Here is a 72,089-nt window from a genome sequence, read left to right on the forward strand (position 1 = left end):
TAATGAACAAAGCTCTTAATTCTAGGGTAGACCTATAATCAGCAATAAATTATATCCACATCATCACTGTAAGGAAATAATTATTACTTAAAATGGTAATTGAAATATAAATAAATAAAAGCAAGATAGTTCACTATCTTATGATTTTTCATCAGATTGAAAAAGTCTATTAATAAAACTGGCAAGTCTGATTAAGAATCAATGCTTTTGACTTTGTAGAACCTACATTCTAAAGTGGATTCTGCAAAATAGTAGTAAATGAAGTCGGTTCTAAAGTAGTAGTAAGAAAAGTAGGTTCTAAAGTAGCAGTAAATAAAACATGTATCTGGTAAGCAAGTACTTCACTTACGTGCACTCCTCCTCACCCTAACTCCTCATAGTCCTTGCCCTTGGACAAGCACAGGGAGAGCAGAAGAGCAAAGCGATTATATTTGTCTCATCAGTTTCATGTGAAGTTTACTTGTCATTATTTTACAGCAGGTACTTGTGTTGAAAGTACCTTTAATTCTTTCTACCTGTATTTCAGAAGATGGGGTTGGCATAAGCTCTGCAGTTCTCTACTGAATAGCCAATCCCTCAAAATACTCAACATTCAAAAAACTAAGATCATGTTATCTGGTCCCATAAATTCATGGCAAACAGATAGGGAAACAATGGAAATAGTGACAGACTTTATTTTCTTGGACTCCAGAATCACTGCAGATGTTGACAACAGCCATGATATTAAAAGATACTTGCTCCTTGGAAGAAAAGCTATCACAAACCTAGACAATGTATTAAAAAGCAGAGACATTACTTTGCCAACCAATGTCTGTCTAGTCAAAGCTATGGTTTTTCCAGTAGTCATGCATGGATGTGAGCATTGGACCATAAAGAAAGCTGAGCACCAAAGAATTGATGCTTTTGAACTGCGGAGTTGGAGAAGACTCTTGAGAGTCCTTGAATAGCAAGAAGATCAAACCAGTCGATTCTTAACGAAATCAGTTCTGAATATTCATTGGAAGGAACAATGCTGAAGCTGAAGTTCCAATATTTAGCCACCTAATGCAAAGAGCTGACTCATTAGAAAAGACCCTGATGCTGGGAAAGTTTTAAGGGAGGAGGAGAAGGGGACAACAGAGGAGGAGATGGTTGGATGGCATCATTGATTCAATGGACATGAGTTTGAGCCAGCTCCAGGAGATGATGAAGGAAAGGGAAACCGGATGTGCTGCAGTCCACGGGGTCACAAAGAGTTGGACAACAACTGAGCAACTGATCAACAATAAAAAATGCACCCAGATCATTCCTCTTTTGCCATTCAAGTAAAGGATACTGGGGCCAAGTGTTAGGGCAGCACAATAACTGCATGATGTACAACTGTGCTCTCCAGGAAGCTGTTGTTGCGAGGTTGCAACAAACGAAATAGGGCACTGGAGTTGATGCTAAGTGCCAGTTTTACAGTCATCTTACAGAGTAATTTTAGGTTGTGGAAGCTCAATAATAGATAATAATAATAGAGAACAAACCTGACTCCATATTGAATCTATTCCTTTAGCTCTAACCCTTGGACTCTGTTGCCTATGCTTTATCATGCTGGCTCTGCACATTTTGTAAAAGAATGTTGGCTAAAGCCTGAAATATACATGATAGCCCTTTTGCAAGTCTTTGCATCTATGGGTGAGCTTGAGAGGTGTAACACTTTCCCATTCTTCTACAGTTGCAGAACAGAGAATAACATCTGTCCTGATGGAGGTTTACAGGAACATCATGACCAGACTTGCATAGACAGCTGTAAAAACAAAGGATTCTGTTTTTATCCCTGCAGGGGTCTGGCTGGCATCAAGAAATCTGCAACAATGAGCTCCAATCCCTTGCCTCTACACCTCACCTCTTGATTCACTGGCCATCTTGCATTGAGCAGTATGAGCTCAGATTCAATAATCATAGTTCTTCAATGGTCTTGTATTTTGTATGTCTTCTTTTTCCTCTTTGACTTATTCTATTAGTTTTATTTCATTATATTTTACTGAAGTGTTTGTCTGCTACTGAATGCAAATGAAACAAAACAAAACTGGTCTGGTCCCTTACTCCAGGTAATTTGAGACACACTGCTTCAGAATATCTGATGGTTTCTCTGGCAATATTTGTAGATTCTTTAAAAAAAAAACAAACAAAAAACACAGGGGGAGCAAATGCCTAGCATCTTCTAAGTGAAACAGCAGCTTCAACTGCAAATACATGTGACCTACTGTTTACTTGGGGCACTCAGAACTACCTTTCCACTCTCAGTGACACTTCTCAGCCTTCACCCTTCAAAGGAGCCTTCATTCACATAACAAATCCATTGCTGCAGGCATTGCTCTGGGTACCAGAATTCAGCAGTGAATAAGGCGGATGTGACCTTGACCTTGGAGACTTTACTTCAGTGGAGATATTAGCCCCCTGACACTACCGCTCTTAGAGTCTCCTTCTCCACCTAGTTTCCAAAATCTGCTCTCAGAAAAGAAACTGATATTGATCTTAGTTTTAAAAATAAGTGAAGTGTTACTCTACTCAAGGATGGCTCTGGTGAATCATTACTTCTAACTATGTGATGAGAGGTTGAGGTATTAGGTTAGTGAGGTTCAGGATGAGGTGGGGAGAGTGTCTTGATAAAAGGAAATAACAGCACACACAAGTTCGATTTATCTGAACTAAGCCCAGAGTCATTCCTTCCTCCCCTAAATTATATCTCTCAGCATTCACCTCAGACTCAAGGACCATGGCCTTAACCTGGAATGACATTTTCTCATCAATTAATAGTCAAGTCAGTATTTGCCCTTTATGAGATCTATCATGCCATGGCCCTTAGAAGACTTTAATTCAAAATTTAAGCTACTGTATCAAACACAGCAATCACAAAACTTTTCATTCACTCCCTTTAATTGACGAGGAAAAATCATGTTTGTTCCCAACCATTGTCAGTTTCTTCTTAACTCACTAGGAAGACCTTTTGCTAATAACATGTCAGGAAATATACCTCCCAGAAGAGCTTTGTTCTTTTGTGGCTACTGAAGGGCCTCTTAACAAAGAAAATAAAGTGGATGTCTAAGTGCAAAACATTCATTAAAGCGTTTTCCAACCATGTTTTATATGAATAAAAACTGATTTGGCTACAGAGAAAGAGTGGAATGTCAAGAACTTCATTTCAGGCAACAATTTTGTTACTGGAACAAGCCTCAGTTGTCTACACCTTGGTTTTGCTAAGAAGATGTAATGCAAGATAAGTTAAAAAATTTTCCAATGCTGTTATCTCCCCTGTGCTACTTCAATTGTAAGCACAGATAACAACAGGTCTGATTCTTTTTTTTTTTTTTCTTTCATTTCCTTGGGTACCAAATCTCCCTCTCACCACACACAATGCCTTTCATTCTGTGCCTGGCTACTGTAGCCCTGCCTGCTTCAACTGTTCAGGAGATCTGAACAAATAATCAAGGGGTTTGTCTCTTGGGAGAAGGGAATAAACTCTTATCTTTAAACTCAGGCTCTTGCATGTCTTAGAAGGAGCAACTGAAGGGTTTTCTCATAGTCCAGGGGACCTCAAGAACGAAAATCTCATGTATAAGATAGCTAGCTAGTGGGAAACTGCTGTATAACACAGGGAGCCCCGCCTGGTGCTCTGTATGGTCTAGATGGACTGAAATGGAGGGAGCAGAGGCTCAACAAGGAGGGGATATACAGATATATCTCCAACGTTGTGTATGGCAGAAATCAACACAACAGCAATTATTCTCCAATTAAAACAAAAATAATAATAATAGATTTTGAAAGGAAAATAAAAGAGTGAAAGTATCTGAATATAGCGTCATCTTACACTGTACCAATTCCATAAGTAGGTGATTACTTCATGAGGAAGGGCTTTATAGGAATAACTACAGCCATACTTCCCTAACGGCTTGGCATTAAAGAATATGCTTGCCAATGCAGGAGCTGCGTGTTTGATCTCTGGGCAGGGAAGATTCCCTGGAGTAAGAAACGGCAACTCACTCCAGTATTATTGACTGGGAAATCTCATGGACAGAGGAGCTAACGGGCTATCATCCATGGGGTCACAAAAGAGTAGGACATTAACAACAAAAATATCCAGGCATGCACCCAGCACACAGCTGTCCTTCTCTAGAAAGTGCAGAGCTTGATTTCATATAATGCTCTGGCAGCCCCACAAGGTGTCAATTCTGCCTTCACATTACTCCTGTTTCATAAGACATTTCACTAGAGTAGGATTTTGTGTTCTCCTTGCATTGTGCTGTGCTGTGCTACGTTGCTTCAATAATATCTGACTCTTGTGAGCCCATGCACCACAGCCTGCCAGGCTCCTCTGTCCATGGGATTCTCCAGGCAAGAATACTGGAGTGGGCTGCCATTTTCTACTCCAAGAGATCTTCCCAACCCAGGGACTAAACCTGAGTCTTTTATGTCTCCTGTATTAGCAGTCAGGTTCTTTACTACTAGTGCCACCTGGGAAGCTCCTTGCATTAATTGTTGCCAAATATCACTTTAAAATATGCTTCAGCGTTTGAAACATAGAATATCCAAGACAAAGGAGACAGCATGTGACCACATGATAGAGTAAAATGTGTCCAATTCGAAGATGAAAAGACTCAAAATGGGTGTTATCACTTTGCTTGGGTCTCAGGTTTCTCAACTATAAGGCAGGTTTGGAAACTGTCCCCAGACATTTTATAAAGATACAAGGAACAAAATAAGGAACTGTGCTTTGAAAAACATGGAGTCCTCTACGTCAGTGGTTCTCAAAACACAGCTGGTAAAGAATCTGCCTGCAATGTGGGAGACCTGTGTTTGATCCCTGAGTTGGGAAGATCCCCTGGAGAAGGGAAAGGCTACCCACTCCAGTATTCTGGCCTGGGGAATTCCATGAACTGTATAGCCCCTGGGGGTCACAAAGAGTAGGACACAACTGAGCAACTTTCACTTTTTCAAACTTTAGCATGCATCAGGATTTGTTCCAGCTGGCGCTGGTAGTAAAATAATACAGCTTCTGATGAAGGAGAAGCAAGAAAACTGAGTTTGATCACTGGGCTGGGAAGATCCCTTGGAGAAGGAAATGGCAGTATTCTTGCCTGGAGAACTCCATGGACAGAGAAACATGGTGGGCTACAGTCCGTGGGGTCACAAAGACTTGGACATGACTGAGCACACACAGAGACAATTTGTTCAAACACCAACTCCCCAGTGTCTGACTCAGTGAGTACAGGGTAAGTCTGGAGAACGTGAGGCTGATGCTGCAGGTCTATGTAGCACACTTTGACAATAACTGATAAAAACTGGTTTATTTGAAACTCCATTCATGGCTTCAGTCTCATCCTTTTTCCTTGCCCATCTCTGCTTTAAACAAAGAAGTTGGGCATGTTTTCTTTTTTATATCTTTGCCAATATTGGGTAAATATTTCATTTGAAAGGAAGTTTAAAACTATCAGTTTTTAAAAGTTTATATCAAAATTGTAAAGCATTGGACTTGTACATCTAACTTAACAAAAGTGACATGGAGTTTATAAATTACTTGAGTACTTTGATCGATGGAGAATCTAAAGTAAATGTTAAGGATTCAAAATCTGAAAGTTTCAAGAGCCCATTTGATTAATCGTTTTACTTTCCCAGATACTTAGAAATTCAAAATTTTTCTATACAGAACTATTGAGGTACTCATAGATTTAAATCTGAAGGAATTTATAAGAGTAAGCTTTTAGTATGACCACAACATTAATATTGTGATATAAATCTAGGCGCCAACTTTTAATATAATTTATCCTTTCTAGGTTTTTGGAGGGGATATTAGTGAGTAAATTGAGATTTTATTAGGGAATTGAAGTGTGTGTGTGTGTATGTGTGTGTGTGTGTGTGTGTGTGTGCGCTCGCGTGCGCATGCACATGCTCAGTCATGTTGAACTAACTCTTTGTGGGATTCAACTCTTTGTTCAAATCTTATGTAGGATTCTCTTAGCAGATACTACTTACTAATTTAATTTGTTGAAATTAATATGAGAAATTAACAGTAAAGCAAGATTGCACTCATAGATTTTAATACTATTTCCTATGGAAAAAACTGATCTCCTTGCATAAATAACTATTGCCATATATATAAGAAATAGACAAGTTGAGCCTAAGATATCTTTTTTTGCCAGAAAGGAAGGAAATTTTCAGATAGCTAGTGGAACCATGACACATTAACAGAAACCAACTCAAAGCACCTCACATTAGCCATGCTTGTGATCATAAGAAAGAATATTCACTGCAAGTAATTAACATGCATTATACATAAAACTTTGTGTTTATAATGATTTTTTAAAAAAAGCCTTATTGGTCCATAATGCTGGCTACTGGGGCACCAATTCATTACTTTGAAATAGAAAGTAAAGGAAAATGGCCAAGCATTCATCCTATAATTTCCAAATAACTTGTATTTCAAAGTTATCACTAAATGAGGGAAAATTATTCTTTATAGAAAATGTTTAGTAATTGTAATCAGCTTGTTCATATCATTTCTATTTCTTCCTGATTCAATATTGGAAGGTAGAACTTTTCTAAGAATCTGTCCCTTCTTCCAGGTTTTCTATTTTATCGGCAATAGTTGCTATATAGTCTCTTATGATCCTTTGTATATCTGTGTTGTCTGTGGTGACTTCTCCTTTCTCTTTTCTAATTTTGTTGATTTAATTTTCTCCATTTTTTTCTTGATGAGTCTGGCTAAAGGTTTACTAGTTTTGTTTATCTCCTAAAAGAATCAGCTTTTGTTTTATTAATCTTTACTATTGTTTCCTTCATTTTTTCCCATTTATTTCTTCTTTGATCTTTGTGATTTCTTTGCTTCTACTAATTTAGGTTTTTTTTTGTTGTTGTTCTTCTTCTTTCTCCAGTTGTTTTAGATGTAAGGTTAGTTTGTTTATTTCATGTTTTTCTTGCTTCTTGAGATAGGATTGTATGCTGTAAATCTCCGTCTTAGAACTACTTTTGCTGCATCTCATAGGTTTGGGGTCATGGTATTTTCATTGTCATTTCTTTCTACATAGTTGGCAATCGTTGGAATTTTCTGACTTCCCTTTTTATTTCTGCAGTAACCTTTTCATTATTAGAAATGTATTCTTTAATCTCCATGTGTTTGTACTATAAGCAAAGTGAAAAGTGGGAGAAAATAATAACAAATGAAACAACTGACAATGGATTATTTCCAAAATATACAAACAGCTCATGCAACATATTACTAGGAAATCAAACATCCCAGTCTAAAGATGGGCAGAACATCTAAACAAACATTTCTCCACAGAAGACATACAGATAGCTACTAAACACATGAAAAGATGCTCAGCATCACTCATTATTAGAGAAATGTAAATCAAAACTACAATGAGATATCATCTCACACCTGTCAGAATGGCCTTCATCAAAAAATCTACAAACGATAATTGCTGGAGATGGTGTAGAGAATAGAGTACCTCTTGCACTGTTGATGGGACTGTAAATTAATACATCCACTAATGGAAGACGGCATGGAGTTAAAAAACTAGGAATGAAACTATCATATGACCCAACAATCCCACTACTGGGCATATACCCTGAGAAAACCATAATTGAAAAAAAACACATGTACCCCAGTGTTCACTGCAACACTATTTACAATATCTAGATCATGGAAACAACCCAGATGTCCATTGACAGAAGAATGGATAAAGAAACTGTGGTACATGTATACAATGGAATATTACTCAGCCATAAAAAGGAATGCATTTGAGTCAGTTCTAATGAGTACATGAACCTAGAACATATTATACAGAGTGAAGTAAGTCAGAAAGAGAAACACCAATATATAATAGCAGAGTCAGACAGGACTGAGCGACTGGACTGAACTGTTTAACATACTTATATAGAGAGAGTCTAGAAAGGCGGTACTGATGAAACTTCTGCAGGACAGTAGTGGAGATGCAGACAAAGAAAACAGGCTTGTGAACATGGGGCACAGGGAACGAGAGAGTGGGATGAATGGAGAGAGTAGCATAGAATCATATACACTACCATATTTAAAATAGATAGCCAGTGGAAATTTACTGTTTAACTCAGGGAACTCAAACTGGGGCTCTGTGACAACCTAGAGAGGTGGGATGGGGTGGGAGGTGGGACGGAGTTTCAAGAGGGAGGGGACATGTGTGTATTTATGAACGTATTGATGCATATTGATGCATGGCAGAAGCCAACACAATATTGTAAAGTAATTATCCTTCAATTAAAAATAAATAAATTTTTAAAAATGTTCAGCTCCTTAAAAATGCAGAAAGAATTACAAAAATTGAAAACCACCAAAGTTAATAATAAATCCAAGGAACAATCATTAAATGGATTCTAAAGCCATTAAGTGAAATGTTAATGAAGAACTTTATAATGGAGAAATCAGGCTGACCCCACCTGTACCCGCTAATTAACTTTAGCATTCATTAAAAATGGAAAAACAAGATACTCTGTACTTAAGAGGTACTTCAAAAAGAAGTTGAAAGCATCTATCTAGAAATATTCTTGCCAAATAACATATCTGAATCTAATCACACCCACATATCTAACTACCAGCTTACAGGGAATAGAGAAAAATTTAATAAAATCAAATGAAACAATTAGCCAAAAGTGGAAACTGAACCATTCTATTGGACAAGAGAATAGCTTTCTCCAACACACCATTAGCATGAATGTTTACACCACACAGAATTTGAAAAGAAGTATAATTATATATGTCAGAAACAGTTGGGAGTATTTTATTATAGACTAGATGTTGGGTAATATTAAGGGAATATTATTTTGTTGTGTATGATAAGGGCATAGGGATCATACATAGATGTATGTATATGATGTAGGTAATTGTGTGTATGTATACATTTTATCAGTTATATATATCTGTTGAAGATTTTTCCTGGCAATGACATGATATCTGAGATTTGCTTTCAAAACATTTAAGCAGAATAAAATGTTCATAGAAAGAAGAAATAGTTGAAATAGATTGGCAAAATATTCATAATTATGGAAGCTGGGTATGGGAATATAAAGATTTAATGTGCTATTATTTCCACCTACGTGTAGGTGTGAAATTTTTTTCCCCAACAGTATGATATAATAAGAAGTAAGGGAATTCGCTGGTGGTTCAGTGGCCAAGATTCTGGACTCCCAGAGCAGGGCCTGGGGCTCCCATCCTGGTCAGGGAACTAGATCCCACATGATGCAACTAAGAGTTCCCATGCCACAACTAAAGATCCGACATGCCAAAACAAATTCCAGAGATATCACATCATGACTAAGACCAGGTTCAGCCAAATAAATAAATAAGTATTTTAAAATAATAAGTAGAGACATAACCCCATGCTGACATAAGGAACCAAAGGACTCTACCTGTGCTAAGACTAGTGCTAAGTCACTTAAGTCGTGCCGGACTCTTTGTGACCCCTTAGATTGGAGCCTCCCAAGCTTCTCTGTCCATGAGGGTTCTCAAATACTTTGGTCTCAAAAGCTCAAAGAAACTATTGAGGATGCCAAAGAGCTTCTGTTTATGTGGGTTATATCTATTGATATTGAATACAATAGTGATTAAAAATTTTTTTTAATTATTTATAAACATTTCATAATAGCAATTGCCCAATTCAGACTGAAATTGAAGAAAGTGGAGAAAACCAATAGACCAGGTAAGACCTAAATCAAACCCCTTATGACTATACAGTGGAAGTGAGAAATAGATTTAAGGGACTAGATCTGATAGACAGAGTGCCTGATGAACTATGGATGGAGGTTCGTGACATTGTACAAGGGACAGTGATCAAGACCATCCCCAAGAAAAAGAAATGCGAAAAAGCAAAATGGCTGTCTGAGGAGGCCTTACAAATAGCCGTGAAAAGATGGAAAGTGAAAAGCAAAGGAGAAAAGTAAAGATATACCCATTTGAATGCAGAGATCCAAAGAATAGCAAGGAGAGATAAGAAAGACTTTCTCAGTGATCAATACAAAGAAATAGAGGAAAACGACAGAATGGGAAAGACTAGAGATATCTTCAAGAAAATTAGAGATACGAAGGGAACATTTCATGGAAAGATGGGCTCGATAAACAACAGAAATGGTAGGAACCTAACAGAAGCAGAAGATATTAGAAGAGGTGGCAAGAATACACAGAACTGTGCAAAGAAGATCTTCACGACCCAGATAACCATGATGGTGTGATCGCTCACCTAGAGCCAGACATCCTGGAATGTGAAGTCAAGTGGGCCTTAGAAAGCATCACTATGAACAAAGCAAATGGAGGTGATGGAATCCCAGTTGAGATATTTCAAATCCTGGAAGATGATGCTGTGAAAGTGATGCACTCATTATGCCAGCAAATATGGGAAACTCAGCAGTGGCCACAAGACTGGAAAAGGTCAGTTTTCATTCCAATCCCAAAGAAAAGCAATGCCAAAGAACGCTCAAACTACCACACAATTGCACTCATCTCACACACTAGTAAAGTAATGCTCAAAATTCTCCAAGCCAGGCTTCAGTGATACATGAACCACGAACTTCCAGATGTTCAAGCTGGTTTTAGAAAAGGCAGAGGAACCAGAGATCAAATTGCTGACATCCGCTGGATCATGGAAAAAGCAAGAGAATTCCAGAAAAACATCTATTTCTGCTTTATTGACTATGCCAAAGCCTTTGACTATGTGGATCACAATAAACTGTGGAAAATTCTGAAAGAGATGGGAATACCAGAACACCTGACCTGCCTCTTGAGAAACCTGTATGCAGGTCAGGAAGCAACAGTTAGAACTAAACATGGAACAACAGACTGGTTCCAAATAGGAAAAGGAGTATGTCAAGGCTGTATATTGTCACCCTGCTTTTTTAACTTATATGCAGAGTACATCATGAGAAACACTGGGCTGGAGGAAGCACAAGCTGGAATCAAGATTGTCGGGAGAAATATCAATAACCTCAGATATGCAGATGACACCACCCTTGTGGCAGAAAGTGAAGAAGACCTATAGAGTCTCTTGATGAAAATGAAAGTGGAGAGTGAATAAGTTGGCTTAAAGCTCAACATTCAGAAAACGAAGATCATGGCATCCGGTCCCATCACTTCATGGCAGATACATGGGGAAACAGTGGAAACAGTGTCAGACTTTATTTTTTTGAGCTCCAAAATCACAGCAGATGGTGATTTGCAGCCATGAAATTAAAAAATGCTTATTCCTTGGAAGAAAAGTTATAACCAACCTAGACAGCATATTAAAAAGCAGAGACATTACTTTGCCAACAAAGGTCCATCTAGTCAAGGCTATGGTTTTTCCAGTGGTCATGTATGGATGTGAGAGTTGGACTATAAAGAAAGCTGAGTGCCGAAGAATTGATTCTTTTGGTAACTGTGGTGTTGGAGAAGACTCTTGAGAGTCCCTTGGACTGCAAGGAGATCCAACCACTCCATCCAAAGGAGATCAGTCCTGGGTGTTCATTGGAAGAACTGATGTTGAAGCTCAAACTCCAATACTTTGGCCACCTGATGTGAAGAGCTGATCCACTGGAAAATACCCTGATGCTGGGAAAGATTGAGGACAGGAGGATAAGGGGATGACTGAGGATGAGATGGTTGGATGGCATCATCAACTCAATCGACATGGGTTTGGGTGGACTCTGGGAATTGATGATGGACAGGGAGGCCTGGTGTGCTGCGGTTCATATGGTCAAATAGTCAGACATGACTGCGTAACTGAACTGGATGATAATACCATTATATGTTAACATAAATAATAAGCTTTCTTTTAAAAAAAAATTATCTTCCTCCCCTGCACATAATTTCATTTTTCTAGATTCCCATCAGTTTAGTCGCTCAGTCGTGTCTGACTCTTTGCAAATGCTCAAAATTCTCCAAGCCAGGCTTCAGCAATACGTGAACTGTGAACTTCTAGATGTTCAAGCTGGTTTTAGAAAAGGTAGAGGAACCAGAGATCAAATTGCCAACATCTGCTGGATCATCAAAAAAGCCAGAGAGTTCCAGAAAAACATCTACTTCTGCTTTATTGACTATGCCAAAGCCTTTGACTGTGTGGGTCACAATAGATTCCCATATATATGCATTAATATAAGGTATTTGTTTTTCTCTTTCTAACTTACTTTACTCTGGATGACAGACTCTAAGTTCATCCACATGGCTACAAAAGACCCAGTTTCAGTCGTTTTTATGGCTAATACTCCATTATATATATATATTATATATATGCAATATATATGCTACCTCTTCTTTGTCCATTCAACTACTCAGACATAGAGAACTGAATTGTGGACATGATGGGCAAAGAGAAGGTGGGACAAACTGAGAAGGTAGGATTGATATATGTATACCGCCATGTGTGAAATAGATAACCAGTGGAAGCTGCTGTATAAGCCCAGGGAGCTGAGCTTGGTGCTCTGTGATGACCTAGAAGGGCGAGATAGGGGCATGAGAAGGAGGTTGAAGAGGGGGGATATATATATACATATAGCTGATTCACTTTGTTTTACAGCCAAAATTAATACACATTAGAAGAGCAATATTGTTTTACATATTTTCAGATTTCTTTAATTTTTGGCTTAATGTAAGAAAAATGGATTCTTATCTGTTTCGTCATTCAATCTATTGCTTATCTTGTGTTGAGTCAAATCCGTGAAAAAAAATGCCAGCTTAAAAAATATGCAGTAGGAAAAACGTGTGTTTAGTAATCTTTTCAGATAATTTCCCTGGTGGCTCAGAGGTTAAAGCATTTGCCTGCAATGTGGGAGACCTGGGTTCGATCCCTGAATTGGGAAGATCCCCTGGAGAAGGAAACGGCAACCCACTGCAGTATTCTTGCCTGGAGAATGCCATGGACGGAGAAGCCTGGTGGGCTACAGTCGGATACGACTGAGCGACTTAACTTTTCACTTTCACTTTCAGATAATTTCAACTATCCTTTTGTGATGTTACACCAAAAATTAATAAGTATCATTCCGTAAATATTAGTTGCAATATAGAATCTGAAACCCTGGCAACAAAATTTTCTTACTCTTTTACATATTCTATTACAATAAAATACATTGGTCCATTTTGCACATTAAATGAATATTTATCCATGCATGATTTTGTAATGTCAGGCATTGGTCATTTAAAAAATTAATTCACTGTTATACAGAATGTCCAAATGTTAATATGTTTCATAACATGATTTTCAAAAATCATATTTGTTAATATTACCCCAGATATCAGAAAATTCCTTAAGTATCAGGAAACTGTGAAGTTCATAATGGTGTAAAGAAATTTTCAAAATTTTTATTTTTAATACTCAAATTTTATCATTAACAACAAATAGTTTTAATTTTTGTTCTTGAAATAATGGGTCATTTTTAAATAAACCTGTCATTAAAAAAAAAGTTTGCCTAGTGCTCGTCTGTATTGTTTGCCTATTATTTCTTCTTTCACTTAAAAAATTTATTCTTTCAGTTCACAACCAAACAGTTGCACAAATGCACTTAATTTGAGGCAACCATGCTACTTTGGAAATCAACAGAAATACTTTTCTCAAATTACCCATTTTGTTACACAGTCTAGTGAAGCATGATATATGCAAGATTAGAGGTTTTATGAAATTAATAAATCGGCTTTTCCATTAGGAACACTCTTAAGTGAAATTATTCACGTACCATAAAATTTTAAGTATGAGTGCATGATAATGAAGTACACAAGGACCACTATAACAGTCTCATGCCACTACTTTGATTCTGGTAAAGACATCTGCTGTTTTGTCCACCATTGCTTCTCTACCATCAGTGAAAATGTCAAGACAGTATAAAAAGCAAATAAAACCTTACTATTATTAATAAAGTAGTTTTGATCACGTCCCCATGAAAAGTACTAATCTTGTCAAATTTCCATTAAATAAACTTCTGTCATATAAAATATACAAATAAAAGTATCATTAGTAGAAACTGCTAAAATAAATTAAAGGTTCATTTTCTAATCAGTCTTTCCTGCCTATCAATAGTTAAAAAGAAATGTTTAGGCTTATAAAGATTTTTCTTAAACAAAACTTTGCTCAAGAACTTTAAGCTTGAGAAGAATTTTTTGGAAATTTTATTTCTTTTTTTAAATATAAATTTATTTATTTTAATTAGAGGCTAATTACTTTACAATATTGTATTGGTTTTGCCATACATTGACATGAATCTGCCATGGGTGTACCTGTCTTCCCCATCCTGAACCCCTCTCCCACCTCCTTCCCCATCCCATCCTTCTGGGTCATCCCAGTGCACCAGCACCGAGCATCCTGTATCATGCATGCAACCTGGACTGGCAATTCGTTTCACATATGATAATATACATGTTGCAACACCATTCTCCCAAATCATCTCACCCTTGCCCTCTACCAAGGAGTCCAAAAGACTGTTCTATACACACATCTGTGTCTCTTTTGTTGTCTCGCATACATGTTATCGTTACCATCTTTCTAAATTCCATATATATGTGTTATTATAGTGTATTGGTGTTTTTCTTTTTGGCTTACTTCACTCTGTATAATAGGCTTCTCGATCTACCAAACCAATCTGAAAAATTTATTATTATGATGGAGAAAGGATTCTTTGACAAGAACAAGACACTTCTTCATAGATTTGAGTTGTATATTTCCAACCCAGCCATTATATACCTAGAAAAGCTCTGATATACTCACAGCTTGTGGTTCAATGGCCTGAGTTTTAACTCAGGAGCATGTACAGTTAGATCAAAAAGTAAATTGGATCCCAGTGGCAATTTGTGGAGAAAGAGAGTTTGCAGATATAGAAGCGAGCTCCTTCTTTCTTTGAGTTCCTTTTCTTTATAGAGAAGACCTTTAAGCTTTCCGTAAATTGTCCATTGGTTATTTTGAATTCTTCTCTTTGACAACTTTCTTGCCAACTCTCTGGACTGAAATATAGACTGTAGTTTTGTACTCTCATTTCTTCTGTTTTGTAAATATATTCTTATTCAACCTCTTCAAAAACTGACATGAAAAGAAAAATTATTGAAGAAACATGACATTTAATATATAGAAAGAGCAATAACAAGAATTCCTCTTTATAAAGAATTTCTAGAAGTTAGAGATAGGAGGTCTCTGACAACCAGTCTTTTTATTTTCCTCTAAAGGTGTCACAAAATGAGCAGAGACAAAGGAAGTAAGAGTGGAAGGACAGATGTGCAAAACATAAAATAAATATGCTGAGGTTGAGTGTTTGCAAGCAATTATACGTTTTATATTTGACAGATAAATTGAAAGAGCTATTATTTTCAGAAATAGGCATATTGAACCCAAATACTCTTCCAGTCTAAATCCAAATGCTCTTTATTTTGTTTCACTCACTAACTCACTCTGAATAGATTTTCTACACAAAGCTTTATGGTTTCCTTGGTGATAATATAATTACCCAGTAAACATAATGCATTTGTATTAAAGACTAAATATATTTCCTTGCATATTAATTAAGAATTCATTTATTATTTCTTGTATAAACAGAAAGATTTGGGCTCTCAGACCCCACATTGTCTGCATTCCTAATGACAGCAGAAACCAAATTGGCATATTCACATAGACAAATTCCTTTAGTGATGTGTTTTATTTACTAAGCAGGAATATTTGCAAATATAACTTTCAAAGGTATATGCACCTTTGCAGAAACATTTTTATTCTAACATTTGTAAAGACATAAATATATTATGGTTAATACAAGTGCATTGTTTACTCAATATATTTTGTCCTCCTTATTAACTTAAAAGAGTTAAGCACAAACGCCAAGAAGGGCTTTCAGTTGAATGGAATCATTTGGTAAGGGCTAATTACTTATCCTGGTTAGATGCTTAGCAAAGCTTACATGGAGAGGGTACTTTCCTTAGCATTTTTTAGATGGTTACTGATGTTTAATGATCACTCACTTTTTCTTTTCTTTTCTAGGATATTCATCATCAAAATGAAACTATTCAAATATACCAAGTTTGAAAAGCATAAGATGCCTAAGAAAATCCTTTAGTCATTTTCTCAGAATTTCCAAATCCGCCAAGGTCCCTCTAGTCAAGGCTATGGTTTTTCCAGTAGTCATGTATGCATGTGAGAGTTGGACTGTGAAGAAGGCTGAGTGCCGAATAATTGATGCTTTTGAACTATGGTATTGGAGAAGACTCTTGAGAGTCCCTTGGACTGCAAGGAGATTCAACCAGTCCATTCTGAAGGAGATCAGCCCTATTTCTTTGGCAGGAATGGTGCTAAAGCTGAAACTCCAGTATTTTGGTCACCTCATGCGAAGAGCTGACTCATTGGAAAAGACTCTGATGCTGGGAGGGATTAGGGGCAGGAAGAGAAGGGGACGACAGAGGATGAGATGGCTGGATGGCATCACAGACTCTATGGACGTGAGTCTGAGTGAACTCCGGGAGTTGGTGATGGACAGGGAGGCCTGGCGTGCTGCGATTCATGGGGTCGAAAAGAGTTGGACACGACTGAGCGACTGAACTGAACTGAAGTGAAGCAGAAATATCCTGCTTTCTGTTCTATTAGTTCACCTATCTCAGGAGTCAACTCCTTCTGAAGTCCCACAGCGAGAACATCAATAACCAATCACAAAACTCCCTTCACTCAGTACTCTGAGTGTTGCTTGTTCTCTTCTTATTGATTAATGTAGTTAAGCCCTACAAGTCTTATTTTCTTTCAAGTTGTTGCTATGGATGAGGCTTATGAGCTACATGTTTCTCTAATAAGAATTTTTAGTACACAAAGCTCTTAGCTAGGTGAGAACCACTTGCGAAGCCAACTTAATGCAGAGATGTTTATAGAAGACAAATTTCTAGGAGTAAGACAAGGCATAAGTATTTCTAAAATATCCCCAGAAAATTCTGAAATATTCCTGGTGATTTCTTCAGTAGAACATTCAATGCTTTCTTGAGTCTTATATTTAGCTAAGAACAACTCTTCATGAATATTGTTGAGTTCAGTTCAGTTCAGTCACTCAGTCCTGTCTGACTCTTTGCAACCCCATGAACCGCAGCACGCCAGGCCTCCCTGTCCATCACCAACTCCTGGAGTTCACCCAAACCCACATCCATTGTGTCAGTGATGCCATCAAACCATCTCATCCTCTGTCATCCCCTTCTCCTCCTGCCCTCAATCTCTCCCAGCATCAGGGTCTTTTCAAATGAGTCCACTCTTCACATCAGGTGACCAAAGTATTGGAGTTTCAGCTTCAACATCAGTCCCTCCAATGAATACCCAGGACTGATCTCCTTTAGGATGGACTAGTTAGATCTTCTTGTTGAGAAAACCTAGAATTATTAACCTGAACAGTGCACTTAGCTTTTTAGGCAATCTATATCAGATTATGTTTTCTAGACAGCATTTAACATTTACTTTGGATGCATTTCCTTGTTGTGTGTGTGTTAGTCGCTCTTTTTGTCTGACCCCATGGGCTGTATTTCACCAGGCTCTTGTGTCCGTGAAATAGTCTATGCAAGAATACTGGAGTGGGTTGCCATGCCCGTCTCCAGGGGATTTTCCCAGCCCAGGGATCGAGCCCAGTTTTCCCACATTGAAGGCAGGTTCTTTATCGTACTATACATGAGGCAATATAAGAACAGGAAATGGGTTTATCTTGCTAAATACTGTAGCTACATTCTTTAACGCAATGTCAAACACATAGAAGGTACATGATAAAATGTTTCTTATGATAGAGCATTAGCTTTTACATAACGGACCATTACCCTTTCACCAACAGTGAGCTTCTATCCAACAAAAAATTTAAAAACTGTTTCTAAAGCATATCCCAAACTTTGTGATTTGCATAACAGCTTGTGAACTGCACAAGTGCCATCCATTTGTAACTACTTAATGGTGAAATTGAACTTAAAGTAGACATTAACAGTTGTTCTACCTGTACAGCAAAGCTACAGTTTATGTAAATTAAAGAGAAGGCAAGATACAGTCACTTATTAAATCTTTCAGAAAAATGATCCCACCAATATTTTTGTGAAGTTTGATCTAATCTATTCCTGCCATTATGGATGCTTTTATGTAGCATATGGATGAAAACTTTGCAAATGGTTTTAAGAACTATCAAGAGACAGCCTTGGGATTTTCATCATCTCTCATTATTCCTGAGTACTGAAATGGCTAATATGTTTTTTCTCATCTTTAGTGTTAAGTTTTTATTTTTTATTACATCCTTCTGGATCCTGAAAATAAAATCAAGTATCTATCTTTATAATGCTTATAATTATAAAGCCAATAACTGACACCTGTTTTGCAAGGTGAATGGGATGAATATTCACTCTACTTTTAAATAAATTTTAATAGGGATTTTAATCTTATAATAAAGATTTTCTTTGCATGTTGGAAAGTCACAGGTTTTTTAATTTAAAAATGTGATAAGGTACCCAAGTTCTCCAGAAATCCCTTTATATGTATACTGTATCAATATAATGGATAAGCTCAGAAATATATCTATGATGAACATAGACATTATTAATTCTCTTTAACTGTAGTGCGGCAAGGACCCTAGTTTTCAATTTTGCATATAATCTTGAAATCTGTCACTCTGTCCCAGCAAAAATTAAAAGCTGAACAAACTTATAAACTCGCAATTCTTCCACTGTCCCCAGACTAAAGAGCCAGACCAATGAATACATAAACTATACGATGCAAAACCCAGGTGTGTGCTAAGTACAGAGAATGAATGAGGTACATATTTTAAAAGTGGGAAAGAGTTGTACATGTTCAAGTATATTTGAAACAATAAGTACTATAATACAGCAGTCTCCAACCTTTTGGGCCCCAGGGACCAGGTTCATGGAAGATAATTTTTTCCACAGACTAGGGGCAGGGGAATGGTTTCAGGATGACTCAAGAACATTACATTTATTCTGCATTTTACCTCTATTATTATTACATCAACTCTATCTCAGATTATCAGACATTAGATCCCAGAGATTAGGGACCCCTGCTGTAATAGAACAGTGTATAAAACTTTGTGAGAGTCAAGAGTAGGCAGGAAAAACTATACCTAACTTGCAGCTTTGCGAATTTTGATGCTTTAGATGAAGTTTGAAAAGCAAGTAGCTCTCTATAACAGAGAAAATTTTGTCTCTTTGTTACACTTCTAGTAAACAACTAACTGGCACAGAAGTATTATTTGTTGAATCAAAGTGGATAAGAGAATCAACCATCCAAACAGTTCAGTTCAGTCGCTCAGTCGTGTCTGACTCTTTGCGACCCCATGAATCGCAGCACGCCAGGCCTCCCTGTCCATCACTAACTCCCGGAGTTCACTCAGACTCACGTCCATTGAGTCAGTGATGCCATCCAACCATCTCATCCTCTGTCGTCCCCTTCTCTTCCCGCCCCCAATCCCTCCCAGCATCACAGTCTTTTCCAATGAGTCAACTCTTCACATGAGGTGGCCAAAGTACTGGAGCTTCAGCTTTAGCATCATTCCTTCCAAAGAAATCCCAGGGCTGATCTCCTTCAGAACGGACTGGTTGGATCTCCTTGCAGTCCAAGGGACTCTTAAGAGTATTCTCCAACACCACAGTTCAAAAGCATCAATTATTCGGCACTCAGTCTTCTTCACAGTCCAACTCTGACATCCATACATGACCACAGGAAAAACCATAGCCTTGACTAGATGGACCTTAGTCGGCAAAGTAATGTCTCTGCTTTTGAATATGCTGTTTAGGTTGGTCATAACTTTTCTTCCAAGGAGTAAACATCTTTTAATTTCATGGCTGCAGTCACCATCTGCAGTGATTTTGGAGCTCAAAAAAATAAAGTCTGACACTGTTTCCACTGTTTCCCCATCTATTTTCCGTGAAGTGATGGGACCAGATGCCATGATCTTCGTTTTCTGAATGTTGAGCTCTAGGCCAACTTTTTCACTCTCCTCTTTCACTTTCACCAAGAGGCTTTTTAGTTCCTCTTCACTTTCTGCCATAAGAGTGGTGTCATCTGCATATCTGAGATGATTGATATTTCTCCTGGCAATCTTGATTCCACCTTGTGTTTCTTCCAGTCCAGCATTTTTCATGATGTACTCTGCATATAAGTTAAATAAGCAGGGTGACAATATACAGCCTTGACGTACTCCTTTTCCTATTTGGAACCAGTCTGTTGTTCCATGGCCAGTTGTAACTGTTGCTTCCTGACCTGCATACAGATTTCTCAAGAGGCAGGTCAGATGGTCTGGTATTCCCATCTCTTTCAGAGTTTTCCACAGTTTATTGTGATCCACACAGTCAAAGGCTTTGGCATAGTCAATAAAGCAGAAATTGATGTTTTTCTGGAACTCTGTTGCATTTTCCATGATCCAGTGGATGTCGGCAATTTGATCTCTGGTTCCTCTGCCTTTTCTAAAACCAGCTTGAACATCAGGGAGTTCACGGTTCACGTGTTGCTGAAGTCTGGCTTGGAGAATTTTGAGCATTACTTTACCAATGTCTAAATATCAGATTATGGCTGAAAGACAGACTAATCAAATTGATTAACTACTATTAATATTTTTAATTACTTACTGGCCACATATATGAGTATTATTATGCTTTTTAGAGCAGCTCATCCAATGAACTCCTTACAGAAAAAGAACAGCCCCAAAATTTGATTTTCATATTCTGCTAAAATTAATCTGTATCAGAAAAAGTCTTACACATGCAGTTGTATTATATATACTATAATCTATTATCATTTATTATAGGCATATATTCTAATTATATAATACAGATATATTGCAATATAGATATATTTTATAATATATATCAGGAAAAAGCCTTATACATATAATTGCATTAGAAAAACTCCTTTAGGTGCAAGGTTTCCTTAAGGTGGATCTTAGGTTAGTGTCCCAGGCAACCTTGTTTTTATCCTAGTAAAACCATAACTCTCTAAAGAAGAAAAAAATTTTGACATTCATTATCATTTAGAAAAATGGATAACAGTCCTGGGACAAAAAGGGAGAGATGGGATCTAATCTACCAATGCTCTAATAATAAACATGGCTTTAAACAAACCTAGCTTCTTTAGTTCACCTTTCTCTGTCTACAACATGAGGAGAAGGACTACACATTGCCTATGGCCTCTTTCTACATCTACTATGCCAAAACACTGATAAGCATATCTTTCCATAAGTTTCTGAGGTACACTTTCAACTTCTTTTTATATATAATATATATGCACTGTGTGTGTGTGTGCATGTGTAGAGTGTCACACTTCTTTTCTCTTTCTGTTATAGTATTACAATACTATAACAAATTTAGTTTGGAATTTCTTTGACAGGTGCATATTTCACTTTGATATGTGAACTGCCCATTATAAAGCAAGGTGTAAAACTGATTCACAGATTTTGTGTGGCCTGAGCCAATAATCATGTCAACTGAGCTTACTGTTAAAACCACCTCCATTTTCTAGTTTGTGTGTGTGTGTGTGTGTGTGGTTAACAAACTAGTAAGACAGTCAAGGGCTTCCATGGTGGCTCAGATGGTAAAGAATCTGCCTGCAGTACAGGAGACCCGGGTTCGACCTGTGAGTCAGAAAGATTCCCTCGAGAAGGGAATGGACACCTACTCCAGTATTCAAGTCTGGAATTCCACAGACAGAGGAGCTTGGCGAACTACATTTCATGAGATCTCAAAGAGTTGGATACGACTGAGTGACTAACGCACCCAAGACAGTCAAGGATCAATAAAATAAAAACCAACAGCCTGAAAGAAAATGCAGTCTCAGGAAACTTGTCAGTGGAAGTCTTAACTTTACAGTTGTTGTTTTTTTGTTTGTTTGTCTGTTTAAGAACTATTAGAAGTCAGAAATATACACTATGGAGATATGTCTGTTTCACGAAAATTCTTTAGCTTTATTTTCATAGAAAGAAGTAGTCCAAGTATTCAAATACAATTATTTTAACCTAGGGCAGATGATATTTTCTCAGGGCACAACTTGTACTATTTTCTTCCTCTTGTGAAGTCTGTATGCAGGTCAAGTACCAACAGTTAGCGCTGGACATGGAACAACAGACTGGTTCAAAATTGGGAAAGGAATACGTCAAGACTGTATATGGTCACCCTGCTTATTTAACTTATGTCCAGAGTGAAAGTGAAAGTGAAGTTGCTTGCAGGGGTCCAGCCCCGGTGGATCCAGGGTAATTCGAAGGGGAGATGGAATCGGCGTCCTAAGGAAAAGCTATTTAATTAGAAGTATAAAGAGAGATTAGAAAGGAATAGTGTAGTAGGAAAATTAGTGGAGAAAAAGAGGCTGAATAACTTGGTTTACGTGGAATACCAATAAAACTCTAAGACAAGGAATTTTCACCACCTACGTAGGCCACTGGTTTACGTGGAATACCAATAAAACTCTAAGACAAGGAATTTTCACCACCTACGTAGGCCACAGGCGTCTTTCCGTTCTCCCGAAGGAGAGGAGGCACTGAGGCCTCCCCAGTCCGATCTTAGATGCCCAGGCAAAATTAGCAGGCTTGGTGAGTACCCACGCTCCAGATGGGAATTCAGCCAGAAGGAGAAAGAAAGAATGACACGGGGGAATCAGTCTTTCCAGAAACTGATCCGTTTTCTTTATTTTCAGGTTTGCTTATATACTTTTTGTTATACATAGGGATGAATACAGAGTCACGCGGGGTCAGCAGACCTGACCCTTGTCAAAATCAGGCGCTTGATATAAGATTATACAAAGGTCTTAGGGGTTTAACATCATCTTCTGGCCATGAGGCCTGCTGACATTTTATGGCCCTTTCTGATAATGGTAAGTCAACCAGAAAGCTTATTTTTTCCAGGGGTGATTTTTTCTTAAACCAGGCGCCACCCTCCAAATAAAGTTGCATTCCTATAGGGTGAGGGTGTAGCGGGTTACAATCAAGAAAAGGAATTTACTTAGCCTAAGGATTGACATGATTAATCTTAAAGGTTAATACTTATTTCTCCTATATGCTAGTTATGTTCATTATAAGGGCAGGGAATATGGAGATTTAGCAACAAATATTGGCTCAACAAATGAAAAACCCTTCACCAATATAATTTCTAATCAACCCACTAATACTATACTAATAATTTTGTAACTTTTCAAAAGAGTCTGCATTTAGAAAGTTTTAAAGCATCTCGTGCCTCTCATGGTTGGGAGGCTGTAAACAATCACAAATGGCTGGACAAACCTGCTCAGGCAGGCTAGAAAACCTTCAGAGGAGTCTGAAGGTTGAAACACTCTTGTCACACCCAGGAATTTTTATTAACTGGAGCTGCAAGTTAACTCCTTCTCCAAGAGAGGTGGTGGGGGAACAGCCCCCCCATAAAGTCAGAGGTATAGGTGAGAGCATAAAACAGTAAAGTAGGCACTCTGGTTTTGGGGGTAGATGCTCGGGAACAGGGGGTTTCCTGAGGCTCAATCCCGTCTTTGCGTAATGCCAAGCCTCCTTCCTCATGACCTTTGCCATGGGTGGAGTTCCTCACACTGGCTTCCAACAGTTGCTCAGTCATCTCTGACTGTGACCCCGTGAATTGTAGCCTACAAGGCTCCTCCGTCTTTGGGACTTTTCAGGCAAGAGTACTGGAGTGGGTTGCTGTTTCCTTCTCCAGAAGATCTTCCCAACCCAGGGATCGAACCCAGGTCTCCCATATTGTAGGCAGACACTTTTATCGTCTGAGCCACCAGGGAAGTATGCAGAGTACATCATGTGAAATGCCAGGCTGGATGAAACACAAGCTGGAATCAAGATTGCCAGGATAAATGTGAATAACCTCAGACACACAGATAACCCCACCTTTATGGCAGAAAGTGAAGAACTAAAGAGCCTCTTGATGAAAGTGAAAGAGGAGAGTGAAAATGTTGACTTAAAACTCACCATTCAGAAAACTAAGATCATGGCTACTAGTCCCATCACTTCATGGCAAATAGATGGGGAAACAGTGAGAGACATTATTTTGGGGCACTCCAAAATCACTGCAGATGGTGACTGCAGCCATGAAATTAAAAGATGCTTGCTCCTTGGATGAAAAGCTATGATCAACCTAGACAGCATATTAAAAAGCAGAGACGTTACTTTACCAACAAAGGTCCATCTAGTCAAAACTATGGTTTTTCCAGTAGTCATGTCTGGATGTGAGAGTTGGAATAGGAAGAAAGCTGACCACTGAAGAATGGATGCTTTTGAGCTGCGGTGTTGGAAAAGACTCTTCAGAGTCCCCTGGACTGCAAGGAGGTCCAACCAGTCCATCCTAAAGGAAATGAGTCCTGAATATTCATTGGAAGGACTGGTGCTAAAGCTGAAACTCCAATACTTTGGCCACCTGATGTGAAGAACCGACTCATTGGAAAAGCCCCTGATGCTGGGAAAGATTGAAGACAGGAGGAAACGGGGACGACAGAGAATGAGATGGTTGGATTGCATCACTAACTCAATGAACATGAATTTAAGCAAGCTCCAGGAGTTGGTGATGGACAGAGAAGCCTAGCATGCTGCAGTCCTTGGGGTTACAAAGAGTCAAAAACGACTGAGCAACTAAACTGAACTGAATAGAACAGAAGAGGGTCTTCCTTGAAAAATATAAACAATGTGAAAATATACAAAGTAAAATGAGAACATCTTAAGCAATGCTTTCAGGCCCTCTGCTCTGTAATAACAGTCAGAGGCTGAGTGTGCTTCCTCTCAGGCTCTCTGTATGTGTAGATCTGTCTTCATGCATGCATACATTTTCACTTTTAAATTCAATCACCGTAGGCATGCTATGCATTCTATGTAACATGACTTACATGTGTATCTAGTTGGTATGTTTAGGCTAATCTCATTGTCTTTAATTGATATAAAATATTCCACCTTAGGATATGCTACATATATTTTAACATTTGGACATTGATGGAGGCTCAATAACTCTTTGCGACCCATTGGACTATACAGTCCATGGAATTCTCCAGGTCAGAATACTGGAGTGGGTGGTCTTTCCTTTCTCCAGTGGATCTTCCCAATTCAGGGATTGAACCAAGGTCTTCTGCATTGCAGGCAGATTCTTTACCAGCTGAGCTATCAGGGAAACCCCTTGATTGTGTTCATTATCCCTCTAACACATACAGCAGTGGAATGGATATCATTTAGCCTATTTTTCTGCAGATGTGTGGATATTTGTTATGGGCTTAACTCTATGTGATGTATATTTTCCATATACACTGGAAATTACACTTGAAAATAATTTTATTAATTCTCATTCTTGCTAATAGCTTTTGTGTGTGTGTGCACTCCTGTTTTTGTTTCCTCAACAAACCTGACATTTTCAAGCTTTCAAAATTTCTCCAAAGCTTGGTTGTGGTGGTTTAGTTGCTAAGTCATGTCCTGCTCTTGCACACCACACCTCTGTCCATGAGATTTTCCAGGCAAGAATATGGAGTGAGTTGCTATTTCCTGCTGCAAGGGATCTTCCCAATCCAGAGATTGAAACTAGGTCTCCTGCATTGCATGTGTTCTCCCGTGTTGCAGGCAGGTTCTTTACCAATGAGCCACCAGGGAAGCCCTGTTACCAACATTATAGACTGGGAAAATCTACAAAGTAACCTCACTTGTGTTCTCCTTGTCTTGCACTCTGTTTGGTTCCTGACAAAGGTCCATCTAGTCAAAGCTATAGTTTTTCCAGTAGTCATGTATGGATGTGAGAGTTGGACCATAAAGAAAGCTGAGAGCCAAAGAATTGATGCTTTTAAACTGCTGTGTTGAAGAAGACTCTTGAGAGTCCCTTGGACTGCAAGGAGATCAAACGAGTCAATCCTAAAGGAAATCAGTCCTGAATATTCATTGGAAGGACTGATACTGAAGCTGAAACTCCAATACTTTGGCCACCTGATGCGAAGAACTGACTCCCTGAAAAAGACCCTGATGCTGGGAAAGATTGAAGGCAGGAGGAGAAGCAGACGGCAGAGAATGAGTTGGTTGGATGGCATCACCAACTCGATGGACATGAATTTGAACACACTCCAGGAGTTGGTGATGGACAGGGAAGCCTGGCCCACTGCAGTCCATGAACAGTCAGACATGATTGAGTGACTGAAATGAGCTGAACTGTATTCTCTAATACTATTAAGAGTCAGCATAACTTTACACGTTTTCCTTCATCTTTTTGTGAACACGTGATGGTAGCTTTTCTACATTTTTCCTTTGGTCTGCTTGTCTTTTCATTGTCTGTGTGTACTCTACACAGAAATCCTTATCAGTTAACTGTATTGTACATATTTTCCTCTAGTCTGTTATTTGTCTTTTAACTTTGCATGTGGTGCTCTATTGCACTCAAGTATCTTATCTTCATGTCATGTGACCTGGTAGTCTATTCCTTTGTGGATTCTAAGTTATGCCTTACTCAGAAAGGTAGTTCTCATTTTAAGATGATCTTTAAAGTCTGTTTTATTTTCTTTAATTTTGTTTTCTTTTGTTTTACATGTGTTTTATATTTGGTACCTTAATTTATCTAGAATTCTGGTTTGGAAGAGAACAATGCAATGGTTTAACCTGCTTCCCCCTGCCCCATTGTTAACCTATTATCACAATATCATTCATTTAATCATTTCTTCTCCCTAACCCATCTTACAAATGTAATTAGCAATGCTACCTATTTTAAAAATTAAATGTTAGATATAAATATATCTTTCTGAACTTTATTTATTTTCATGTACCAATACAATGTTTTAAGTTACTATAGCTTTCAAATATGTTTACATACATGGTAATACAGCACCCTATAAACTCTTCCTGATATTTTTTCTTTTTTGCTTTGCAAAATGTTGAAACTATATTTTTTTCAAATTGATTGGAATATTATTCAAAGTTTATAAAAAACCTGTCTATAGAAATGCAATTATTCATGTTTGGCATTTAATATTAAGACTTGTCATAGATGAATGATTAATTGATTTGAACATATTAATCAGAAAAGTTTTATAGTTTATACCATGAAGGACCATTTTTTGGCATCATTCTGATGTGTTTTACTGATTTTCTTGCAAAAGTAAATAAAATTATTTTCTTCTATTTCTGTAAAAATTCTGGCATAAGCAGAAAAGCTCCACTATTTTACATGTTGATCTTTATTTGGTTAACAGGTTCTTAGTAGATTCTTTTGTTGTTTTAATTTTTAATTTGCTTGCTTACATTGTATAAGGAGATGATAATAATCACTTCAAATAGTTACAGGCTTTATTTTTTTTTTCTGTTTGTATTGCTTGTCTCCAGTGAAATATTGATAAACAGCAATGAAAATGGGTACCCTTATGTCATTCTACAGACTTTGGGAATATTTCTATTCTGATCATTGCATATGAAGCTTAGTGTAGTTTTGATTCTGTCTTTTCTATTTTTTCCCCATAATTGGTTTTTATTTATTTCTATTTATTTTTTTAATTTAAATTAATTCATTTTAATTGGAGGCTAATTGCTTTACAATATTGTATTGGTTTTGCCATACATCAACATGAATGTTCCCCATCCTGAACAGGTGTACACATGTTCCCCATCCTGAACCGCCCTCCCACCTCCCTCCCTGTACCATCCTTCTGGTTCATCCCAGTGCACCAGCCCCAAACATCCTGTATCCTGCATCAAACCAACATTGAAACATTATACATGTTTCAATGCCATTCTCCCAAATCATCCCACCCTCTCCTTCTTCCACAGAGTCCAAAAGACTCTTCTATACATCTGTGTCTCTTTTGTCCTCTCGGATACAGGGTTATCATTACCATCTTTCTAAATTCCATATATATGAGTTAGTATGAAATTAAAAGACGCTTACTCCTTGGAAGGAAAGTTATGACCAACCTAGATAGCACATTGAAAAGCAGAGACATTACTTTGCCAACAAAGGTCCGTCTAGTCAAGGCTATGGTTTTCCCAATGGTCATGTATGGATGTGAGAGTTGGACTGTGAAGAAAGCTGAGCCCTGAAGAATTGATGCTTTTGAACTGTGGTGTTGGATAAGACTCTTGAGAGTCCCTTGGACTGCAAGGAGATCCAACCAGTCCATTCTGAAGGAGAACAGCCCTGGGATTTCTTTGGAGGGAATGATGCTGAAGCTGAAACTCCAGTACTTTGGCCACCTCATGTGAAGAGTTGACTCATTTGAAAACACTCTGATGCTGGGAGGGGTTAGCGGCAGGAGGAGAAGGGGACAACAGAGGATGAGATGGCTGGATGGCATCACTGACTCAATGGACACAGGTCTGAGTGAACTCCGAGAGTTGGTGATGGACAGGGAGGCCTGGCATGCTGTGATTCATGGGGTCGCAGAGTCGGACATGACTGAGCGACTCCTGAACTGATACTGTATTGTTGTTTTTCTTTCTGGCTTACTTCACTCTGCATAATCGGCTCCAGTTTCATCCATCTCATTAGAACTGATTCAAATGTATTCTTTTTAATGGCCGAGTAATACTCCATTGTGTGTATGTACCACAGCTTTCTTATCCATTCATCTGCTGATGGACATCTAGGTTGCTTCCATGTCCTGGCTATTATAAACAGTGCTGCGATGAACATTGGGATACACGTGTCTCTTTCAATTCTGGTTTCCTTGGTGTGTATGCCTAGCAGTGGGATTGCTGGGTCGTACAGCAGTTCTATTTCCAGTTTTTTAAGGAATCTCCACACTGTACTCCATAGTGGCTGTACTAGTTTGCATTCCGACCAACATTGTAAGAGGGTTCCCTTTTCTCCACACTCACTCCAACATTTATTCCTTGTAGACTTTTGAAATGGTACCTCACTGTGGTCTTGATTTACATTTCTCTGATAATGAGTGATGTTGAACATCTTTTCATGTGTTTGTTCGCCATCTGTATGTTTTCTTTGGAGAAATGTCTATTTAGTTCTTTGGCCCATTTTTTGATTGGGTCATTTATTTTTTTGGAATTGAGCTGCAAGAGTTGCTTGTATACTTTTGAGATTAGTTGTTTGTCAGATGCTTCATTTGCTATTATTTTCTCCCATTCAGAAGGCTGTCTTTTCACCTTGCTTAGAGTTTCCTTTGTTGTGCAGAAGCTTTTAATTTTAATTAGGTCTCATTTTTTTATTTTTGCTTTTATTTCCAGTATTCCAGGAGGTGAGTCATAGAGGATTCTGCTGTGATGTATGTCAGAGAGTGTTTTGCCTATGTTCTCCTCTAGGAGTTTTATAGTTTCTGGTCTTACATTTAGATCTTTAATCCATTTTGAGTTTATTTTTGTGTATGGTGTTAGAAAGTGTTCTAGTTTCATTCTTTTACAAGTGGTTGACCACTTTTCCCAGCACCACTTGTTAAAGAGATTGTCTTTAATCCATTGTATATTCTTGCCTCCTTTGTCAAAGATAAGGTGTCCATAGGTGCGTGGATTTATCTCTGGGCTTTCTATTTTGTTCCATTGATCTATATTTCTGTCTTTGTGCCAGTACCTTACTGTCTTGATGACTCTGGCTTTGTAGTAGAGCTTAGGTCAGGCACGTAGATTCCTCCAGTTCCATTCTTCTTTCTCAAGATTGCTTTGGCTATTCGAGGTGTTTTTTTGTGATTCCATACAAATTGTGAAATTATTTGTTCTAGCTCTGTGAAAAATAGTATTGGTAGCTTGATAGAGATTGCATTGAATCTATAGATTGTTTTGGGTAGTATACTCGTTTTCACTATATTGATTCTTCCAATCCATGAACATGGTATATTTCTCCATCTGTTAGTGTCCTCTTTGATTTCTTTCATCAGTGTTTTATAATTTTTTATATAGGTCTTTAGTTTCTTTAGGAAGATATATTCCTAAGTATTTTATTCTTTTCGTTGCAATGGTGAATGGAATTGTTTTCTTAATTTCTCTTTCTATTTTCTCATTACTAGTGTATAGGAATGCAAGGGATTTCTGTGTGTTGATTTTATATCCTGCAACTTTACTATATTCATTGATTAGCTCTCATAATTTTCTGGTGGAATCTTTAGGGTTTTTTATGTAAAGGATCATGTCATCTGCAAACAGTGAGAGTTTTACTTCTTCTTTTCCAATTTGGATTCCTTTTATTTCTTTTTCTGCTCTGATTGCTGTGGTCAAAACTTCCAAAACTATGTTGAATAGTAGTGGTGAAAGTGGGCACCCTTGTCTTGTTCCTGACTTTAGGGGAAATGCTTTCAATTTTTCACCATTGAGGATAATGTTTTCTGTGGGTTTGTCATATATAGCTTTTATTATGTTGAGGTATGTTCCTTCTCTTCCTGCTTTCTGGAGAGTTTTTATCATAAATGGATGCTGAATTTTGTCAAAGGCCTTCTCTGCATCTATTGAGATAATCATATGGCTTTAATTTTTCAATTTGTTAATGTGGTATATTGCATTGACGGATTTGTGGATATCGAAATTCCTTGCATCCCTGGGATAAAGCCCACTTGGTCATGATGCATGATCTTTTTAATGTGTTGTTGGATTCTGATTGCTAGAATTTTGTTAAGGATCTTTGCCTCTATGTTCATCAGTGATATTGCCCTGTAGTTTTCTTTTTTTGTGGCATCTTTGTCAGGTTTTGGTATTAGGGTGATGGTGGCCTCATGGAATGAGTTAGGAAGTTTACCTTCCTCTGCAATTTTCTGGAAGAGTTTGAGTAGGTTAGGTGGTAGCTCTTCTCTAAATTTTTGGTAGAATTCAGCTGTGAAGCCATCTGTACCTGGGCTTTTGTTTCCTGGAAGATTTCTGATTACAGTTTCAATTTTTGTGCTTGTGATGGGTCTGTTAAGATTTCCTATTTCTTCCTGATTCAGTTTTGTAAAGTTGTATTTTTCTAAGAATTTGTCCATTTCTTCCACGTTGTCCATTTTATTGGCATATAATTGCTGATAGTAGTCCCTTATGATCATTTGTATTTCTGTGTTGTCTGTTGTGATCTCTCAATTTTCGTTTCTAATTTTATTGATTTGATTTTTCTCCCTTTGTTTCTTGATGAGTCTGGCTAATGGTTTGTCAATTGTATTTATCCTTTCAAAGAACTAGCTTTTGGCTTTGTTGATTTTTGCTATGGTCTCTTTGTTTCTTTTGCATTTATTTCTGCCCATTTTTTTAAGATTTCTTTCCTTCTGCTAACCTTGGGGTTCTTCATTTCTTCCTTCCCTAGTTGCTTTAGATGTAGAGTAAGGTTATTTATTTGACTTTTTTCTTGTTTCTTGAGGTATGCTTGTATTGCTATGAACTTTCCCCTTAGCACAGCTTTTACAGTGTCCCACAGGTGTTGGGTTGTTTTGTTTTCATTTTCATTCATTTCTATGCATATTTTTATTTCTTCTCTGATTTTATGGTTATTCAGCAGTGTGTTGTTCAGCCTCCATATGTTGGAATTTTTAATAGTTTTTCTCCTGTAATTGAGATCTAATATTACTGCATTGTGGTCAGAAAAGATGCTTGAAATGATTTCAATTTTTTTGAATATCCCAAAGCTAGATTTATGGCCCAGGATGTGTTCTATCCTGGAAAAGGTTCCATGTGCACTTGAGAAGAAGGTGAAATTCATTGTTTTGGGGTGAAATGTCCTACAGATATCAATTAGGTTTAACTGACCTATTGCATCATTTAAAGTTTGTGTTTCATTGTTAATTTTCCTTGTTAATTTTTGTGTTTCCTTGATATGTTTTCCTTGTTTACTTGATCTATCCATAGGTGCGAGTCAGGTATTAAAGTCTCCCACTATTATTGTGTTATTGTTACTTTCCCCTTTCATACTTGTTAGCATTTGTCTTACATATTGCAGTGCTCCTATGTTGGGTGCATATATATTTATAATTGTTATATCTTCTTCTTGAATTGATCCTTTGATCATTATGTAGTGTCCTTCTTTCTCTGTTTTCACAGCCTTTGTTTTAAAGTCTACTTTATCTGATATGAGTATTGCTACTCCTGCTTTCTTTTGGTCTCTGTTTGCATGGAATATCTTTTTCCACCCCCTCACTTTCAGTCTGTATGTGTCCCCTGTTTTGAGGTGGGTCTCTTGTAGACAACATATTTAGGGGTATTGTTTTTGTATCTGTTCAGCTAGTCTTTGTCTTTTGGTTGGGGCATTCAACCCATTTACGTTTAAGGTAATTATTGATAAGTATGATCCCGTTGCCATTTACTTTATTGTTTTGGGTTCGAGTTTATACACTCTTTTTGTGTTTCCCGTCTAGAGAATATCCTTTAACATTTGTTGGAGAGCTGGTTTGGTGGTGCTGAATTCTCTCAGCTTTTGCTTGTCTGTAAAGCTTTTGATTTCTTCTTCATATTTGAATGAGATCCTTGCTGGGTACAGTAATCTGGGCTGTAGGTTATTTTTTTTTCATCACTTTAAGTATGTCTTGCCATTCCCTCCTGGCGTGAAGAGTTTCTATTGAAATATCACCAATTATGCTTATGGGAATCCCCTTGTGTGTTATTTGTTGTTTTTCCCTTGCTGCTTTTAATATTTGTTCTTTGTGTTTGATCTTTGTTAATTTGATTAATATGTGTCTTGGGGTGTTTCGCCTTGGGTTTATCCTCTTTGGGACTCTCTGGGTTTCTTGGACTTGGGTTATTATTTCCTTCCCCATTTTAGGAAAGTTTTCAACTATTATCTCCTCAAGGATTTTCTCATGGTTTTTCTTTTTGTTTTCTTCTTCTGGGACTCCTATGATTCTAATGTTGGGGCGTTTCATATTGTCCTGGAGGTCTCTGAGATTGTTCTCATTTCTTTTAATTCGTTTTTCCATTGATAAAACATGTATGTTAAAGATGAAAAGTTTCTCCACATTGAGGGACACCCAGAGAGGTTCACAGAGTTACATGGAGAAGAGAAGAGGAAGGAGGGAGTTAGAGGTGACCCGAATGAGATGAGGTGGAATCAAAAGAGGAGACAGCAAGCTAGCCAGTAATCACTTCCTTATGTGCACTCCACCGTCTGGACTGCTCAAGATGTTCATGGAATTATACAGAGAAGAGAAGAGGGAGGAAGGAGGCAGAAGTGGCCAGGAGGATAAAAGGGGGGAATCAAAAGGAGAGAGACAGATCCAGCCAGTAATCAGTTCCCTGAGTGTTCTCCACCATCTGGAACACACAGAGATTCACAGAGTTGGGTAGAGAAGAGAAGGGAAAGAGAGGAGACAGGCGACCTGGTGGAAAAAAGGAAAGTCCAAAAAGGGAGAGAGCAGTCAAGCCAGTAATCTTGCTCCTAAGTAAAAATGGGTACTGAAGATCGGGTTCTTAAAGGTACAAAATTGATAACAAATACCAAAAAGCAAAGATTAAAAATCTAGAGTAGAGGTTGGATTTTTCAAAAAAAAAAATATATATATATATATATATATATATGTGTGTGTGTGTATATATATGAAGTTTGCTTTAAAAAATAGGGTCTTTTTTTGCAAAGTAATAGTAGGTTATAAAAGTGAAAATTAAAGTAGTAATAGAGGACTTAAAATTTAAAGAGAAAAGAAAAGAGAAAGAAAAGAATGATCATAAAAATATTAAAAATATATCTTGGACTTTCTCTGGTGTTGTTGCGGCAGTGTGGGGTCAGTTCATTTTTGGATAGTTCCTTGTTCTGGCTTATATTTCTCAATATCTATAGGCCCCTTCCTATGTAGTCGGTACTAACTACAGGGTTTTAATCTACTGCACCTGTCACTTCCAAGGCGGTTCCCTCTGTTTTAGCCTCTTCTGTTTGCTGGTCTCTTCAGTGTCTGATTTCTGCCCTAACACGAGGGGGTGGTGATGGACACTTATTTTAGGCTTACTTGTTCAGTCGCGCTGTGGGGAGGGAGGGACACTCCCAAATAACACTGGCGTGTGCTCTCAGTGTCTCAACCACACTGGGCCTGTCACCACTCACGGCGCATGTGCCCTCCCTGCCCACACTGCTCAGGCTCTAGGTGTTCCCCAGGGAACCGTCCAAGGCCGGCCCTGGGCTGCTTGCATCTCCCAGGTCTAAGCCGCACAGGTTCAGGCAATTGGGTAATCCTCAGAGGCACAGACTCGGTTGGGCCTGCGTTTTGTGCCCTTCCCAGGTTCGAGCAGCTCAGGTGATGAGATGTTTGGTGAGCGTGGTTACTGCTACTTATCGCCTCCCCCGTCCCTGCCACTCGGTTTTCTGGGTGTATAACCGGCACACCTTCTCAGGTGGATGTTGACTGTCCAGAACCCCAAGAAGTCTTAGTTAGCAAAGAAGCCTGCTTGCAGTTTGGTAGATAATGTCTCTCTGGGGCTGTGATTGCCCCCTTCTGGCTCTGTCTGCCTGTCACTGGAGGGGGATGGTCTGCAGCAGGCTATCTCTGTTCAGTCCTTTTGTTCTGTGCATGGGCCTTGGTGGTGTCTTAGGTTAAGGCTGGCTTTTTTCATGGTAGTTATCCCACTGTCTGGTTTGCTAGCCCAAGTTAGATCATTCAGATTGCCCTCAGGGCATTCAGGCCCGGTCCTTACTGTAAGCAATGCAGCCTGTGCCTCCCTGCCCAGCCCCCACTTACTAGTGGAGGGTGCAGGCGTCTGTGCTGCTTCTCCACTGGGGAGTTACTGTTGGGCTCGTAATCTGTGGGGTTTAATTATTTATTTTTCCTCCCTGCTATGTTGTCCTCTGTACTTCCAAGGCTCGCCACAGACTCGGCAGTGAGAGTGTTTGCTGGTGTTTGGAAACTTCTCTCTTTTTAAGACTCCCTTCCTGGACAGAGCTCCATACTTACCTCTTTTGTCTCTTTTGTCTTTTATATTTTTTCCTACCTCCTTTTGACGACAATGGGCTGCTTTTCTGGGTGCCTGATGTCCTCTACTGGCATTCAGAAGTTTTTTTGTGGAATTTACTCAGCATTTAAATGTTCTTTTGATGAATTTGTGGGGAAGAAAGTGGTCTCCCCATCCTATTCCTCCGCCGTCTTAGCCGTAATTCTGATTCTGTCTTTTAGCAGAGTGAGATATTCTGCTTATATTCACAGCTTACTGAAAGTTAATTTTTTGATTATATGTAAACAAATCTGATTATATGTAAACAAAAGCTGAAAGCTTTTGTATTAAAACTTCTTAAGATTTGGGAATAAACTCTATATTAGCCGGATGTTGTCTGTTATCTCTTAAAGCACACTGCTAGGCATTATCCCCAAAATAAACTAGTCTAATAATGAACTGGCATCATAAGGAGCCAGAACCTTTACTTAGTCTATGTTAAGAGCCAGAAAGAGATTATGTTCATATCTCTTACTCGCCAGATTTTAATTCTGTTGAACACATGATGTCTGTAATAGAATAGTATTATTGTGCTGGTGAGGTACAAAAGCAAAGGCAGTGCCAGTTAACTGAGACAACCAGCTATTTCTGCCTAATAGGTCAATTATGAGTACTCTACTTTGGGAAAGCTAATTTTCAGCTAACTCAGATGTCAGCGAGGCTTTTGCCTAAAGATTTTTACTTTTTAGATAAAGAGTAGGTAAAACAGTGAAGTGATTTTTTTCACCCTTCTCCTGTGTTCCTTGAAGATTCATTTAATCCTTGCCTATACATTCAGTTCCTCGCCACAGTCTAACAATCCCAGAAGGGAGAATTAGAAGAAATTCTACATGGGCAGTTCATCATTAGTAAGCCTCATTGTGAATCCCTTATATATTTGTTACCTTTTAATCCTTTCAGTGGGTGAAGGACTACCCTAAAATAAAAACCTATCTGGGTCTCCTATGCTTCCATTCACTAATATGATCTCCTATGCTTTTATTCATTCATGCATGCATTCATCCACTGGACAGGGAGTTATCGAGCAACTGTGTTCATCCAGGACTGTCCCTTGCTGCTAACGACAAAGCAGGGAATAAGGCAAGAGCATTATCCTCACTACATTTGCATTGAAATAGGAGGGGCAAATGCAAGTGGACAGAAACATTGAACAATAAAATCAAGTAAATGATCAAGATTGAGAAACAACATTAAAAAATAAGCAATGTAACTCAAAAAAGATTGAGGAAGACCTATTTCGAAAGGTGACATTTGAGCTCATATCTGAATGGCAAAAAGTATTGGCCATAATATCCTTATAAAAGATGGTTCCTACTAAAAGCAACACTTTGAGCTAGAGACATAAAGGGAGAGATGAACTTGATAGACTGCAGAACAGAAATAAGGCAAAGTTTATCAACACGATTTGATTTCCTCCCTGCTAGAGGCTGCCTATTGCCTTCTGGTGGACACCTCAGAAGCTATAATTTATTTTAAGTTCAGATTGACCCCTAGGTTTCCAGATTGGAGTACTATCCACAGCCCTCCTTTTTCTCATGATGCCTTCTGCCGCTATCAGCATAATCCTTACAATGCTAATTCTGATCAATTGATATATCTAGCTCCATCACTGTGAAATCCTTGATCTTTAATGGAAAATTCTGTATTATTCTCGCTATGCTTTAGAACTCAGTTGTATTTGAAACACATTATATACTAAAGAAAATCTTACATATTATTTTGTATTACAATCTATTGATATCAATGGCAAATAATACTAGAAAAACACAGAGGAAGAGTGGGTAGCACCAGAAAATGTAACTTAGACAAATGAGATTATAAATTTTCTGCAAAAAACGTTTGTATTACAAACTCTACCCATCTGTTAAGTACATCTGGATTGCAGTAACTATGAGACATTGACCAAGGGTAACTGAAAATACTACATCTGGGAAAGCACTCATGTAAACACAATGAACATTTTGTAAGGTATAGCTAACTTTATAAAGTACTTCTTGGTCCAGGACAGTCTTGGAACTCTTTGCAGAAATATTATTACAATATCTAGGAGAAAAAGTTAAAAGACAATAAAATATATAAAAAACATGTCTGTTTAAGGATGTTATTTACAAAAATACAGCAGTTATCTGAAAAAGGGACAGCTCCTTTTACTGAGGAAGGTGAAGTGGGATCTGCCTCTGATGGATTTATCTATTGGCTAATTGACTTCAGCTAAAATTTCTCAAAATGGTTAATTTATTTTGTTTATATCACAGGCTGACTTTTACCATTTACTTGAATAAATGGTTTCCTTTAGCAAAACATCATTTGTTAAAACTGTATCCTCTCCAAATGGTTTTCACAGTTGTCACAGCACCATGCTTCCATATCCTCTGATATTTTCTCCAATACTGCCAATTATTGCCAATATTTTGAAACTATTCTCATTCTGAAATCAAATAATGATGAATATTTCCCTTCAACTAAAACACACAAAACAAAGTGTACAAATGAAATAAATTGGCTTTAAAAAATACGTCTATTTAAGTACTCTAGGCTGAGGGAAAGAAATGCAGATCATGTCAGAAAACTAGATGTTATAGCCAAATCAATCATGGATAACATTATATAAGCTTGAGAATACACTATCAAGTATGTTTACTTCAATCCACAATAAAATACAATATATTTTACATGTTTCAGATCTATTTTGCAGCATAATTTGGGGCATTAACAAAGGATTAAAATTACTATTGTATTTAGTAAGGTACATATAATAACAGCTAATGAAGATGGACTGCTTACAATAAGCTATGTACTTTGATAAGAGTTTTTGCATGTGTTACTTCATAAGCAAACATAATAGACAAGGTACTTTTGTTATCTCTAAAATTCACAAACAAGGATGCTGCAGTTTAAAGTCTGTTATTAACTTGCCCAAGGTCATGGAGCTAGTAAGAAGCTGAGCCAAAATTTCAGTCCAGTGTGATTGATGAAAGAGCATGCCCTTAACTGTTCGTGATTATACTAAATTTCCCCTGGCTTCATACCCTTTTATCTAATTTCCCATATAACACATTGCCCATATTTGCAGGAGAGTTTATATGATTTGAGGGTATAGAAAGTAGCCAAAAAACAGAATGCATTTCTGGGTGTAGCTAACTAATCTCTTCAGAAATCAAAAATGCAGCACCCTCTTGCTACCTAAGCCTCCTGGCCTTGACAATAGGAACAGATGGCATGCCTGAGACTACACAGTAGCACATAAACATTCTGGCAGAGAATAAATGAGAACATATGAGTGAAAGCAGCATCACCACCACTTGAGGACCAAGTCTATTCTTTTTTCATTTTTCTAACAATTTATTAGCTACATGAAGACATTATGAATGATACTTTCTGAAGATTTGGCAGATTTTGGCCATAAACACCTTCATAAAGGAATGTGTATTTAGACAGATTTGATGAGAACTTGTTTGATGGACCAAGCACTTGTTATGTGACTTGGCTTTTTATACAGTTTATGAAGTGTACAAAGCACTGAGATAGAGTAAGGAGAAAGAATGTAAACCCTTCCTCTCTGGAAATACAGAAAATATATCAATATGTTTCTTTGCTAAGGATCAGACATATTCATCCTTTACATGAATATCCATTGGATTATATATCCAATGGATATATATATATATATATATATATATATATATATATGCCAACACTAAAATACAAAGGGCTTCCCTGGTGGCTGCAATGCAGGGGACACAGGAGACATGGATTCAATCCCTGGGTCAAGAAGATCCCCTGGAGGAGGAAATGGCAACCCAGTCCTGCATTTTTGCCAGAAAAACCCAAAAACAGAAATCGAAAGGATCTCTTTAGAAATGCCTAGTTCAAGATCTTGTTCTCTTCTACATTCCACAGCAACCAGTTAATATAAAAGCGGTACTCATTTCCAACTGAAAGTGAAAGTCACTCAGTTGTATCTGACTCTTTGCAATTCCATAGACTGTATAATCCATGAAAATCTCTAGGCCAGAATACTGGAGTAGGTAGCCTTTCCCTTCTCCAGGGTATCTTCCCAACCCAGGGATCGAACTCAGGTCTCCCGCATTGTAAGCGGATTGTTTACCAGCTGAGCCACAAGTGTGTCAGATTGCATTAATTCTTCTAGTTCCAGTAATGTGTTCAACGTGTTGGAGAAAGCTATATAAAAGTAAGTGATTTCTATACTGAAAGAACAAATAATAATACTTTATTTTTTCATATTTTATCCACCTTTTCTTTCTGCTCAGAACAAATGGTGTTATCCAGTTTATCAGAATCTACTTAATTGTACCTTAGTGTTATTTAAGTTTCTCAAGGCTCTTACATCTTTTTTGTAAAAAGAGGATCAAAACAAACGAGTCAAATTTCAATGAAGATTCTAAAATTTGCACTTCTTTTCCAAGAAGACTTAAAAAATGAACAAGGAGAGGGCAATGCTTAAGTACCTTGGAAGATCTACAGAACACCCACCCGCCTCTACAGTAATTAACTGACACTGTGGAATAATAGAGAGAATATGAATGAGACATATTAACTTCCTTTTCAGTTCTCTAGCATAAAACTTTCTATTACATGTAACTATATTTCAACTCGTTGCATATTTAAGATTTCATTTTATTACTTTAGGTTACTGAAATGTGCAAGACTATTATGCATATATTATTATAAAAATGTGTTGTGATATGATATGTTTTTTCATTTGAAAATTACTAATATATGAATTAAAGAAAATTGAAGCTAACATCCCAAACCAAAGCTCCTTGGACTGAATTATTTGGTTACTTGTTAATTTGAGGATCAAAACTCAAATCCAAAATACTGTCTTAACTTCACTAATATATTTACCTTCAGGCAATGGCACCCCACTCCAGTACTCTTGCCTGGAAAATCCCATGGATGGAGGAGCCTGGTGGGCTGCAGTCCATGGGATCGCGAAGAGTCGGACATGACTGAGCAACTTCACTTTCACTTTTCACTTTCATGCATTGGAGAAGCCAATGGCAACCCACTCCAGTGTTCTTGCCTGGAGAATCCCAGGGACGGCGGAGCCTGGTGGGCTGCCGTCTCCGGGGTCGCACAGAGTCGGACACGACTGAAGCGATTTAGCAGCAGTAGCAGCAATTTTACAAGAAAACATCTAATCATCTCAATAACATGAATTTAACTTAAAGCCAAGTAATCAAGACATGAAAATATCTTTCTAGAATTATATAACCATACGTTTTAGTAAGAGTGAAGATAACAGGACATGATAAATGTTTTCAAGAATACCTACTAAAATCAGTGCTAATATTAATTAATCAAAGTATTGCTAGTTTTACACTACTAAAAAAACTATCTTAAGAATTTCATACATGTGTCACATGTTCTTAAACAATATTCCTGTTTGGAATGGCTTCCCAGCTGGCAACAGTGGTAAAGAATCCACCTGCTAATGCAGGAGACACCAGGGATGTGGGTTCAATCCCTGGCTGAGGAAAATCCTGGTGAAGGAAATGGCAACTCACTCCAGTATTTTTGCCTGGAAAATTCCATGGACAGAGGAGTCTAATGGGCTACAGCCCATGGGATTGCAATGAGTCAGACATGCACACAAATACTTAAAAAGTAGCACTTTGAAATATGCTTGTAATCATGACTAGGTCATATCCCCAAATCACTCCCTAAATTTAGTGTAATTCTGATCAAATTCTCATTACATTAGAGTTGTCTCTGTGCAGTACATGTGATGGTTTTTGATAAATGTATTACTGTTATTTAGTCCCCAAGTCCTATCTCTGAGAGAAAAAAAGGGCTTCCCCACGTGGCACAAGTGGTAAAGAATTAGCCTGCAATGCAGGAGATGGCAGAGATGCGAGTTCCATCCCTGGGTCAGGAAGATCCCCTGGAGAAGGAAATAGCAACTGCTCCAGTATTCTTGCCTGGGAAATCTCTTGGACAGAGGAGCCTAGTGGGCTACAGTCCATGGGGTTGCAAAGAGTCAAACACGATTGAGCAAGCACACACCTACTATTATAGTACTATATCATACCAAATAGTTTTACAGTCCTAAAAATCTCGTGTGACACCTACCCTGCCCCGACAAATCCCTGGCAACCACTGATGTTTTCACTGTCTCCACAGGCTTGCCTTTACCACAGTGTCATATAGTTGGAATCATACAGTATATAACTTTCTCAGAGTAGATCCTTTTATTAGCAATATATATTTGAGATTCCTCGATGTCTTCTTCTTCAATTGATAGCTTATTTATTTTTATCACTGAATAATAGTTCACTATCTGGTTTTCTTATTCATTCACTTACTGAAGGATATCTTTTTCTCTTTTATGCAATGGGAATTATGAATAGAGATGCTATATCTATTCGTACACAGGTTTGTAGGTAGACAAGTTTTCAACTCATTTAGGTAAATACCAGGGAGTGACTGCAGGATCCTATGGTAAAAATATGATCACTTTAGTAAGAAAGCACCAAACTATCTTCCATAGTGACTGTACCAGCTTGTATTCCCAGCAACAGTGAGCTAAATTCCTGTTGCTCAACATCCTCACGAGCATTTAGTGTTATTAGTGTTTTAGGTTTTAGCCTTTTTAATAAGAGTATAGTAGCATCTCATTGTTGTTTTAATTTATGATTCTCTCATAACATATGGTGTTAAGCATCTTCTCATGTGCTCAGTTTCCCCTTATGTATCTTCTTTCATGAGATGTTTGTTCAGATCTCCCCACTCTTTAACTGTCCCTTTCAATAGTTTTTTTTTTTTTTTTTTCATTTTTTCTTTCAGTAGTTTGATATCCTTGGGTTTTGTTGCTTATGCACATTCAACTTAAGGTTAACTAAGTTTCCTGAATTTATAGATGTACTTTTCATCAAATTTAGGAATTTGGAAGGCACTGTTATTTCAAACTGAAAGAGGTCATGGCAACCCACTCCAGTATTCCTGCCTGGAGAACCCCTCCATAGGGTCACAAAGAGTCAGACATGACTGAGTGACTTAGCACAGCACATTATTTCAAATAATTTTCTCATTCCTTTCTCATTTAATTCAGAGACTCTAGTAATATACATTTCCATTTCTGAAACTGGCCTATAGGATTCTGAATATTTTTAAATTTGTCTCTGCCTTGGCAATGTTTTCATATGTCCTGAAATTTATTGACATTTTTGGTCATCACCAATCTGCTATTAGGTCCATCCAGATATTTATTTCAGATATGACATTTTCTGTTCTAGAATTTCCATTTGTTCCCCATTTAAAGTTTCTACTGATGATCTGAGATTTTCTCTCTCTCTCATTTATTAGGGGAAAATTTTCCTTCATACCCATGATCTTAGATGCAATAGCTACTTTAATAATCCTTGTCAGCTAATACTGCTGTATCATCCCAGATTTCATTGTCTTTTCTCCAGAAAATAAATAACAATTTCCTACTTCTTTTTATTTGGCAGGGTATATAGTAGATTTTATCCACAGTCTTGTGAGCTATGCATTATATTAATAGACACTCCAGACTTCGTTACATTTCTCCAAAGAAAAACTTTGTTCAGGGAGCTATCTTGTCTTAACTCAGATTCAAACTGGAAATAGTCTTGTCTGTAGTGAGTGGTTATTGAAATTTTACCCAGATCTTTTAGTTTAACTGGGCTGCTTGAAATATTTCTAGTATCTGTGAGGTTCATGGGTCATACAGATATCTGTGTAGAGACTACACAAATAATTTGGGTCTTCTCTTTTTGTCTCCCTCCCTTCCATTATTTCTACCCTCATTTTTCAGTTGCAGTAATTGTCTGAAAGTCTATCCTCTGAACAAGAAAGGGTTTTTTGTTGTTGTTGTTGTTGTTGTTGTTTAATGCCCTTTAGACCTGTCTTGGTCTAAAAGTCATAAGCTCACATGGTACAGTTTCCTTCTTCCCATGTGGAACCCAACAAGTATCTGCTTGCTTTTGGCCACTTACCAGTGTCCCAAAATTGTTACTTTTTATATTGTGTCCAGAGTTCAAAGTTGTTATCTGTAGGAGACTAGGAGACTTGGTCCAATAGGAGTTATTTTGCCTTTATAGGAAATTGAAAACTTTGAAGCAAGATTTTTAGTACCAGAAAAGCACCAAAAAACAAAGGAAGAATTATTTCCAAGAATGTTTATGTGATTAAAAGTTATAAACAGCCCCAAACTATATCCACTGCAGCTACTATTCTCATAACTGACTAGAAGCACCCCCAATCCAATCCACCCCCAATTGTAGTAAGGACTCAACAACTCAATTGTTTCCAGGAATATCTCTAAGGACTCCAGACCTCTTATTTTATTTTTAAAAGCAATATCATATTATAATGTTTAATAACCATAAAAGCACCATTATATAAAACACTTAATACTTCACAAAACAGTCAGAAGAAACTGTTCGCAAACAAAAAATAAAGCACACATCCTACGTGATTTTATCTGTCATGGTCCCACACCAAATTAATCTGATTCTAATCTGTTAAGATTTAATTTAGATTCATACATTTGGCACTAGTATGAGAGTTGTAGTAGGATTTGGTCTTCAATCCACATAAAACAACAAGACTCCTCCTCTTAAGATGAGCATTATTCTTCCAAATCTCCATATAAGCTATATCCTGGGATGCTCCATCCTTTGTATTCCCTGAACTTTGGGACAGCCAATTGATCATATGCATGTTTACAGGCATACTTTAAAAACTGCTTAATTATTCCACTTAAAAATTGGTATTTTCTAAAGGCAGACTTGTTTTATTTACAGTCAAAAGTTTTTCAGATTTCACCCTGTTCAATAAAGTGATAAACTATCTGCGTAATAATGCAGGAGACTAAGTTTTGACCCCTGGGTCAGTAAGATCACCTGGAGAACGAAATAACCAGCTCCAGTATTCTTGCCTGGAAAATGCCTTTATGTAATGAAACTGATTTTCCTCAGCAATTGGTATAGCTATTAAGAAGGCTTTTAACAGACATTTCTAACAATGATATTTTGCTAAAATAAAGGATTAATTTCCCAGAATGTCTCCTTTGAAGGACAATATTCCTTAGTGTGTACGTTCTGGCATATTCAGTTTAAAGGAAAAACAATATCATCATTACAGCCACACAGCTCAGATTTTTGGATACATGGATGATCAAAGTAGCAATCACACTAAACTTTTTCCCGCCTCCTGCTTCTCCCTGACCTTTCTAATCTTCCTGATGCAGATGAATTTCCTGAAAAAAAAAAAAAAAGGATTGCTTCAGAAAATGTGGTACTGAAGCTTTATACTATAAACACTTCAGTTCATTAATGAACCTATGTGACTGTTCATGTTCTTGGATATGTTCTTAGGTTTCAGTTTCAAATTAATTCTTTACCCAGAGAAAGGGACTGTGTTTAATCAAATCAGCAGAATTCCCAGCATCAGATCCCTTTAACAAACGCTTGTTGAAGAGAAATTTAATGACCTCTACTCAAAAACTTTCAAGTTTGACTATTTACACTGGAATCAGAGCTCTGACTACAACTGAATGAAGAATAAATACCAGAAATTGAAGTAAAAACTGATTTTGGAGTATTATGGATGCTTGTAAGAGAGACTGTTAATAGCTATGGTGACAAGCACCCCTTCTTTTAAGGAACTCTCATTAGTGAAGCCACCATGCGGCCCTCGGTTTGGAAAGTCCGTCTTCAGAAGGACAGGCAAACCACATGTGTGTCTTGGTTTCTGTTGGCTCTGCTTGGTTTTGGGCATGCAGCACACTATAAAATCATATTGCTACTGTTCTTTCATTTACAGTATTTTCTCTCTTGGGACTCGATGAATGTGTCTGGCCTAATAACTAACAACATCCATTTCCAGCCTGAAAATTATTTTGTTGGATCTGAAATGCATTGACTGCCTAGAGATTCATTTGGCATCATCAGTAATAATGTGGGATATGCTGTTCCTCACTGCTTTTCTTGTTCTGGTTCCATTAATGAGCTTCCTCCAGGAAGTCAGGATTGAACTCAAAGACATTATCTTCCCTGAAAAAAGAAAATCTGTGCCAAAAATCAGAGCCCTGGAAAAGTCCTGCTGCAATTGTCTAGCCAGTGCAGTTTTCCCAGAACCATGAGGAGGAGCTAAAGATGTTTCTGAAAGCTGTGGTGTCCTGAGGTGCCCTACAGGTGGAGGTTGGGGGGAGAGGGGAGTGTTTGTGGCCTCTCGTCCATAGAGTGGGGACTGGTTGCAAGAGTGTTGTGTTCCTTTTCCTTGAGACCCAGACCTCTTATTTTAGCACACACCTGTTCATTTCCAGAAGAAAAGAAGACCAAGTCCACTTTATAAAATGCTATTTTATAAAATGCTAAATGGAAGAAAAATATAAACCTGAACTGTTTGGAAGAGAAGCAGTAAAATGCTTGACAAAGTAGGCTTTTTTTAAAAAAAGATCAGGGAATGTAGAAACAAATTGGGGATGTTGTGTAATTGGTAGTTATTATTTAAACACATGGAGAAAGGAAATGGAGATTTAAAAGCTTTGGGGATTGTAAAAAGAAAAATATACATTTAAAAATAAACAATGCATTTTGAATGATGAGAGTACAGTAATTTACTTCATTTTAATATAAGGGGAAACACTAGAACAAAAAATAAATTTCCTTTGTAGGGACAAAATACACATGACACATTCACCATGGCTTTGTACTCAGGTCAGACTCAATTTATCGTCCAACTATTATATAAAAGTAGAGTAGCTATTTAACGGAGAAATGGGAAATGACATCCATCTGTCTCTTGCTTGCGGTTTTTAACTAATATCTGTTATCCTCAAAAGGCCAAGATGAAATGGTCTTGGCTAGAGGTTTTCAAAATATGGGCAGCAAAGAATTCTTCCTTCAGGTTAAATCTTATTCCAAAGATCCAAATTTAGAATGGCTAAAATTATTGATCTGTCAGTTAAAGATGGTGTACAAGCCACTGGCCATAGTCCTATATCCCTCTCTCCACATATTCAACAACTGCTGAGTGTCCCCCAACACCCAGTATCAATTAAGCCTCAGTGTGACTCTGCACAGTCATTCATAAAGGGTAATTGAGATGTAGGTACAACATGGAAGAAGAGATTGCTGCCTCAAGGCTTTACAAAGATATGTACTGATGGTACCTCCCCCTTCTGTTTTTAAAGGTGTTTATAGAAAAGTTATGATCAACCTAGATAGCATATTGAAAAGCAGAAACATTACTTTACCAACTAAGGTCCATCTAGTCAAGGCTATGGTTTTTCCTGTGGTCATGTATGGATGTGAGAGTTGGACTGTGAAGAAGGCTGAATGCTGAAGAATTGATGCGTTGAACTGTGGTGTTGGAGAAGACTCTTGAGAGTCCCTTGGACTGCAAGGAGATCCAACCAGTCCATTCTGAAGGAGATCAGCCCTGGGATTTCTTTGGAAGGAATGATGCTAAAGCTGAAGCTCCAGGACTCTGGCCACCTCAAGAGAAGAGTTGACTCATTGGAAAAGACTCTGATGCTGGGAGAGATTGGGGGCAGGAGGAGAAGGGGACGACAGAGGATGAGATGGCTGGATGGCATCACTGACTCGATGGACATGACTTTGGATAAACTCCAGGAGTTGGTGATGGACAGGGAAGCCTGCATGCTGCGATTCATGGGGTCGCAAAGAGTCGGACACGACTGAGTGACTGAACTGAATAGATGGGGAAAAAGTGGAAACAGTGTTAGACTTTATTTTGGGGGGCTCCAAAATCACTGCATATGGTGACTGCAGCCATGAAATTAAAAACCGCTTACTCCTTGGAAGGAAAGTTATGACCAACCTAGATAGCATATTCGAAAGCAGAGACATTACATTGCCAACTAAGGTCCGTCTAGTCAAGGCTATGGTTTTTCCAGTGGTCATATATGGATGTGAGAGTTGGACTGTGAAGAAAGCTGAGTGCCAAAGAATTGATGCTTTGGAACTGTGGTGTTGGAGAAGACTCTTGAGAGTCCCTTGGACTGCAAGGAGATCCAACCAGTCCATTCTGAAGGAGATCAGCCCTGGGATTTCTTTGGAGGGAATGATGCTGAAGCTGAAACTCCAGTACTTTGGCTACCTCATGCGAAGAGTTGACTCATTGGAAAAGACTCTGATGCTGGGAGGGATTGGGGGTAGGAGGAGAAGGGGACGACAGAGGATGAGACGGCTGGATGGCATCACCGACTCGATGGACGTGAGTCTGAGTGAATTCCGGGAGTTGTTGATGGACAGGAAGCCCTGGCATGCTGTGATTCATGGGGTCGCAAAGAGTTGAACACGACTGAGCAACTGAACTAACTAACTAACTAACTAACGCAAAATATATCTTTATGAATCCATGATCTCATAATTTGTCTATTGAAATCATATAATTAATATCTACTTTACTATGTGCCAAACTCTAGCCACATACTCTTTATACAAGATTTATGAACCTACATGATAAGTATTTCTATTTCTAATTGAAGATTCATAAATGAAAGCTCAGGAAAGTTAAATCTTTTGCCTGAGTCAAAAAAAAATGAAATAAAGAAACAAAACCAGTGGCAGATCCCCTATGCCAAATTTGGACTCTCTGATATAACATGTTGCCTTCTAATGAAATTTTTCTAGAATAACATCTTATCATCTTTAAACATAAAAAATAATATTATCTAGCATATATTAATGAAAGGCAGAATTTTTTCCTCTTTTAAGCATTTGAGCAAAGTTATAAATAGATACTTGCAGTGTCTAAGTTGTTAACATAAAACATACATATTTAATTAGTTGATGTCTTCATGAGTGAGATTTTTCTTTTCCAATTAAGAATCACTGATGGAAATCCTGCTTAGATATTAACCAAGTGACAGAGGCAAAGGATAACACTTTTAGAGATAATTGATAAATCAATATTAAGAGTAGCTTGTTTGGCTATTTTGTTGACCTGTCAACCCACTGAACAGAATTTTAAATCTTTTCTGTGTATTATGACTGTCTAAAAGAAATTTTGGATTTTCTTCATTCCAGTTTAAAATTACATTTAATTAATTCTGTTATGATAGCACTTAAATGACAGAATCACATTAATATGATTTCCAGTTTATCCTTTGGAATTCAAATATGATTGATTTCTTAGTAATGAGATGAAAAATAATATTAGTATTAGGCAAGTTTATTAAAAGCTTCTCGATCTTATAATAATTTACCCCAGGGTAAGATGCTAGTGGAGCATAGAGAACAGAATTGTACACATTAAATCATGGACACGATTGAAGAAAGATCTTGTTCTAATAACAGAATCTTGAGCTACAGATTTTTATCCTGATTTTCTCCAAAAGATCTAAAAGACATTTACAAGAGCACTCATTCACCCAAAATAGAAAAACCCATATATTTCATGGTCAATTTGGATTATCCCTATCTCTATGCTAATATCTCTAGGAAGATAGAACACTTTAATCCATTGGTCAAAGGGGTAACTTACTGAAATCATCTGATGAATGAGGACTATATTAAGTGTGTTTATGTGTCCCATTGGCTGTGTGACTAAACAAGTAGTTGTTACTCTGGCCCCTGAATTAAGATGAGAATAAATAAAATCAGCAACTGAGAGAGTTTCATAATTCTCTGTCCTGTGGTTAACATGGTTGAAAGAGCCAAGTGGACAATTATGATCCTCAGTTCTCCTATTAGGATTCTCCAGCTGAACAGAAGATGATAGATACATGCATACATCCAGAAATAAGATTTATTATAGTAATTGACTCACATGTGGAGACTGAGAAGTCCTACAGTATCCTGTTTATAAGCCGGAGAACAAGGAAAGTTGATGGTATACTCAATATAAGCCTGAAGGCCTGAGAACTGGGGGGAACAATAGAATAATTTCTGAAGTCCTAAGTCCCAGAAGGGTTTCCATGCTGGCTCAGTGGTAAGGAATTTGCCTGGGAATGCAGAAAACACAAGAGACACAGGTTGGATCCCTGGGTTGGAAAGATCTCCTGGACTAGGAAAAAGCAACTCACTCCAGCATTCCTTCCTGAAAATTCCATGGACCAAGGAGCCTGGTGGGCTATAGTCCGTGGAGTCACAAAGAGCTGAACACGACTGAGCACACAGAGAGACACACAAATCCCAAGAACCAGCAGTTTTGATGTCTGAGAACAGGAAAAGACTGATATATCTGTTCAAGAAGAGAAGAAATTTACCCTTTCTTCAAATTTTATTTATTTCAGTCTTCAGTGGGTTGTCTGATGCCTACCCACACTGGTAAGGGTGGATTTTCTTTACTTAGTCTACTCAGTCAGAAGCTAATCTCTTCCAGAAACACCCTCACAGAAAAAAACACCCTTACATACCCAGAAAAAGTATCTTACCAGGTATCAGAGTATCCTGTTCCCAGTCAAGTTGATTCATAAAATTAACCATCACATATTTCATTCCAAAAAAGTAAAACAAATCACAATATCACATGTCTGGCTGAGTCCTGGAGATTAGTGCCACCAGTGAAGACAATATATATAGAAGTGATAATTCCAAACACATCATGAGTTAATGTACCTGTTGTCTTGAGCAGAAGATAGGTAGATCTTAGAGAATGAGTGCATTGTCATAAATTCAACTACTTAGCAATTCCACTTGCTGATGGTATTTCATATTATATGCATTATCATTTTGCATTTTATATATTTAAACATTTTGTATTTATAAACATGTATTATTTCTCCATCTCAAAGGTCAGTAAACACCAGTCTTTGTGTTAGTGTAGTAGGAGTAATATTATATCTTCATTAATTTGCTTTAGTGGCTCTTTACCTCTCAAATCCTTTTATCTTCTTCTCAAATCTGTATGAGGCTTAGCAACCTTGATTACATAAGTCTGATAGAACCTGGTAAATAGAAAACAGCAGGTCTGCAAGATGACATGGTAAGTTCCTATTGCCAGAAGGTGGGAAATGATTCTGATTAAAAGTCAGGATCCTGATACCTCAGTAATGTTCTGGGGAATTTAGAAGCCTGGAAAATTCAGGATATTCCTTCTAAAATGAATATAGTTTGAAGAACATCATATGCTTTACCACTAAGAATGAGACACCACATATGATACATCCTTTTGTATTTTGCAGGAAAATATAATTGTCTAGGGTGTGCTGCTCTGGTTCATTTATTAAGTAGCTCAAAATTCTACTATTAAGAGAAAAATAAAAAACAGTAGATATTTTAACTGATTTGGGCTGTATGACTATATATACTTTTTTTTTTAACTGGGACCTTATGACTATGAAATTCAGCATTATTCATAGTACCTGTGGCATACCTGGAAGTTATGTGGCATTTGTAATGAGACATGACATGGAGAATTCTATGTTTTTGCATAAAGCCAGGTTACAAGTAATTCCCAAGTAATTATTTTCCCTTAGAGAAATAATTATTGGCTTGCTGCTGAGCCCTGTAGAGATTGAATGCCTGATTATAGAGCTAGGTACCACAGCAATTTGAGCTGCCCATCATGAACTGGGAGTTATCAACTGTTACAAAGCAGAAAAATCAGGCATGTTCCTTGAACTAAATCACAAAATGTTATTGTGGGCAGTATCTGAAAACACAAGCGTGTCACTTTCACGAGCAGTTCACGCTCCCACTGTGTCCACTGCTCCCTCAAACCACAACTGCTGATAGAGGGACACTCTGTCAGTAAGAGCCAAATGATTTCCTGAAGACCTTACATAGCACTCTGGCAACAGGAATTCAAGAGTTGAGGAACTTCAGCTCCACTCACAAGCTGAATTATATGGCATCTAATTATTTTAGCAAAAGATAAGATGGCTAGAAAAGACAAAGATGAGATTTACATGAGAAAGTGGTGAATAATGGTTTGGACAGAAAAGAACTTGGAAAAATTGGTATCAGGAGTGGGTTTCTAGGATGTTTTGGAAAGAAGCATGTGCATGGAACTTTTGGGATGGATTCAGAGTGCAAGGATATACCCTGTGAATGTTTACCGAAAGGCTCCCAGTGCAATGGGAACTCTGAATACTCTGGATTCAAGGATTCCATGACCTTGATGGCAAGGTCAGAGACAGTGTAACAACAAATATTTCCCCACTCCATGGCCCCACTGGGTCCCCTTTCTGCTGAGTATCCAATTTTCCGGCACCAGTAAAAGAAAGTAAAATTATTACTTCCTAGGGAGCTAGCTAGCTATCCGATTGTGGACTGAACATTAGACCTTTTCCATCATGAAAGGAAGAATAATTTTCCCTAACTGGACCAAATATTTACTCTGGATTAGCTTTTCCTTCCATTTGTGACATGCTTCTCCCATCAGTCCCACCTCTGGGTTTGCTGAATGCCTTATGCACAGCGTTGCAGCTGATCAAAGAGCTAATTTCATGCAGAAAAATTAATTAACTAATTAAGCTTAATACTCATGGAATTTACTGCTAACTGTGTACCTTATCACCCCCAGTCAGCTGACCTTACAGAAAGTTGAAGCTGTCTGAATGGAAATAAGATAGAAGATAACATCTGATAAAATCAGGGTGCTGTCCTATGTGTATATTCCCTGGACCAGACCTGGAATATAAAAAACAAAGAATAGAAGCAGGTTGTATACCTCTCACTCTCATACCTAGTGAATCCCTCAAAGTTAGTGGTTTCATTTATGGCTTTATGTCCAACTCTCTTGTCTTAGAATCCCCCCAGGAGAGTTTATAACACACAGGTAAGTTCTTCTATCAGGGGACTCTACAATAGTTTCAATGAAGTGGGGCTGTTGCTTCCATTTGTCCAGCTCAAGCTCTTCTTATTGTAAAACAAAGATGCAAAATACAGGGTTATTGATCTCTTCAAGGGAAAAAAAAGTCTGCTTGAAGTAAGGCTGTAATATTTTTTAAATCCAAAGTCTTACCTATATTCCTCCTAATCTAACAGTAAAACTTATTGGAAGACTCCAGAAAGTTCAGAAAGACCACAGAAACATCATAGAGATAAGACCACCAATTAATTCTCTTCCCCAGAAATTGTTGTTTGATTCACCTCATCATGAAAACAATCTCAGTCACCTGAAATACTGGCTCAGAGCAAATGAAATATGTAATGATTCATAGGGTCAGAAATCATAAATACTAGTGATGGCCTTGTGACAACTGTACATGCATAATGTCTTCATCTGGGTGCCCTAGAAATATAACTTAAGGAAAACTTCATGTGCTAATATTTTGGGATTGATGTTCAATTCAATGATGCAATAGTGAACTGTACAAACATTTTGAGGCAAATTTCATTGTGTAGGTATATATTTTAAATTTGTTCAGTTGTGATATACTCTAATTCTTTTGTCTTCTCTTGTTTCTCAAGGGTTTAATTATTTGAATACAGAATATAAAACACAGCAAAAATTCAGCTGCATTACCGCTAGTGTTGCTCAAAGGCATATTTCTACTGTCTTCCTCAATATTTCATCAAAATATCCCTGACTCCATTTTATAGAATATTTTATTTACACTCTGCTGTGGCTGCTTTTTCATTTTTTTAATACACTTTTTCTTTATTTTTAAGACAATTTATTTAAAAATAACTCGCTTTTCAAATTCATTTCATAAAATAATGCTAATTTCTTTTTTAATATTATTTACAATTTCCCACCAAGGAAATTCCACTTTGGAATATCTTTACTCCAATTTTAAAGCAATCATGATATATAGATTTTTCCCTTGTAAGTTTAGCTTGTTGTTGTTCAGCCACTAAGTCGTGTCCAACTCTCTGTGACCCCTGGACTGCAGCACACCAGGCTTCCTTGTCCTTCACTATCTCCCAGAGTTTGCTCACTCATGTCCATTGAGTCAGTGATGCCATCTAACCACCTCAGATGCTTCACTGAAAGATATCTAAATTAGAAAGAGCAAAATAAGAATGATCCTTTCTTAATTAAAGCCAAAATGAGAGAACAAAAAATTACTGTAAGGCAACAGTAAGTTGCCTTAAGTAAGTACTGTAAGTGTGAAATGTGGTGTCTACAATTTAATTGTCAAAGATGTATATGAATTCAAGCTAGTCAGTAGATTGCACATGTAAATTCTCTTCCTACAAGCATTAGGGCAGGACAATCTAATAGTTAAAGGGAAAGGCACAATAGGTGGGCCCACTTATTTGTGTCATCTTGCCAATCTCTGCCATTGTACTTTTTTTCTTGATGATGAAATATTACCATTGTTGCATAAATTGTTTGTTTTGCTTTCCTCGGACATTTCCTAATAAACCATTAGCCTGCCTCAGATTTCTGAGTAATACCCCAAAATGAATAATAGACCATACTCTATCTGCATGGCCTTTTATGATTATTCTTTATTTTAGATGATGGCTGTTGTGTGCATTATTTTAAACTAGAGATGGAAGCAATGTGGAATAAATTAGTGAATATTCCTTTTCTACTAAAACAGCTTTTAATTAAACAAATATTTACTACGATTCTGCCTTTGCTTTCCAATATTTTAAGTGTCAAAGGTAATAAATTTTATTCTTCGGTTGTCTTTCCACAACTTATATGTCTTTTCACATATAAGAAGTGGAAGATCTTGTAATAAAGGAAAAAAAATTAAGGAAGAAATTTCCATTTATTAATCCCCTAAATTAAATCAATGCCAAACCTTCTCCCTTGTGAGTTTAAGGACATAATATGTACCTTGCTGGTATCCTTTATCATCAACCCAAGATACTTTTGGGTGTAAAATGGAATGCTTTAATAATTACTCTAGGAAAACCAGGACTATCCCAGGCAAAGCAGGAAATAGTTACCCCATAATATATTTTTTCTTCCAAAAACTTCATTTTGTTCACCTTTTAAGAAATATTGGAAAAAATGGGAAAAAACTCATTCTACTATTCTTTCTCTTCCTAAATTTTTTCCCTTACATGGCATTGCAACAAAAATTCTTACTGTTCTGTTGTTGTTATTCATGGACCACTTCTTTAACATATTTGAAATGCATAAAATATATAGAATTATAAAATAAAACTGTTTTTATTTTGAGATGCAGGAACTAAAATATTATTAGAAAATGAATTTGTGGTGTAGTGATGTATACACTGTTTTATAAACGCATTCAATTACGAGATAGAGCAGGTAGTTTAACATAGTTATAACAGTATTTTGAGTTTTATGTTACAAAAATACTTATAATTTCTTCTGGTAACAAAATCATAGATACCACTAATATTACTCAAATATGTTGCCTAGGTAATAAAGGAAGAGACCTAAATTTCAATTAGGTATTAATGACTATAAACATGCATTTCCTCCCTTCCAAATTAGAGGATCTCTTAAATAATCTAACACAAGTTAAGGATACTTGGCTTAGAAAGCCAATATAGTAAACTATTTTCCCAGTTGGGTCCTTATAATTATTATGGCCTTACAAATTAACTTTCCTAGACGTTGTGTCTTTACTTTTTAAATCACAGGAAAAAAGTAAAAGTTATGCAGACATGAGTTTTACATAACATTTTACTAAGATATTGTATTTATAGCAGTGTTCAAGAGCAATATGATTCTGAAAATAAATTATGTGACATCTTCCATTTATAGATTATACCCCTCATTTACCAAACTGCAATAAAGTGGATGTTATTTTTTGTTTAATCTTTTTTTTCTTTTTTTTCCTTATTGAGCTACAACTATTATATAAGTGGTTAACAATAGGACTCAGATCTGTATCAATCAGGTTTCTAATTTTTTATAGTATTGCACATTTTTCTGAATTTAAATGACACAATGCTTTGCTTTTAGTGAAACTTCATTGTTTATGTCAAATGGTAGTGAACTATTAATACAATGGGTCAACTATGGTTGCATTTCAAATAAAAGTACCCTTGGTACTTCTAGATGGAGTTATTTAAGATCAGAGCTGCTCATCCTTATTTTCAGAAATGTATTCAGTGCAATTAAAGCATGAAATTAAATCACACTTGTTCCTTGGAAGAAAAGTTATGACAAACTTAGACAGCATATTAAAAAGCAGAGACATCACTTTGCTGACAAAGATACTTATAGTCAGACCTATAGTTTTTCCAGTAGTCATGTATGGATGTGAGAGTTGGACCATAAAGAAAGCTGAGCATGAAAAAATTGATGCTTTCAAACTGTCTTGCTGGAGAAGACTCTTGAGTGTCCCTGGGACAGCAAGGAGATCAAACAAGTCAATCCTAAAAGAAATCAACCCTGAATATCAATTGGAAGGACTGATGCTGAAGCTGAAGCTCCAGTACTCTGGTCACCTGATGCCAAAAAGCAGATCTTTGGAAAATACCCTGATGCTGGGAAAGATTGAAAACATGAGGAGAAGGGAATGACAGAGGATGAGATGGTTGGATGGCATCACCAACTCAATAGACATGAATCTGAGGAAACTCCAGGAGATGGTGAAAAACAGGGAAGCCTAGTATGCTGCAGTTTATAGAGTTGCAAACAGTCAGGCATGTGTTTGCAACTGAACAACAACAACAAAGGATGAATAAATTCTGTTCATCTAATAAATTTGCAGTATTTTTTATACCATCTTAAACATCTTCAACCTATCAGCTTTTTAATAAGCAAATGATCCACATTTCAGTTTATATACTATAATGAAAGAAAAAGCAGTTAAACTGAATACTCTTTGCCTAAATAGACATGGAGAATGGGATAAGGGAAGGCTGAAGCAGCTCTATAAATGATAAAGCAAACAAGGTGTGATACCTATGATATTATTTGGTTTAAAATGTTCTCTTTCAAATTACTTTTAACATATGCTAAGTACATAGAAAAGGCAAAGAAAGAAAGAAAGGCAACAATAATACTCTCATAATATTTCTCAAAGTCCTAGAATAAGTTTCCTCCATGGAGTCAGTGGAAAAAATTGAAAAACCCACTTTTGGCCAAAGTGCCCTATGTTGTTAGAAAGTGTGCTTTTTAACAGAAAGTAGAATGTGTGTCTTTTTACTTTGCTTTCTGACTGTTACTGGGTCATACAATAACCTTTGAGCATACAAAGTTTTAACCAACATGTTATTCTTGAGATTTTTTTTCTAAAGAATTTAGAGGGCCCTTCAACCTCTGCTGTCCCCAATCAGAAGCCCTCTTTTCCTGTTCAGTCTAGAGAATTGACTGGATAGCCAACACAGCTTCAATAAGGTCAGAGAAACAGTTGGAACTCAGGGACATCAGGAGCTCGGGGGCCAAACACCAATAGGACCACATTTTCATCTGTCTCCACTGCTTTCTGCTTGCCCTATTTCTTCTCTGAGACTAGCATCTTTTCTGAAGATCTGGAAACATAGGCCTTCACTCTTTCCATAGTTCATAACTCATATGATTGTCATTCTAACACATTTTATGCATCAAATATCAAAGATTATTATTTAACATTATCTTTTGACACAGTTCTACTCCAAAACTTTCTGTGGAAGGACTCAGGTTAGCCTTGCTTTGGGCAGGACCAACTGCTGTGCAAAGCAACTCTGACTATCCAGACAAAACACAGCAAATGGCACCCCCATTGGAAAGATACGTTTGGAGGGTACAAAGAAGAAATTGCCAAAAATAAAAAAGCCGCCCTTTTAAAGTGAGCAGTACTTTAAAAGATAGTACAGTACGTGCCCACTGTAAGATATGCAATGTAAGAATGATGATGTAACGGTGATAATTCAGAATGTTTTTAAAAGCAGGTTATACTATAGACTATCAAAAACTAGAAAGGACCTATTGTGTAGCTAAAGGAACTGTGCTCGTATCTTGTGATAAAATATAATGGACACAACAAAGGAAACTATAAGCAAGATGAAAAGACAGCCTTCTGAATGGGAGAAAATAATAGCAAATGAAGCAACTGACAAACAACTAATCTCAAAAATATACAAGCAACTTATGCAGCTCAATTCCAGAAAAATAAATGACCCAATCAAAAAATAGGCCAAAGAACTAAATAGACATTTCTCCAAAGAAGACATATGGATGGCTAACAAACACATGAAAAGATGCTCAACATCACTCATTATCAGAGAAATGCAAATCAAAACCACAATGAGGTACCACTTCACACCAGTCAGAATGTCTGTGATCCAAAAGTCTGCAAGCAATAAAATGCTGGAGAGGGTGTGGAGAAAAGGGAACCCTCCTACACTGTTGGTGGGAGTGCAAACTAGTACAGCCACTATGGAGATCAGTGAGGAGATTCCTTAAAAAACTGCAAATAGAACTGCCTTATGACCCAGCAATCCCACTGCTGGGCATACACACCGAGGAAACCAGAATTGAAAGAGACACATGTACCCCCAGTGTTCATCGCAGCACTGTTTATAATAGCCAGGACATGGAAACAACCTAGATGTCCATCAGCAGATGAATGGATAAGAAAGCTGTGGTACATATACACAATGGAGTTTTACTCGGCCGTTAAAAAGAATACATCTGAATCAGTTCTAATGAGATGGATGAAACTGGAGCCGATTATACAAAGTAAGCCAGAAAGAAAAACACCAATACAGTATACTAACACATATATATGGAATTTAGAAAGATGGCAATGACGACCCTGTATGCAAGACAGCAAAAGAGACACAGATGTGTAGAGCAGACTTTTGGACTCTGATGGAGAGGGAGAGGGTGGGATGATTTGGGTGAATGGCATTGAAACATGTATACTATCATGTAAGAAACGAATCACCAGTCTATGTCTGATGCAGGATACAGGATGTTTGGGGCTGGTACACGGGGATGACCCAAAGAGATGTTATGGGGAGGGAGGTGGGAGGGGGGTTCATGTTTGGGAACGCATGTACACCCGTGGTGGATTCATGTCAATGTATGGCAAAACCAATACAGTATTGTAAAGTAAAATAAAATAAAAATATAAATTTAAAAAAATAATAAAATAAAATACATTTAAAAAGGTACTAAAGTGCTTTAGAAAATAAAAAATAAAAAAAATAAACTGTAAATAAATGGTAAAAAATAAATAAATAAATAAATAAAATATAATGGAAAAGAATCTAATAGATACACACACACACACACACACACACACACACACACACACATATATATCTGGAGAAGAAAAGGGCAACCCACTCCAGTATTCTTGCCTGGGAAATCCCATGGACAGAGGAGCCTGGTGGGCTACAGTCTATGGGGTTGCAAAAGAATTGGACATGATTTAGTGACTAAACAAAAGCAACAACAACACAAGCGTATATGTAAAACTGAATCACTTTGCTATATATCTGAAACTAACACAACATTATAAATCAACTATATTTCAATATTTTTTTAAGTTAGAAAACTAAAGTGAGTTTACATTTTCATTTATATTGGCCCACATGCCATGAAAAGGAAGAGTTTATCATGATGTTTAAGAAAGATTACAACTAAATGAAAATGATTCAAATTATGTACTGTAAAAACTCATAGAAAGCAAATAAAATATTAATAGAAAGTTTTGTGAGAGTTCTTAAACTACAGCCCAAACAAGTGTGCATAATATGTGTGCAATATATGAAATACAAAGAATGCAAATAATATAGTAAACTTGGAAATTCATTTTAAAAAATTAAAGTTTTCTTCTCAAGCAGTCCCTATGTAAAAAGAATGGATGGCATATTAAGCCACAGGACAACATTAGTAATTTCCTGAAAAAGTAAATCATATGAACTATAATATTTCTCTACCATACAATAAACCAGAAACCAGAAACAATGGGATAATAAGCAATTAAAACTTAAGAAAAAACTGTTAAATGCTACTATATTACATAAAATTCAAAATTATGATTCCAGAATTTTACAAAGTAGCTAAAATTAGAATATCATGTTAGATCTTATGGGAGATGAAAACACCAAACTTAAAATCATTACAGTCAATATTTTAATTTTTAAACAGAAATAAAGCAAATATACTGAATGTTCAACTCTGAGAAAAACAAAACAAATTTATATAAAGGATAACATAATAAGAACCAAAGAGGAAATCAGTAAATTATAAAATGGAATACAAATATAAATGAATATAATAAATTATATTTATGAGAAGTTAGCAATAACCCCTGGCAATTCCAAATAAGAGAAAAGACAAACACAAGAAAATCAAATTAGGAATGAGATAAAAGATAAAATGACCTGCATAAGGAGACAGCTTTTGTAAGAGTGTATATGAAATTTATCCCTGTATTTCTCAAGGCACAATTTTCAGCTCTTCTATTTAAGAATTTCCTGGAATATTAAAGGTACAAAAGTTTAGGTCTATCAGAATTAGAGCTAATGGGTCAGAATATTTGGAGAAGGAGCCAGGAATCTCTATATCTATCAAGTCATACTTATTCACATAAAGTAAGAAAATTACTGCTCTCCTCTAAAAAATTTGTTTCTATTTGTCTATAAAATTGCATTACAAAAAATGAATAAATAATGGTTAAGACATGGAAATGCCTCAGGAATTATCTTCGTAAACCATCTGAGCAAAATGCCCTTAGAATGTGGTATAAGATGTTAATAAATATTATAAATAACTGCTCCAGAGCATTAAAAAGAAGACAGAAGTCAACACAGTTTAGTTACAAGATGGTTTCTGATATCAAAACAGGGTAAAAACAGTATACCAAGCTACCCTGACCAAGTTCATTTAGACTGTAACACAAGAATTCTAAATTGTTAAGAAATAAAATTCAAAAGCACATTAAAGGAATTAGCCACAACAAAAATGCGGGCCTTGAAAAAGAATTGATCATTTAATAAAATAATATCCTGTGCAGGATAAAAACAATAGAAAACATCATAAAAGAAAATATTATAAATTTAGCTACATAAGATGGAAAATAAATTAGGAAAAACATGAACCATAGCTGGGAATATAAGTGTAGTAAAGATGACAAAATGGTTTAGGGACTCAATAAATATGAAAATTTTAATAAAGAATTCAGGAAACACTGCAATTGAAATTTTGGTGTGGAAAAAAGCACAAAAATCCAGATGAAATATACAAATGAGACAATGATAATGTAGTATTCAAAGTATTACATATTTTTAAAAGATAATAAAGCTGTTAAAATATGAAAATCACCCTCCAGCTAGCAAAGATTATGAAGATGCTGACTGATAGTAATATAGTAATCTACCTCAAGCACAAGCTTGAAAGAAAGATTCTGAAAACAAACAAACAAATAAACATGTATTCATCATGGAAAAATTCTTTTATTAGGCACACCCATGTGAAACAAGCTCAGAAGGAGTCAACTAACCTGGGCACCCAGCGGAATCTGTTTTCAGGAATGGTGATGGTGGAGCTTTGGAGTCCTGTCGCAGCGTCATTGGAACTGCTAATGTGTCTGTACTGGGCTAAGTGACCTCCATGGGGTTTCCTTCCCGAGCAACCTCTGTGGTATAGTTAGGAGATTGTTCCTGTCTTCATTTTCTGAGATTAACTCTCAGACATTACTTTTTATCAGAGACAATCTTGAGTGAATTCTGTTTGTTGCAACTAGGAGCACAGATTGATTCAGAAGCTAGTACGATGAACATTGGGGTACTGCTGCTACTGCTGCTGCTGCTAAGTCACTTCAGTCGTGTCCGACTCTGTGCCACCCCAGAGACGGCAGCCCACCAGGCTCCCCTGTCCCTGGGATTCTCCAGGCAAGAACACTGGAGTGGGTTGCCATTTCCTTCTCCAACGCGTGAAAGTGAAAAGTGAAAGTGAAGTCGCTCAGTCGTGTCTGACCCTCAGCGACCCCATGGACTGCAGCCCACCAGGCTCCTCCGTCCATGGGATTTTCCAGGCAAGAGTACTGGAGTGGGGTGCACGTATCTCTTTCAATTCTGGTTTCCTCAGTGTGTATGGCCAGCAGTGGGATTGTTGGATTGTATGGCAGCTCTATTTCCAGTTTTTTAAGGAATCTCCATACATTTTAATCAGTTCTAATGAGGTGGATGAAACTGGAGCCTATTATACAGAGTGAAGTAAGCCAGAAAGAAAAACACCAATACAGTATATTAATGCACATATATGAAATTTAGAAAGATGGTAACGATGACCCTATATGTGAGACAGCAAAAGAGGCACAGATGTAAAGAACAGACTTTTGGACTCTGTGGGACAAGGCGAGGGTAGGATGATCTGAGAGAATAGCATTGAAACATTTATATTATCGTATATGAAACAGATCACCAGTCCAGGCTCAATGCATGAGACAGGGTGCTCAGGGCTGGTGCACTGGAATGACCCTGAGGGATGGGATGCGGAGGGAGGTGGGAGGGGGATTCAGGATGGGGGACACATGTACACCCGTGGCTGATGTCAATGTATGGCAAAAACCACTACAAAATATTAATTTAAATACAATTTAAAAATGAATTTTTAAGAAAAAAGCTAGTATGTGTTGCAGACAGCTGAACTTGGAGGAGAATATATCTAGAATTATTTTTCCTGTTTGGTTCTGAGGTGGTAAGATTATAACTTATACTATAAACTGTTAACACTCTCTGGCCCAACAGATGGCTCATTACTCTCACCTGTGGTCACCTGGCATTAAGTGCCCATTGATGGAAAGACTTTGAAGGACCCAGTATCCACTTCTATGAAGCACTATGATGACCATGAGGGCTGTGAGATGGACCGATGGCCTTTAAGTGCATTAGGATGCTCCAGAAATAAAATGACAAATTCAAAGTTCTATTTTTTTTCAGGCAATCAGAAAATCAGGAATTTTCTGTGATTGTGCTAAACAAATTTCTTATCGCTGGTAGCCACAGGGCTGAAAGTGCAATAAATAAAAGTTAACATGCAATCCTATGACTTTACAATTTATAACATCAGTTGAATTGTAACTTTGACAAATCTTTTATGTAAATGTTAAAAATGAATAATTTACCAAGAACTGGCATAAAGACTCATGGAAAGCTATACATGGTTTAAAGCAATAGCTCTCAACCTGAGATGTGGCCAGCCCCAGGGAGTTTCCATAAGCATTTGGAGGTGCTTTCACTGGTGGATGCTACTAGCATTTATCACTTGAGTATGAATGACTTTAAATGCCCCAAAACATGTGGGAAAACCCTGCACACACACAAAAAAAACAATTGTCTTGCCTAAAATATACTTAGCACTCCCACAACATTTGAATGGTAAGTACTCTTCAGCCTGACTGAGCCCCATTTGTCTACAAAACCATCCCCTGGTCTCCTGGCAGTTACAGTCGTTTAGTCTTGCTTGAAGACCACCCATAGACAACCCTACCAATATATTCACCTGAAAATGTGAAACAGAATTAAGTCTAGCTGCATTATCAGGAAAAGATATTAGCAGTGCTTTAAAACTTTCTATCTCACCTAAGAGTATTAAAACTATTAATAGTGTTAATAGTCCCAAAAAGGTAATCCGAACTTGGAATGGGTCCTCCATAGTCACCAACACACTAGCTCCAACTCCCTTTCTATTTCCCATCTTTAGTGTGCTGTCACATTGTTCTAGTTCTAATTCCAGTCAGCAAGAGAAGAGTGAACTCCATTCTAAAAGGAACTTTTCAGAAAGACCATGCAACTTATACCTCTCATTGGCAGGACTTGATTATGTAACAAAGCCAGATGAAAATGGAAGGGTACTGTTTTCCTTAAGGCATATGGTTGTTTCTATAAAAAGTGGGTTCTGAGATGAATGTAGAAAGAGAAAATGAGTATCAATGTAGTGGTCTGCAACTAACAATTTCTGCAACACAAAAGCAATTCAATACGTCCATGTCCCTTCCCAAGTTACCCTTTTTCATAGACTCTGGACTGTAAAGGATTATGCACCAAGCAAAATTCAGTATGTTACTTCCTCATCAATATCAGTTAGCATTTGTAAAAATGTATGAAAATGAGATCCAATGGTGCTAAATAGAGAGAAACATTGTTACATCTGGCTGAATTTACTGAGATAGATGTATTGACCAGAAATTTTATCTTCAGTTTGCTCAATGAGGTACACAGAAGTAGTTTTAACCTCCACTATCATCTTAGTGAAGTATGTACTTCATGGTATACTAGACTAAACAAGTTTAAAATGCAAGAAATTCCTTTTTATACTAAAGATAAAAGAATCCACAAGTTTATGGAGAAAAATGTTATGTAACTATATTATGTGAAATTTACTGTAATTTGAAGGTAAGAATACCAAATTATGACCGAATTGGTACCAGTCATAATCCAGAAGATAATATTTGGCCATAACACAGAAAAATACACTGGATCTGAAAGGCTTCTAAATCTTTGAAAAGTATCACAGTGGCTAACTCTTTTATGACAAGAATATTGATAGAATTGCTGGACATTTAAAATGGGCTTGTTAATTTCAAAGATGATGAAGGTATTGTGGACTGGCAGAGGTGAAGTTGTACTACTAAACAGAATTGGGCATGCTTACCGTGATACACTGCAGGAGAGAGTGGTGGTTAGAATGATAGTGTTTAAAGAAATTATTGATACCATCTTCTAAATTCCATATATATGCATTAGTATACTGTATTGGTGTTTTCCTTTCTGGCTTACTTCACTCTGTATAATAGGCACTGAGATGACCCAGAGGGATGGTACGGGGAGGGAGGAGGGAGTGGGGTTCAGGATGGGGAACACCTGTATACCTGTGGCGGATTCATGCTGAGGTATGGCAAAACCAATACAACATTGTAAAGTAATTAACCTCCAATTAAAATAAATAAATTCCAAGACAAGGGTGTCCACTTTCACCACTACTATTCAACATAGTTCTGGAAGTTTTGGCCACAGCAATCAGAGCAGAAAAAGAAATAAAAGGAATCCAAATTGGAAAAGAAGAAGTAAAACTCTCACTGTTTGCAGATGACATGATCCTCTACATAGAAAACCCTAAAGACTCCACCAGAAAATTACTAGAGCTCATCAATGAATATAGTAAAGTTGCAGGATATAAAATCAACACACAGAAATCCCTTGCATTCCTATACACCAATAATGAGAAAGTAGAAAAAGCAATTAAGGAAACAATTCCATTCACCATTGCAACGAAAAGAATAAAATACTTAGGAATATATCTACCCAAAGAAACTAAAGACCTATATACAGAAAACTATAAAACACTGATGAAAGAAATCAAAGAGGACACTAATAGATGGAGAAATATACCATGTTCATGGATCGGAAGAATCAATATAGTGAAAATGAGTATACTACCCAAAGCAATTTACAAATTCAATGCAATCCCTATCAAGCTACCAGCCATATTTTTCACAGAACTAGAACAAATAATTTCAAGATTTGTATGGAAATACAAAAAACCTCGAATTGCCAAAGCAATCTTGAGAAAGAAGAATGGAACTGGAGGAATCAATTTGCCTGACTTCAGGCTCTACTACAAAGCCACAGTCATCAAAACAGTATGGTACTGGCACAAAGACAGACATATAGATCAATGGAACAAAATAGAAAGCCCAGAGATAAATCCACACACATATGGACACCTTATCTTTGACAAAGGAGGCAAGAATATACAATGGAGTAAAGACAATCTCTTTAACAAGTGGTGCTGGGAAAACTGGTCAACCACTTGTAAAAGAATGAAACTAGATCACTTTCTAACACCGCACACAAAAATAAACTCAAAATGGATTAAAGATCTAAATGTAAGACCAGAAACTATAAAACTCCTAGAGGAGAACATAGGCAAAACACTCTCAGACATAAATCACAGCAGGATCCTCTATGATCCACCCCCCAGAATTCTGGAAATAAAAGCAAAAATAAACAAATGGGATCTAATTAAAATTAAAAGCTTCTGCACAACAAAGGAAAATATCAGCAAGGTGAAAAGACAGCCTTCTGAATGGGAGAAAATAATAGCAAATGAAGCAACTGACAAACAACTAATCTCAAAAATATACAAGCAACTTATGCAGATCAATTCCAGAAAAATAAATGACCCAGTCAAAAAATGGGCCAAAGAACTAAATAGACACATCTCCAAAGAAGACATACGGATGGCTAACAAACACATGAAAAGATGCTCAACATCACTCATTATCAGAGAAATGCAAATCAAAACCACAATGAGGTACCACTTCACACCAGTCAGAATGGCTGCGATCCAAAAATCTGCAAGCAATAAATGCTGGAGAGGGTGTGGAGAAAAGGGAACCCTCCTACACTGTTGGTGGGAATGCAAACTAGTACAGCCACTATGGAGAACAGTGTGGAGATTCCTTAAAAAATTGCAAATAGAACTCCCTTATGACCCAGCAATCCCACTGCTGGGCATACACACCGAGGAAACCAGAATTGAAAGAGACACATGTACCCCAATGTTCATCGCAGCACTGTTTATAATAGCCAGGACATGGAAACAACCTAGATGTCCATCAGCAGATGAATGGATAAGAAAGCTGTGGTACATATACACAATGGAGTATTACTCAGCCGTTAAAAAGAATTCATTTGAATCAGTTCTGATGAGATGGACGAAACTGGAGCCGATTATACAGAGTGAAGTAAGCCAGAAAGAAAAACACCAATACAGTATACTAACACATATATACGGAATTTAGAAAGATGGCAATGACGACCCTGTATGCAAGACAGGAAAAAGACGCAGCTGTCTATAACGGACTTTTGGACTCAGAGGGAGAGGGAGAGGGTGGGATGATATGGGAGAATGGCATTCTATCATGTATACTATCATGTAAGAATTGAATCGCTAGTCTATGTCTGACGCAGGATACAGCATGCTTGGGGCTGGTGCATGGGGATGACCCACAGAGATGTTATGGGGAGGGAGGTGGGAGGGGGGTTCATGTTTGGGAACACATGTAAGAATTAAAGATTTTAAAATTAAAAAAAAAAATAAAAAAATAAAAATAAATAAATAAATAAATTTATATTTTTTAAAAAAAGAATTTATTGAAAACATTATTGAACATGAAATGTGTAAGTTCAAATAGATGCAAAGTGAACTAAGGTCTGTGCGCTTTGCATAAACAAATACATTCTAAGTCTAATGACAGAGAGGTAACATTAACATCATAGCAACAGAGCCCGGCCACTCCCCAATCCCAGATCTGAGTCAGGTAAAGACTAAGAGTCACTTTCATATAGAATGGGAAAGAAGACTTGCAATAATATCCTGGTCTATATGATAAATTTTTCTTTTATCTTTTTTCAATGCATCTTCTGCCTCTAACTGTGAAATGGGAAAATAGGAAATACTTATATTATTCCAAGGTGCTTCATCTCCATGGTTACTGCTCAAAGTATGGCTCATATAAATTGTGTGGTCTATCTGCTTAGTTCTGTGAATCATGAGTATGAGAAATGCCCACCAAACTCATTTTTTTCAAGTAATGAGAAGTTCAGAAGGTAGCAGGCCAGAGGGTTGTATTTCTGGGAACTACCCTTAGGCAAGAAAAAGAAGGTGGCAAAAGAAAATGTCAGTGTGTTTTTTTTTGTTTGTTTTTTCAGAAGTCTTTTGCCAGATTTTTCTCAGGAAGTAAAGTCCTAACATCTGATTCCCATTAGCCAGAATTATGTCACATAGTCATAGCTGCAGAAAGGCTAGGAATTTGAGCACAATATGGCCAGTCTCTAGCAGAAAACAGCATGACTGAAGCAGGCTTGAATGGGTATTTAGGCAGGCAAATCTTCTTAGCTCAATTGTAATATGGAAATTGATCAAATTCCATCTCATTTGGGGCCTCATAGGAGTCCATGCCCATCTTGTGATAGCCCTAGTTTCTAAGGATGCAGTATAAAAAGCTAAATTTAGGAAATAGTATTGACTAATGAAGAAAAGCTTACAATTTTAGAGGACTTCCCTGGTGGTTCAATTGGTAAAGAATCTGCCTGTAATGCAGGAGACCTGGGTTCAATCCCTGGATTGAGAAGATCCCCTGGAGGCAACCTGTTCCAGTATTCTTGCCTGGAGAATCCATGGACAGAGGAACCTGGTGGGCTGCAATCCATGGGGTCACAAAGAGTTGGATAACACTGAGTGACTAAGCACACAGCACATGAGAGGCCTCTTGAGGGGGAAAGAATTAGGGGCAAATTAGGAGGTTGGGATTAGCATATATAAGCTTCCCTGGTGGCTCAAATGGTAAAGAATCTGCCTGTAATGTGGGCAACTCAGGTTTGATCCCTGGATTGGGCTGTCCCCTGTAGAAGGGAATGGCAACCCACTCAAGTATCCTTGCCTGGAGAATCCCATGGACAGAGGAGCCTGGCGGGTTACAGTCCATGGGGCCACAGCTGAGGGACTAACACCAAGCCACTAAGATTAACATATACACACTACTACATATAAAATAGATAACCAAGGACCTACTATACAGCACAGAGAAATCTCAATATTCTGTAATAATCTGTATGAAAAAAAGAATCTGAAAAAGAAGATAGATATAGACATAGATACAGGTATATCTGAATCACTTTGCTGTACACCTGAAACTAACACAATATTGTAAATCAACTATAGTTTAGTTGCTAAGTCGTGTCTGACTCTTGCAACCCCATGGACTATAGCCCTGCAAGTTACTCTGTCCATGGGATTCTCCAGGCAAGAATACTTGAGTGAGTTGCCATTCCCTTCTACAGGGGACAGCCAAATCCAGGGATCAAACCTGGGTCGCCCACATTACAGGCAGATTTTTTACCATTTGAGCCACCATGAAGCTCATATATGCTAATCCCAACCTCCTAATTTGCCCCTAATTCTTTCCCCCTCAAGAGGCCTCTCATGTGCTGTGTGCTTAGTCACTCAGTGTTATCCGACTCTTTGTGACCCTATGGATTGCAGCCCACCAGGTTCCTCTGTCCATGGATTCTCCAGGCAAGAATATTGGAATGGGTTGCCTCCAGGGGATCTTCTCAACCCAGAAATCAAACCCAGGACTCCTGCACTGCAGGCAGATTCTTTACCAGCTGCAAAAATCAACTATACTCTGACTAAAAAAAAAAAAAGAAAGGCCTCCTGAGTGTCCCCTCTTTATCAAAATAATACACCAAAACCAATACCACCTCTTTGGGGGAATCACCACCAAAGACCAAAGAAAACAAGATTGATGATTCCTATCATATCACCATTTACCTGGACTGTCCTGTGTAGACAGAGGACTGTTGGAAATAATATTTGATTAGCATAGTTTAATCAGGTGGTGAATGCAACTGCAGCTGCTCTTCCAGATGGAAACTCTTTCTTGCAGCAAATCACCATGGTTCTGAATACCTGGAATATATTTATTTGTCTGGACTTTTTTTTATCACTTCTATCACAGTTATCAGGAAACCCCAGAAGTGATTTACTTTCACATGGACAGATGCACGCATCCAGCATCCCACAGTGGGGCTCTGCCAGCTCATCATCACTGAGACACAATTTAGTCCACGGGAACCTCAGTTACCTCATCACCTCCAAGGCATCATTGTGAATCTACACAAGTGAGAACACTGTGCTCAAATAACATGGTGAAAATGGAACTTGAGACATCTTTGAAAGACACACGTCTGAAAGCAGGAGATAAATGGTATTTGCCAATTAAGTAAAGGGAATGGCCCAGAGCCCCAAGACATGATGGAAGATCCCCTTTTTTCTTAGAAGGTGCTCTCCGAAATGCAGAGCTGGATACAAAAAAGGTGAAAGTAGTTTATTTGGAAAGTGATCCCAAGAAACAGAAATAAGGGGGATAAGGAGAGTAAAACAGGAAAAAAGCAATAGCCAACTTATTGAGACTTGTCAATTCCACCCAATCTTGTGAACTGCAGAGAATGTACCTCAGAAGTGTCCACCTAAGGGAAGACAAGAGGGTGATTTATTCATCAGCTCCATCTGCCACTAGTCAAAATTTGTAATTTTCTAAACTGTGACTGCATGAACCCTGAATGGGTTTCCACAGGGCCCCATACCACATCCTCATAGCTGCCCAAGGATAGGAAGTAAGAAATATATAGTTAACATTGGACTTTCTGTGTAGCAGTACAATATGCCTCAAACTTTTTTGCTTGGGCGTATATTCCGCATTTTTATATGCTGCCCATAGAGCATAATTCCTCTGTACTTCCAGACTGCCCATACATAAACACCCCGTTAACACCAAGTGAGGTTTTGCAAGTCTCCCATGCCAACACATCAGGAGCACCCAGAGATAAGAAGCAAGAACTGTGCAAATGCAGCTGAGGCAACGGAGTGTTTGCTGCCACTGGTTGCGAAAGCCATATCAAAAGCAAAATGCAGGCTGAGAGAATATGAAGTGATGTAATTGAAGTTTTAGATAAATGTTCCACAAAGCATTTGCCTTGCATACTCCAAAGCATAATACTTGAAACTCTTAGGACTTTCACAGTAACAAAAAATCCATTTGAATATGTTATTGCAACCACTTGCTGAATGACCCAAAGGCTGCCAGTTTTGACTATGCCCTGAACAAAAGAAGCCTCTCTGGTATGATTGGTATTACTACACAGATGCACTGTTCTTGAAATATTTATGGCAGATTGTGATGATGGGTAATGACTTTTACAAACCTCAGTAGGAAATTAATAGCAGATGTCTCTAAAGTTTGAAAGTAAATAATCTCCTCTTGAGAGGAAGCTTTTGTCTTCCTTTGAGCTCTAATGAGATCAGAATACCTAACTCTAAAATTAAAGACACCATGAGCCTGAGCTGTCTTTCATGAGCTGAGTAGCATCTGATCAAGCCATAAAATTTGGGGTCAACAGCAGCATGCCAACTGGATTTTGTGTATATGAAATTGAATGTAGGTAGGTGCACAAGTGTGGAGAAGGCAATGGCAGCCCACTCCAGTACTCTTTCCTGGAAAATCCCATGGATGGAGGAGCCTGGTGGGCTGCAGTCCATGGGGTTGCTAGGAGTTGGACACGACTGAGCGACTTTACTTTCGCTTTTCACTTTCATGCACTGGAGAATGCAATGACACCCCACTCCAGTACTCTTGCCTGGAAAATCCCATGGATGGGGGAGCCTGGTGGGCTACCATCTATGGGGTCGCACAGAGTCGGACACGACTGAAGCGACTTAGCAGCAGCAGCAGCAGCAGCAGCAGCAGCAGCAGGTGCACAAGTGAGTTCCATAAGCAAGTTTCTCCTGTAAATTTTGGCTCTGCTCTTCCTTCACCATACCTGCCTCTACCCTCAGGTCAATTCCGTGGAGTTCTCTACAACCAGATGATTCAGAAGAAAGCATTTGAGCCTGTTTTCCATATTGCTGAGCAGTACACACTGACACTTTACTGAAGTAGGTTTTGGGAGAAAGTCCCACTTGTGTGACTCTGAAGGGCATAGGAGATAAGAAGTAGTCATGATAAGCAGAAATTCCAACAGTCATTCTTATGATTCATCGATTCCTTTATAATGGCTACTAGTTTGATGAACAATCAATTGTTCAGAATGAACACGATTAGAGGATGGAAGACAAGGATGTTTGAGGACAGCTTATGTAGATAGAATGGGTCTTGAGTGTTAGAATATTTTCACTAATGTGTTTGCTAAAAATGTCTCCACTGCAAATAAAGCTTTCATAATCAAGCAGATTTAATGATCAGCTCTGTGAATGTCAATCTGGCTCATTGTGCAGACAACTCAATGATTTTTCGTTAAGCTTATTAGCAAGGAGTACATGTTGGTAGGAACAGATGTCATGTGTAGGCTCAATGACATGAAATTTCTCTTTCCAAGACTCACCTCGTTGTTATTAGGATTGAATATTCAATTTGCCAGTGGCTGGATTTGCCCCTGATCCTCTGATAAGTAACAAACCCTAAGGGGATCCTTCGACCAGCTTGTGGAAGATTAATTATACTAGACACATTTTTGCTTCATGAATGAGGTAGTAATTTGTCCTCCCTGAAACAGACACTTCATATAGATTTGGATTTTTTTTTTCTTGACTTACCAATCTTCTGACAGTAATACCATCTGTGGGTTTTATTCAGTTCTGTATCAAACATCATAACATCCTAATGCAGCATCTTTAGGGCCTAGGAACTTATTTTTCAGCAAAACAAGTAACTAACCTTTAAGATATATATATATCTTTAAGAAATAACTAACCTTTAACCTTCTTTAAGAACTAACCTTTAAGAAATATATATATATATATTTCACTGCTTTTAATGTTCAAATTGTATTTTCTCCCTAGGAAACATCTTTGTTATCTTTTTAAGAGATATTTTCTGAATTTCAATATGTTGCTTAACCAAATATAAAGATATGATAAAGGTACAGAGCATGTTAAAATATATGTTAAATTTCCTTGGCCCATTGAAAAGTTATCTTTTCAAAGGTAATGAAATGTAAAATGATAGGATTGTAGGATGTCCCAGAAAACTCTTAGCTATCTCCAAACACCAGGATATCGTACATTTCCCACTGGGATTCTGATGCATAGGCATGAGTCTCCTCCATGGTCACACGCATCTTTAGAACACCATTTCCTTAAGATGGTTTCTATGGTAATGTAATGGAGAGAGCTATAGAGTGATATAGATGCTGTTAAATGCATTTTTTTATAGGCAGCACATCTGATACTATTAAAATAAACAGCTTCCATGTGATCACTTAAAGAGACACAAAACTTGGCCTCATTGGCTTAGAACACCGCAAACATGTAAGGCGAGATTACAAGCTGGGGAACACCCATGTTAATGAAAGTCATTATTTTATTTTCAGATAATATTAATTAACTATATTGCTAAGAAGGAGAAATAAAATTAGAACTTTTTTTCTCATGTCTACTATTTTTAAACTAATAATACACATTCTATTTTTTCTCTCTCCTCTCTGAAGGGTATGGGGGAGCGAATGGGCATGGTAAGTCAAAAAAGGTGAAAATTATTTGTGCCATCTGTTGGTGAAAAATGTTGATTTGATTGCAAAGTCTATTCCTTTCAAACTTCTAATGGTGAAAACTTGGAATTGTTCATTCTTTCATAATGATTTTATACTTTTATCAGTATAGCCTGCTGTTTATATGCTTTAACTATATCTAAGCTTTGTATACTATTTAGAAAATCACCAGATGCCTTTGAAGCATATACTAATAAAAGCAGAGTAGGATTATTCATATTCACAAGCTAAAAAACTGAATAAGCTTCATTGTTTTCTCATAATGCAGTTGATTCAGTCCATTTAACACACGTTTTACCTAGCCAAGTGTCGGTACTTCCCAAGCTTCTGTAGGTTGTTTTGTTAATTTATCCAAAAGGGACTCTGAAATTGGTTACTGGTTCACTAAATAAATGATTCTATTTCCTTTTCCAGGTCATCCACATAACAACAACAACAACA

At 37.5% G+C, this 72,089-nt stretch overlaps 1 pseudogene; it reads right to left on the minus strand.

The window, feature by feature from the left end:
• Nucleotides 1-44,365: 44,365 nt before the first annotated feature.
• On the minus strand, nt 44,366-60,104 carry LOC128053556 (NEDD4-binding protein 2-like 1; annotated as a pseudogene).
• Between the last annotated feature and the right edge of the window lie 11,985 nt (nt 60,105-72,089).

This window comes from Budorcas taxicolor, chromosome 9, assembly GCF_023091745.1.
Source record: "Budorcas taxicolor isolate Tak-1 chromosome 9, Takin1.1, whole genome shotgun sequence".
Lineage (NCBI taxonomy): Eukaryota > Metazoa > Chordata > Mammalia > Artiodactyla > Bovidae > Budorcas > Budorcas taxicolor.